Here is a 72,089-nt window from a genome sequence, read left to right as displayed (position 1 = left end):
TAATCTTCGCTTGCAATAACGCATCAAATATTCTATCACACTTAGCAATGTTGAAAGTAAATTTCATCTCTTCATCACGATTCTTATGAATCGGCTTTAAATCATTGCAAGTAAATGGTTTGGCCTTAGATGGCCAAACAAATTCAACAGCATAAATATCACCCTCATCGTCCGAGTGGTCACTGTCATACTCAACTATATTCATCTTAGGACGATCAGTTTTATATCTATGCACCTCTTTAAGATCTTTGCTTCGGCTTTCTTGAGCCAAAGCCCTTTGCAAGACCTGGTTGATATTCAAAAACTCATGTCCTTCTAGCCTTTCTCTAATGTGAGTTCTCAAACCACTAAGCACAAGATCAGCCAAATCTCTCTCGGTTATCACCAAACTATAACACCGGTTTTTTGTATCTCTAAATCTCTTAACGTAATCGGAGACCGATTCATCATGCTTTTGTCTAACCGATGTAAGATGTGACAAGTTAAGCTCATTATCACCACTATAAAAATGATCATGAAACTTTTGTTCCAAGTGAAACCATGTAGTAATAGAACCGGGTGGTAACGCAGAAAACCACAAGAAAGCAGTACCGGTTAAAGATAAAGGAAAATAACGTATTCTCCACTCATCTCGTGAACTTGCCTCACCTAATTGTGCCAAGTACTGACTAACATGCTCCCATGTGGTTTTTGTGCCCTCTCCATTAAACTTAACAAAATCTGGAATTTTATATCCCGGAGGGCATTGAATTGCATCAAAGTATTCTGGATATGGCTTTTGGTAAATACGGTTCCTTGGTAACTCAACTACAAAATTCTCTCGGAGCGTCTTAGCCATCTCCCCTCTAAGATTAGCTAGACCATCATCCATGGTGGACAATGAAGCTTAGGAGGAGTAGGGTTAGTAGTTGTAGGTGTTATTTGTGGCATGTATGCCGAATTGTAATTCAACAGTGATCTAATAGTGTTTGCTCTTGTAGGTAGGGTTTGGTTCGGCGTCACCAACGAACTTGCCATACTCATGATAGGATTAATAGGTGCAGCAACAATTTGATTTGTGGAGCTAGGATAAAAATTCATCGGCATAGGGGGCGCCGATGAATTAGGTAAGGTTGGACTAGGGATTTCTGCGGTAACAGGCACACCAACATTACCACTAGATGATTGAGGCATAATATTTTTAGCATTACTATTTTCCAAGAAAATTTGATATAAAAGATTGTTGCTATCAGTAATGTGACTATCAATTTCAGCCCATACCTCAGGAGAGAAGGTATTACTTACGGGGGGTTTAACCTGTTCATCATGAAGAGGAAGAAACTTGATTTCTCCAACCGGAATGATATTATCTTGACGATCCTTTTTGAACTTAGCAAGGAACTCCTGCATCTCCTTCTCTTCACGCGCCTTCTTGTACTCCTCATAAGCTTGGCGATGTTCCTCCGATAACTCCTCAAAATTGGGCTTGATTATGTTATCGGCGTCGATTTCCGAGGTCATGGGAATCTTGTCGTTGCCAGACATGATGGATGATGATGATGATTGATCTTTTCCCCAGCGGAGTCGCCAAAAAGTGTGTTCGCACACGAACACGTCACGTGTACCCTGGACGCCGGGGGTGATGCACCGCAGCTCACGTCGAAGGAGTCTCACCGGAAGCGCAGTTCGCAAGTCGACCGGCGAGAGCTTTTGAGAACCCGAAACCCTACACTCCCAGGAGGGACCCCGTCGGGGAGTGCAGCGGGTACGGGCTGCCATAGGTCGGTCAAGCCGCCGCTAGAGCCTCGCGATTCGCAGCTCTCCAACACGAAGAACGACGAAGAACGAGGGAGCAAGAACGAGGGAGGAACAAAACGTAGATGAAAAAGTTGTAGATGCGTTTGCGATTGTGTGTTGTGTTTCAATCGGCCGTCACCCCTTATGTATATAAGAGGCGCATGGACTTCCCGGTGCAATAAAAGACTAGAATTCACGTTCAAAACCCTAGTTTAGGTCCAACTCGGAGTCCAAACTTTCCAGAACAGTTCGGTTTATAATCTGGCTGCACCTTGCGGGTCAATTCTGAGGCAGTAAACGACCTCGGATCGAAATAGCGTAAAAAGCAAGGTTGTTTGTCTCAAAAAAACGAAAAACTTTCCTTTCATGCGTTTTTTCATCTGACTCAATCTTAATCCCTAAATCGTCCTCGTACCGATGAAACTTATGAAAACTTGCAATTCCGATTTGGACGGGACGGTTCACCGGACTGTCCGTTGCGAACAGAAGGTTTGGACAATTTTCGTGACCCAGGCCAGACAGTCTGGTTCAACTTCCGGACAGTCTGGTCCCAACAGAAGCTTTGGGCGATTTTCACGATCTGGACCGGACAGTCCGGTCCAATTTCCGGAAAGTCCGGTAATATCAAATTCTTCTGCAGTGTTTTGGTTCTAACTTGTGCATACTACCTAGGATCAAGACAATTTGTATATCAAAACAACCGTTTTGACGAGACGCACAACTTTGATGTTGAAACTTTTTTCATTAGATGTCATCTTGATTGCGTTTTGTGCTATGCAATAATCTGGTGTCAACATTGTGTTTCTTGTTTATCCGAGCAAACACCTCAGTAGAAAAAGCCGAAAACTGACTATCATGATGAGGCGAGAGCTGGTCAGCTGTTCGGAGGTTACAAATCCTTTGCGATTTTTTACGCATTATGCGAAGGGTCGGCCTCCATCCGATCAGGTGTTTACAGCACCCTAGTCCGGATAAAATGCTAACTAGGGGCTGCGCCTACATTTTTATTGTCAAACTCCTATGGCTAAGTGAGGGTGATAAAACCACATAGTCCGATTGCCTGTTTCGTTGCACTAAATGCCTCCTTCAAGGACCAAATTCTTGGATCAAGAGTGTTTAGATTCCATCCCGAACACCCCCGTACTACCTACGTGGGGGATGAAGCCGACGACTGGCCAACTCTTAGATTTAATAAAAACGGCCGCACAGGAGGCAAAATTTTAAATAATAAACAAGCATTATATTATATAACGGCTCTGTTTCATAATACAGGAAGGGACAATATGAATGAATTCATTCAAAGATAATGTCTTTTGAACACTGGCCCTCTACAATGCGGGATCCCTTGAGGACATCATCAAAATACCGCTCAAGCGTGCGGTACTCCTTGCCAGCGGGCGGTCCCTCGGTCGCGAGCTTGACGGCGTCCATCTTCGCCCACTGCATCTTGACACGGGCGAAGGCCATCCACGCACCTTCGATGCAGACCGACCGCTTGATGGCATCAAGCCGAGGGCAGGCACTGACCAGCCGCTTCACGAGCCCAAAGTAGCTGCTGGGTATGGCTTCGCCAGGCCACAAACGGATTATCAAATCCTTCATGGCCTGTTCGGCCACCCTATGCAGTTCGGTTAGCTGTTTCAGCTAATCGCTAAAGGGCACCGGATGCTCTGGCGCAAGATATTGCGACTAGAACAGCTTCTCTGTTGAACTCCCTTCTTCAGCTCGGAAGAACTCGGCAGCGTCAGCAACACTACGCGGCAGATCCGCAAACGCTCTTGGAGAACTCCAAATCCGGGTCAGTAAGAGGTACCTTTTCTTCACATATTTTCTCTGCAATATAAAGGCCTTACCCGCCGCGATTTTCCTGGCCTCCTGGATTACCTGGAGGGCGCCCTGGGCTTCAACCCAGACATCTTGTGCGCTTTGGCGGGCCTTGGTAAGTTCGGACTCTTGATCCGCAATATTGCGCTCCAAGGACTCGCATTTCTTCACGGCGTCCTAGAGCTCCTGCTGGACCTCACCAACCCTGGCATCGTGCTTTTTGCAGGCGGCTTGTTCCTCCGTCGCTTTTTTCTGGGCTCTGGCCAGCGCTTCCTTGAGGGTTTCCACCTCGGACACCGCTCCTACAAATTATCACATGATCAACACAGACAATTCATATCTTTCTATATCTAAATAGGTCATTACATACCTTGCTTGTCCTCCAGCTGCTTTTTCACTCGGCCGAGCTCTTCCTCGGCCCGCTCCAGACTCTGCTTCAGTCCGGAGACTTCGGCAGCATGAGAGGTCGCAGCTAGCAATGACGCCTGCTTATGCACATAGACATGTATGTTTAGTCTCATGTGGAAATTATTTGATCCGCTGTCCGACATTTCTTTCCGAACACCGGACAGAGTCTCAGGGGCTACTGTCTATACTATGACATTCTTTTTACATAATTGCGTCACATACCTCAAAGCCTGTCAGAAGGCTGGTGCAGGCTTCGGTCAGTCAGCTTTTAACGGACTGAACCCTCTCAACCACCGTACCCATAAGGATACGGTGTTCCTCAACCATGGAAGTGCCTTGCAGCGCTTCCACCAGATTATCCGGTGCCTCTGGTTGGACAGAGCACACCGGCGGAATAGGCGCACCTCCTTTTTAAAAGGAAGCCGCTTGCCTGATTCCGGAGCCATATTGGACTCCAGAATGATATTCGGCTGGGGGCCGAACTGGATATGGCCCCCATCGCCAGTCTCCAGGGGGATTTGCTCCCCCATGTGTCCGGCAGCCGAGGGGTCACCCTCTGGCGCCACCCTGACGGCCTCCTGAACCTCTCCCTGGCCTGGGAAGATCCTTCGGGACAGCACCTCGGCGTCGCCCTTGGCCTTGGGAGAGGAAGCTGCCGGCGGTGACTCGCTGTCCATCACCTTTGAATCCAGCGAACCCCCCGATGAGGATCGCTGGGAGCTGTCGTGGGCCGGACTGCAGTGCATGATTCAACATGTCAAAACTATAAATTAAAGAAGTTGGATATATGAGTGCGTCAGTGCCTTGGAGTACTTACGATTTTGCCAGGGGCTTATCCCTCGGGCGCCACTCCGAGCTGCTGTCAATATCCAGCGCGGTGTCGTCCGCGAGGGAGGCTCTCCCCTTCTTGGACGCTTCAGCCTCAGATGTGTGGAGGCTGCCCTCTTCTTCCTTCGTCAAAAGTGAAACTGCTGGGTCTTCAGGCAGCGGAGCCGGACACTTGATCTGCTCTGCTTTCTTTGTCCATCCCTGAAAAAGTAAAATGGGGAAGCTCAGACATTCTCCTTGAGTGTACAGATAAGGGATACACCTTGAAAACACGAAAAAACTTACCGGACTGGCGGGATGGGTCAGGTTGTACCCACGGTGTTTGGTCTCCTTCGGCCACGTCTCATTGGCCTTGAAAAGAACCTTCCAGATGTCTTCGCGTGTAGTGCCAAAGAACTGTTGCAGGGTCTGGTGCTCGGTCGGATCGAATTCCCACAAATGGAAAGTCCGGCTCTAGCATGGAATGATCCAGCGGAAAAGCATCACCTGGATCACATTGACAAGCTTGATGTTCTTGTCTACCATTCTCTTGATGCGCGTCTGGAGCGCTGTCAGCTCGTCCGACGAAGGCCAATCTAGGCCCTTCTCTAACCAGGAGGTGAGCCGCATCAGGGCACCGGACTGGAATTCGGGAGCCGCGGCCCAGGTGGCGTCACGAGGCTCTGTGATGTAGAACCACTGCTGTTGCAACCCTTTGACGGTCTCCACGAAGGTACCTTTTGGCCATGTGACGTTGGGCATCTTGCTCACCATGGCGCCTCCACACTCTGCATGTTGACCACCCACCACCTTCGGCTTCACATTGAAGATCTTCAGCCACAATCTGAAGTGGGGTGAGATGCGGAAGAAGGCCTCGCACATGACAATAAATGCCGAGATGTTGAGGAATGAGTTGGGGGGCAGATCGTGGAAATCCAGCCCGTAGTAGAACATGAGTCCACGGACGAACGGATGGAGACGAAATCCCAACCCGCGGATGAAGTGGGGGATGAACACTACCCTTTCATGGGGCTTCAGGGTGGGGACGATTTGCCCCTTGGCCGGAAGCCGATGGTCGATTTCCTTGACCAAGTACCCGGCCTCCCGGAGCTTCGTGATGTCCTTCTCTTTGATGGAGGAAACCATCCACTTGCCTTGTGCTCCAGATCCGGACATGGCTGGAGTGCTTTTCTGAGGTGGAAAGAACGGAAGCTTGGGTGCTGGAGCTCGAGAATGGATGGGCAGAGAGAGAGAAGGCGTGGGTGAAAGGATGAATCCTTATCTCCTTATAAAGGCAGCGAATATCAAGCGCCCCCCTACTCGCCTTAGAACTCACCTATTCCCCAAGGGCCGTGCGAAATGGCGCGGTTGGATTACCCATGCCAGTATTGATGAGAATCCCGCAATAAGGGGACATGATCTCTGCTGAAGGACAAGTGCCTGGAGTTGCGCGAATGGCACGGCAAGCAGTTCAAGGCGCTCAAGAGACAGCAAGAGATCCTTCAGACGATGAGGGAAGATGTCGTGGCCTGGGAGGGACGCTTGGTGGACCATAAGGCATCCTTGGATGCCAAGCAGCGAGAGATCTCCCTCCGGGAAGGGAATCTTGAAGCTACCCTCCGTGCCGAGGATGAGAGTTTGGAGACCTTGGTGCAGCAACACACCAAAAAACTAAAGGACGAGCATGGGGCTGCTCTTTACACTCTTGCTACCGATCATGCTGCCCAACTGAAGAAGCTTGTTGAAGACCTGGATGACGCATCCTCCGCCAAGGCTGAGCTCGAACGATAGGTGGCCAAACTGAACGAAGACCTTGCCGGGAGTACCAAGGAGGTGGAGGCACTCAAAGAAGAGGCACGACAAGTAGAGCTTCACCTGGCTGATGTGTAGCCGCAGCTGTCCTCCAAGACCCATAGCCTTGAAGCTGCCAACAACAACATTTCTGATATGAAGGCAAGGATTGGCTCGCTGGAGCAGTCGGCAGATTCTGTTGAATCTTGGCAGCAGCTGCTATCTAAGGAGTTGGAAAACACCAAGCGTCTCCGGCAAGATGCGGAGGACAAGCTGAAGGATCGGGTCAACATGAGCGACCTCTGGATCAAGACCCAGATTGATGTTGCAGAACGTCTTGGGGCCCAAGTCGTGGTGATGGTCATGGACGGCCCAGTCTACTCAGCTAGCGAGTATGAGGCCCTGAGTGTCAAGCTGGGGATCTTTTTCGACGAGTTGGTCGACAGGTTGAAGGTGCATGAAGAGGGGAGGGCTGAGCGTTTCGCGACCGAGTCGCGGAGGCTCGCTCACGGCGCCCTCTTCATGGTCTTGAGCAACATCGCCTGTCACCACCCAGAGCTCGACCTTGGTGATGGCTTCAAGAGGCCGCCAACGGGCGCTGACATTGCCGCCGCTGAGAAGAAGGCTGCTCCCCTCGCCGACAGGGTTCTCCATGTTTGAGTTATTCCTTCTGTTCCTATAAAAGAACATGACGCATATTTTGTGTTTAGTCGCTTTATCTCTAGTGTTTGTGTGAGGGTGATACTTCTAGCTGGATCTTTAAATGTGTGTTTATCCCGTTGAACTCTATATGTTTGTGTTCGTATGATCAATTCCTATGTATGCTCTGGATGCCTGCCGATATCATATTGCCGCGATTGTCGTAAGGGTCCGGCCCTTAACAGCCACCTTGGCGTGGATACGTCTCGGCAGGTTTTTCCAACGTATCTCTCGATGCAGCCTCTCGACCCGCGAGCGTGGCTCTGGACGTGACGATGGTGCGATCAAAGAAACTAGCGGAGGTTCCATTGCATGAGGGATTTCTCGATACGAACACTCACTAGAGTTAAGGGATAAACAACTGCAAGAATCTAAAAATGCGTCAACAAGGAGTGTCGCCGTGGACTTAGCTTTCGTTTTGAGATTCTTTTTCGACTGCCGGGCCGCGTGTGTCCGACACGTCCGCGGCGCCCTGAGAAGTAGAAGGCAATCGAGTGATTTCCATGCTCCCGGCAAGGGTCGGCATGTATTTCTTGTAGCTGGCAGGCATAGGGGCATTTCGTTGGGATTCTCTGGTCTCCTTCCTTTTTTCTTCCCCTCTCCTCGAGTTAGTGCAGCGGCTGCCGTCGCATGGGCTTTGCCAGTGCGGGCAGCCTCGCTGAAGTGTGCTTGCCGGGGCATCGTCCGATGGACTCATACCAGCTTTCTGCTTAGGATTACCACGGCAGGGAAAATGCTGGACCGAGCGTCACATGGTAATTATCGACATCGATGATGCTGAGGCTAGAGCAACTCGACTGCAGACGAGGAGGAGGGATGGGAAGGAGGGAGCTCGCGCCCGCATGCCTTGCGCCCCTTCGTCCGGGCAGCGTTCGAATGGCGATGACGCCACACGAACCGCCGAGGTAATCCAGCGTCATCAACCATGGTCTTGGTCGTGACCATTGCTACGGTGAATCTTCGGAGCGACAACACGGCGCGGCAGTGGATCCTCCCCCACTCCGTTTTCGCGCCTCCGCTGACGCCATGGTGGATGGTGCTGTCAAAGATGAGGATGGCGATGAACATGATGCGCTTCGCACGCTTTCTGGTTCGCGCAAGCGAGCCCCCTACCTGGCGCGCCAAAGATGTCGTGGGATATCAGCGGCCACCTATGGGACCGGGTGGCCCCTTGCTGGTTCTACGGGGAGGGGGGAGGGGGGACGTCGTGTTGCACAAAGAGCAGATCAGCGCACGGTAGCACGACAGAGAGCCCACAAGCAATTTACCCAGGTTCGGGCCGCCGCGAGGCGTAAGACCCTATTCCTGCTTTGGTGGATTGATGGTGGTGCGTAGTACACTTGCCCGGCAAGGTATGCCTCGGGCCGCAGCGACTACGCGCGTATGGTGGTTTGGGTTTGTCAACTTTCCAACCTTCTCCCCCTTCCTACGAGTGCCACGGGACTCCTTTTATAGATTAAGGGGTCACCACAGTGGCAAAGTGGTCATTATCCACTGATATGATTGCAAACAGTGTATCATACCTAACTCTATGGGCTGGCAGGGTGCATTTAATGCACCGATTAGTGTCACAACATTGGTCGCCCGGCAAGGCCTGCCAGGCTATCTCGCCAGCTCCGCACCAGTTCTCTTGACACGTCGCGGGATGGGTGTCATATGTGGGTTTCTTGTGTAGGAAATGGCTGCCATGTGGCGAATGGCTGCCACTTAATCACCTTGCGGCTTGACACTGCATTGATTGACGACGTGAGTTGTGGTTGAGTGGCTGGTGGGGTGGTTCTGCCCCCGCGAGCCCCGGCAGGCTCTCCCGGGGCGTCTTGGTTGCTTGTTTCTGGTGGTCGCCTCGCCCCTTGCCGGGGTCGCCTGCACGGCAAGGGAGCCCCTTTTCTCGCCGATATCTTGCTCCTTTGGCTCGATCTTGGTCCCTCTGAGCTGCATGTTGGGTCTTCAAATCTCTTGGTTCGTCAATCTCTGGCTTGCCCTTGGCTTGTCCGTGCACGAGTGAGGGGAAAATGCCTGCCCCTGTATATTTTCCCCGACACTTTGGTACTGTCAAAGACAAGATTCATAATTGCTCTCACATAATGCCTACTGTATCATATCATTTCCACAATTTATGTTGAGCAATATAAGCCATAGAAACTAGAAAGCAAGCAAACTATGCATTGAAAACAGAATCTGTCAAAAACAGAACAGTCTGTAGTAATCTGTACTAAAACCATACTTCTGCTACTCAAACAATTATGAACAAATTAGGACCACGTGAGAAATTTGTATATTAAACTTCTGAAAAAAGAATCAACTCAAAAGCACTCTTCTATTAAAAATACGAATTATTTTCGTGAGCGCAAAAGTTTCTCTTTTTCAGCAAGATCAAATCAACTATCACCCAATATGATCCCAAAGGCTTTATTTGGCACTTTATTGAAACAAAAGCAATAAAACATGATCAATACAGTAGCATAATCATGTGAACGCACAAAAATAGTAGGTAAAAGTGTTGGGTTGCCTCCCAACAAGTGCTTTTCTTTAATGCCTTTTAGCTAGGCATGATGATTTCAATGATGCTCACATAAAAGATAAGAATTGAAACACAAAGAGAGCATCATGAAGCATATGACTATCAAATTTAAGTCTAACCCACTTCCTATGCATAGGGATTTTGTGCGCAAAAAACTTATGGGAATAAGAATCAACTAGCATAGGAAGGCAAAACAAGCATAACTTCAAAACTTTCAACACATAGAGAGGAAACTTGATATTATTGCAATTCCTACAAGCATAAGTTCCTCCCTCATAATAATTATCAGTAGCATCATGAATAAATTCAACAATATATCCATGACACAAAGCATTATTTTTATGACACAAAAGCATAGAAAACTTATTACTTTCCACATAAGCAAATTTCTTCTCATCAATAGTAGTGGGAGCAAACTCAACAAAATAACTATCATGACAGTGAAAATTAAAATCATGACAAGTTTTATTATTATCATTATTCAATATAGCATACATGTCATCACCATAATTATCATAGATTGGAATTTTGTTGTCATAATCAATTGGAACCTCTTCCAAAATAGTGGATTCATCACTAAATAAAGTCATGGCCTCTCCAAATCCACTTTCATCAATATAATCATCATATAGGAGGCATGCTATCTTTATAACAAATTTGCACATCATATCTTGGGGGACTAAAAATATCATCTTCATCACACTTAGCATCCCCAAGCTTATGGCTTTGCATATCATTAGCATCATGGATATTCAAAGAATTCATACTAATAACACTGCAATCATGCTCATCATTTATGCCAAACATTTTATTGAATTCTTCTTCTATCAATTGAGCACAATTTTCATTTCCATCATTTTCCGGAAAGATATTATAAAGATGATCAATAATACGATGCAACCTCAATTCCATTTTTATGTAGTTTTCTTTTATAGACAAAACTAGTGATCAACAAGAAACTAAATGATTCAATTGCAAGATCTAAAGATATACCTTCATGCACTCACCTCCCACAACGGCGCCAAAAAAGAGCCTTATGTCTACTACGCAACTTTATTCTTGTGGACACGTGTTGGGCCTCCAAGCGTAGAGTTTTGTGGGACAGTAGCAATATTCCCTCAAGTGGATGACCTAAGGTGTATCAATCCGTGAAAGGTGTAGGATGAAGATGGTCTCTCTCAAACGACCCTGCAACCAAATACAAGAAATCTCTTCTGTCCCCAACACACCCAATACAATAGCAAATTGTATAGGTGCACTAGTTCGGCGAAGAGATGGTGATAAAAGTGTAATATGGATGGATAGCAAATAGTAAACAGGCACTGATGCGCCCATTTTGCATCTTGCTTTTATATCGATATTTATTGCATTATGGGCTGTTATTACACATTTTGTCACAATAATTATGCCCATTCTCTCTTATTTTACAAGGTTTACACGAAGAGGGAGAATGCCGGCAGCTGGAATTCTGAGCTGGAAAAGGAGCAAATATAAGAGACCTATTCTGCACAACTCCAAAAGTCCTGAAACTTCACGGAGGCATGTTTTGGAATATATAAAAAATATTGGGCGAAGAAAGAACCAGAGGGGGGCCACCCACCATCCACGAGGGTGGGGAGCGCGCCCTACCCCTGTGGGCGTGCCCCTACCTCATGGGCCCCCTGGCAGTCCTCTGGTGCCCATCTTCTGCTATATGAAGTCTTTTACCCTGGAAAAATCAGAAGCAAGCTTTCGGGACGAAACACCGCCGCCACGAGGTGGAACCTTGGCGGAACCAATGTAGGGTCCGGCGGAGCTGTTCTACCGAGGAAACATCCCTCCGGGAGGGGGAAATCATCGCCATCGTCATCACCAACGATCCTCTCATTGGGAGGGGGTCAATCTCCATCAACATCTTCACTAGCACCATCTCCTCTCAAGCCCTAGTTCATCTCTTGTATCCAATCTTTGTATCAAAACCTCAGATTGGTACCTGTGAGTTGCTAGTAGTGTTGATTACTCCTTGTAGTTCATGCTAGTTGGTTTATTTGGTGGAAGATCATATGTTCAGATCCTTTCTGCATATTACTACCCCTCTTATTATGAACATGAATATGATTTGTGAGTAGTTATGTTTGTTCCTGAGGACATGGGAGAAGTCTTGCTATAAGTAGTCATGTGAATTTGGTATTCGTTCGATATTTTGATGAGATGTATGTTGTCTCTCCTCTAGTGGTGTTATGTGAACGTCAACTACATGACACTTCACCATTGTTTGGGCCTAGAGGAAGGCATTGGGAAGTAAGAAGTAGATGATGGGTTGCTAGAGTGACAGAAGCTTAAACCCTAGTTTATGCGTTGCTTCGTAAGGGGCTGATTTGGATCCATATGTTTCATGCTATTGTTAGATTCACCTTAATACTTCTTTTGTAGTTGCGCATCCTTGCAATAGGGGTTAATCATAATTGGGATGCTTGTCCATGAAAGGGTAGTACCCAAGCACCGGTCCACCCACCTATTAAATTATCAAAGTAACGAACGCGAATCATATGAGCGTGATGAAAACTAGCTTGACGATAATTACCATGTGTCCTCGGGAGCGTTTTCGTTTATATAAGAGTTTGTCCAGGCTTGTCCTTTGCTACAAAAAGGATTGGGCCATCTTGCTGCACTTTATTTACTCTTGTTACTTGTTACCCGTTACAAATTACCTTATTACAAAACTATCTGTTACCGATAATTTTAGTGCTTGCAGAGAATATACTGAAAACCGCTTGTCATTTCCTTCTGCTCCTCGTCGGGTTCGACACTCTTACTTATCGAAAGGACTATGATAGATCCCCCACACTTGTGGGTCATCAAGACTCTTTTCTGGCGCCGTTGCCGGGGAGTGAAGCGCCTTTGGTAAGTGAAAATCGGTAAGGAAAAATTTATATAGTGTGTTGAAATTTACTATCACTTGTTACTATGGAAAGTAATCCTCCGAGGGGCTTGTTCGGGGTATCTTCACCCCGACCATTAGTGCAAAGAGTTGCTCCTCAACCTACTAAACCTACTGAAAATGTTTACTTTGAAATTCCTTCGGGTATGATAGAGAAACTGCTAGCTAATCCTTTTACAGGAGATGGAACATTGCATCCTGATTTACACCTAATATATGTCGATGAAGTTTGTGGATTATTTAAGCTTGCAGGTATGCCCAAGGATGTTATCAAGAAGAAGGTCTTCCCTTTATCTTAGAAGGGAAAGGCATTGACATGGTTTAGGCTATGTGATGATATGGGATCACGAAACTACAACCGATTGAAATTGGAATTTCATCAGAAGTTTTATCCTATGCATCTTGTTCATCGTGATCGCAATTATATATATAATTTTTGGCCTCGCAAAGGAGAAAGCATCGCTCAATCTTGGGGGAGGCTTAAGTTAATGTTGTATTCATGCCCCAATAATGAGCTCTCAAGAGAAATTATTATTCCAAATTTTTATTCCCGGCTTTCTCTTAATAATCGCTCCATGCTCGATACTTCTTGTACTGGTTCTTTTATGATGAAGACTATTGAATTCAAATGGGACTTATTGGAAATAATTAGATGCAACTCTGAAGATTGGGATCTCGACGAAGGTAAGGAGTCAGGTATAACACCTAAGTTTGATTGTGTTAAATCTTTTATGGATACCGATGTTTTCCGTGAATTTAGCACTAAATATGGACTTGACTCTGAGATAGTAGCTTCTTTCTGTGAATCATTTGCTACTCATGTTGATCTCCCTAAGGAGAAGTGGTTTAAATATAATCGTCCCATTGAATTAAAAGTAGTTGCACCTATTAAAGTTGAAGAAAAGACTATCACTTATAATGATAGTCTTGTTCCTACTGCTTATATTGAGAAACCACATTTCCCTGTTAGAATAAAGGATCATGCTAAAGCTTCAACTGTGATCAACAAAAGTAATATTAGGACACCCAAACCCCCTGAGCAAATTAACGTTGAACCTAGTATTTCTATGGTTAAAGATCTCTTGGCTGATAATATTGATGGGCATGTTATTTACTTCTATGATGAAGCTGCTAGAATTGCTAGACCTGACACTAAAAATAAAAATAGACCTGTGGTAGGCATGCCTGTTATTTCTGTTAAAATAGGAGATCATTGCTATCATGGCTTATGTGATATGGGTGCTAGTGCAAGTGCAATACCTCATTCCTTATACAAAGAAATTATGCATGATATTGCACCTGCTGAGATAGAAGAAATTGATGTTACAATTAAGCTTGCCAATAGACATACTATTTCACCAGTTGGGATTGTTAGAGCTGTTGAAGTCTTGTGTGGGAAAGTTAAATATCATGCTGATTTTCTTGTTCTTGGTTCCCCACAAGATAACTTTTGTCCCATTATATTTGGTAGACCCTTCTTGAATACTGTTAATGCTAGGATAGACTGCAAAAAGGATGTTTTTACTATTGGCTTGGGGGATATGTCTCATGAGTTTAATTTTGTTAAGTTTCGTAGACAACCCCATTAGGAAGAATTGCCTAGTAAAGATGAAATTATTGGTCTTGCTTCTATTGCCGTGCCACCTAATGATCCTTTAGAACAATATTTGCTAGACCAAGAAAATGATATGTTTATGAATGAAAGAAGGGAAATAGATGAAGTATTCTTTAAACAGGGACCCATTTTGAAACACAACTTGCCTGTTGAAATCCTAGGGGATCCTCCTCCACCCAAGGGTGATCCCGTGTTTGAGCTTAAACCATTACCAGATACTCTTAAATATGCTTATCTTGATGAAAAGAAGATATATCCTGTTATTATTAGTGCTAACCTTTCAGAGCAGGAAGAAAAGAAATTGCTGAAAACTATGAAGAAGCACCGTGCTGCTATTGGATATACTCTTGACGATCTTAAGGGCATTAGTCCCACTTTATGCCAGCACAAAATAAAATTGGAGAAAGACGCTAGACCAGTTGTTGATCACCAACGACGGCTAAATCCTAAGATGAAAGAAGTGGTAAGAAAAGAAATACTAAAGCTTTTGATGGCAGGTATAATCTATCCCGTTGCTGATAGTCATTGGGTAAGTCCTGTCCATTGTGTCCCTAAGAAGGGAGGAATTGCCGTTGTTCCTAATGATAAAGGTGAATTGATCCCACAAAGAATTGTTACAGGTTATAGAATGGTTATTGATTTCCGCAAATTAAATAAAGCTACTAAAAAGGATCATTACCCTTTACCTTTTATTGGTCAAATGCTAGAAAGATTATCCAAACATACACATTTTTGCTTTCTAGATGGTTATTTTGGTTTCTCTCAAATACCTGTGTCAAAAGAGGATCAAATAAAGACCACTTTTACTTGCCCTTTCGGTACCTTTGCTTATAGACGTATGCCTTTTGGTTTATGCAATGCACCTGCTACCTTTCAAAGATGCATGATGACTATATTCTCTGATTTTTGTGAAAAGATTGTCAAGGTTTTCATGGATGATTTCTCCGTATATGGAACTTCTTTTGATGATTGCTTGCGCAACCTTGATCGAGTTATGCAGAGATGTGAAGAAACTAACCTTGTCTTGAATTGGGAGAAGTGCCACTTTATGGTTAATGAAGGTATTGTCTTGGGGCATAAAATTTCTGAAAGAGGTATTGAAGTTGATAAAGCTAAAGTTGATGCTATTGAAAAGATGTCGTGTCCCAAGGACATTAAAGGCATAAGAAGTTTCCTTGGTCATGCCGGTTTTTATAGGAGGTTTATTAAGGACTTCTCAAAGAATTCTAGGCCTCTGACTAATCTCTTACAAAAAGATGTTCCGTTTGTCTTTGATGATGATTGTGTACAAGCATTTGAAATACTTAAGAAAGCATTGATTTCTGCACCTCCTCCTCGTATCCCTCCTCACACCTGTAGAATGTCTGCAATCAAATGAGACTATATGGATTAGTACAATTAATAACTAGCTAGTTGAAGATTTTTAATTGTGTAAAGGAGAATTTCCCAGAACTTCATGATCACCACGTCTGCCGTCGTGTCGCATAAGACACCGTCAATAATCTCACCCGGCAGGGCCGGGGCAGCAAAGTAGTGCTCCTAGCTCAATCCAAGCTCTGGAAGCCGACCCTCGCCAGGCAACGTGGCAAACCCCGGGAAGTTTTGCCGGCAAAGCACTCCAAGGACGGAGTTGGGCCGGCGGACCTTCTCATGGTGGTCCCAACCCCTGCAGCATGACAAGGCCAACGCATTAGATATTTGAAGAAACATGAATGCAGAAGGTACAAAAAGATTAAATGCACTTACCTCTCCCCATCAGGGAAGATCAACCACCTCTGCTCGTGGGTCGCCGGCACGGACGGGAGCCGTGTACAACCACGCTGGTAGACGGTGCCCCCTCCTCCTCAATATCAGTCGGCTCCCCGCCATTATCAGCATGGCCACTCAGCCCCTCAGGATGATTCGGCCAGGTACCCCATCCAGACGTGTGCTCGTCCGGGGTCTCGTGGGTCGAACTCTCGTGGGACGAAGGCCCGTGGACCCGAGGCTCGTGGACCGGAGTCCGTGTAGCCTCCTCCTCGGATGAGTCCACCCTAGCACTCACGTGCTCGGGTGAAACAGCTGGGGGTGGCGGTGAGGAAGGCACCCTAGCAGTCACCCTACCTCATCTCCCGCGACCACGTGCTCCAACTCCTCTCTTCTTCCCTCCCTTACCTCGTCCCTTGCTGGGCACGGCGGTCTACGAAGAAGGGCCCAGCGGTGTCGCCATACTGTCCAGCAATGCGTCGACGAAGAAGGGGCCTCAGAGCGCTCCGGACCAGCGCCCACCATCTTTCAACACCTGCCATGACAAAGAGTAAACGAAATTACTACAACATAAAAAAATAACGACATGAATAATAATATATGATGTTTTTCATAACAAAATCAAAAAATATATATGATGTTTAAATCTACCTGATCAACACAATTATATATGATGTTTTTCATAAAAAAAATTGTTGCTATCTGTTCCAATGTAATCTTGGCAAAGATTTGCTTTCGCATACATAACCAATCATGCATGTAAGCACACCCATCTTTATAGCGCTACAGAATTAATTAGTTTCTGTTGTTGGGCAAAGTTCCCTACAAAATCATGCTACCATATACCATATGTTTTTCTTTTACTGTCAATGGTAGGTAGGTCCATGGACTGAGTGTCTATCTGCTTTTGGAGTACACTACTACAGGAGATCATGAGATTAGAGCAGCAGCTACTACTAACCACTACTACTATTATATCTGAATTAAAGCTTCATGTAACCACCGGCGCTCTGCTCTTTTCAGCATGATCCCCCCTGTGACATGATTAAAGTAGTTGTTCTTCATTTTTCAGCAGTTGCACAAAGTATTTTCTTTTCCTTGAGAAAAAAAGATCACTTTTGTCTTTCAAATGTCTGCTTGAATGGGCTCTTTCTAGGAAGATAAGATGAGTGTTTCGCAGCTCATTAACAATGAGATGGCATCAAAAAGGGAAGTGCTCATGTTGATCCCTTAAGGCAGAGGGTGCTTTCAGAGATACAACACTCCATGTGACATGATTCTCTGATCAACGTCCAGGAGCCTTCATCCCACACACCCAACCCCCTGTGCAAGGTGGATGCAGACATGTGCAAAACGAATGAAATTTAGAGCGATTCAGCAGTTCGAAAGATGTGATTAGGACTTGACAGAGCATATAAGTCAGCTTTAGATCTCTCTTTCTTTTGCATAACAGAAATACATGATTTGGAACAATTTGAGAAATTCATGAAGAACCTATAATAATAATAATTCATGAAGAACTTATAGTAATGTAGCATGATTTGGAACAGATTTCATATCCTTCTTTTCTTCTTCTTCTTTTTTCATCTTTTTCTACTTCTTTTAATAATATGACTAATCTATAACACTAACAATTAAACAGCAAAAAAAGAAGAAAAAACAGAAAAAAAAATAACTCACCGGAGCCGATGGGGGCCGGGGTTTCGCAGTGGTAGAGTGGCGGTGGCGACGGGGGCCACAGGGCTCCGGGACGGTGGAGCTCAGGGGGGCGGTGAGCGGCGGCGCCAAGCCGGCAGGGAGGCGGGGGCGATTGGGCCGCGGTGGCGCCGGGGGCGACGGTGGCGCCGGGATGGTGGGAGGGTGGTGGGGGCGGTGGGGTGGTCGGGCGGTGACGTGGTGGGGCGCCGGGGCGGCGGGGTGGTGGGGCGACGGGGCGTTAACGGGTGGGGGCCGCAGGGTGGTGGGGCGACGGGGCAAGTGGCGACGGGTGGCGGCGGGTGGCGGCGGGTGGCGGGGGCGGCGGTGGGTGGCTCTAGTCGTCGGGGAGGAGAGAGGGAGAGAAACAGAGAGATGGATGGGTGGGGTGGGGCTCGGCCGTTAGTTAGGTTAGTTCTTTGCCGTCCGCTTTTTTTCTCTTTGTCGTCTGCTAGCAGACGGCAAAGAGGGGGCCGTTAAGTTTTTCTAATCAGCTCGTTGGTGGGGGCCACCTCTCTCTTTACCGTCTACCAGGTGATGGCAAAGATTCTTTGCCGTCCGCTAGCAGACGACAAAGAATTGGCTGATGGCAAATACCTTGTTTGCCATCAACCAATGCTTTGCGGTTCGTTTTCTGTAAGCGGACGGCAAAGACCTTCTTTGCCGTCAGCCAGCAGACGGCAAATAAGCTAATTCTAGTAGTGAATGACCGAGATTATAGTTTGTTAGTTCTCAGTGACGTTTCTGATTCATACTTTACATTGTGAATAGATTATTACTTGAGCATAAGAAATCATATGACAATATTTATATATGTTGCTGTTATAAGAATGATCATGATGCCCTCATGTCCGTATTTTATTTTATCGACACCTCTATCTCTAAACATGTGGACATATTTTTCGTTATTGGCTTCCGCTTGAGGACAAGCAAGGTCTAAGCTTGGGGGAGTTGATACGCCCATTTTGCATCATGCTTTTATATAGATATTTATTGCATTATGGGCTGTTATTACAAATTATGTCACAATACTTATGCAGTTTTCTTTTATAGACAAAAACTAGTGATAAACAAGAAACTAAATGATTCAATTGCAAGATCTAAAGATATACCTTCATGCACTCACCTGCGGCAACGGTGCCAGAAAAGAGCTTGATGTCTACTACGCAACTTTATTCTTGTGGACACGTGTTGGGCCTCCAAGCGTAGAGTTTTGTGGGACAGTAGCAATTTTCCCTCAAGTGTATGACCTAAGGTGTATCAATCCGTGAAAGGTGTAGGATGAAGATGGTCTCTCTCAAATGACCCTGCAACCAAATACAAGAAATCTCTTGTGTCCCCAACACACCCAATACAATGGCAAATTGTATAGGTGCACTAGTTCGGCGAAGAGATGGTGATAAAAGTGTAATATGGATGGATAGCAAATAGTAAACAGGCATTGATACGTCCATTTTGCATCATGCTTTTATATCGATATTTATTGCATTATGGTATGTTATTACACATTATGTCACAATACTTATGCCTATTCTCTCTTATTTTACAAGGTTTACACGAAGAGGGAGAATGCCGGCAGCTGGAATTCTAGGCTGGAAAAGGAGCAAATATAAGAGACCTATTCTGCACAACTCCAAAAGTCCTGAAACTTCACGGAGGCATGTTTTCGAATATATAAAAAATATTGGGCGACGAAAGAACCAGAGGGGGGCCACCCACCATCCACGAGGGTGGGGAGCGCGCCCTACCCCCGTGGGCGAGCCCCCTACCTTGTGGGCCCCCTGGCAGGCCTCCTGTGCCCATCTTCTGCTCTATGAATTCTTTTATCCTGGAAAAAATCAGAAGCAAGCTTTCGGGACAAAACACCGCCGCCACGAGGCGGAACCTTGGTGGAACCAATGTAGGGTCCGGCGGAGCTGTTCTGCCGGGGAAGCATCCCTCCGGGAGGGGGAAATCATCGCCATCGTCATCACCAATGATCCTCTCATCAGGAGGGGGTCAATCTCCATTGACATCTTCACCAGCACCATCTCCTCTCAAACCCTAGTTCATCTCTTGTATCCAATCTTTCTATCAAAACCTCAGATTGGTACCTGTGGGTTGCTAGTAGTGTTGATTACTCCTTGTAGTTGATGCTAGTTGGTTTATTTGGTGGAAGATCATACGTTCAGATCCTTTATGCATATTAGTACCCCTCTTATTATGAACATGAATATGATTTGTGAGTAGTTACGTTTGTTCCTAAGGACATGGGAGAAGTCTTGCTATAAGTAGTCATGTGAATTTGGTATTCGTTCGATATTTTGATGAGATGTATGTTGTCTCTCCTCTAGTGGTGTTATGTGAATGTCGACTACATGGCACTTCACCATTGTTTGGGCCTAGAGGAAGGCATTGGGAAGTAACAAGTAGATGATGGATTGCTATACTGACAGGAGCTTAAACCCTAGTTTATGCGTTGCTTCGTAAGGGGCTGATTTGGATCCATATGTTTCATGCTATGGTTAGGTTCACATTAATACTTCTTTTGTAGTTGCGGATGCTTGCAATAGGGGTTAATCATAAGTGGGATGCTTGTCCAAGAAAGGGCAGTACCCAAGCACCGGTCCACCCACATATCAAATTATCAAAGTAACGAACGCGAATCATATGAGTGTGATGAAAACTAGCTTGACGATAATTCCCATGTGTCCTCGGGAGCGTTTTCCTTTATATAAGAGTTTGTCCAGGCTTTTCATTTGCTACAAAAAGGATTGGGACATCTTGGTGCACTTTATTTACTCATGTAACTTGTTGCCCGTTACAAATTACCTTATCAGAAAACTATCTGTTACCGATATTTGCAGTGCTTGCAGAGAATACCTTACTGAAAACCGCTTGTCATTTCCTTCTGCTCCTCGTTGGGTTCGACACTCTTACTTATCAAAAGGACTACGATAGATCCCCTACACTTGTGGGTCATCAGGCACAAAAACGGTATTGAAACGCTTGAAAATGAGTCCTAGGGTCTGTACTTTCACTAGTGCAATCTCTCAACAATGCTAATATAATTGGATCATATAACCATCCCTCAAAGTGCGATGAAGAATCACTCCAAAGTTCCTATCTAGCGGAGAACAAAAGAATAAATTGTTTGGAGGGTACGAAACCACCTCAAAGCTATTCTTTCCGTTTGATCTATTAAAGAGTTCATACTAAAATAACACCAAAGCAAATTCATATTCATAATACTCAATCCAACGCAAAGAACTTCAAAGAGTGCCCCCAGATTTCTCCCGGAGAAACAAAGACAAGAACATGCATCAACCCCTATGCATATATATTACCCTAATGTCACCTCGGGAATCTGCGAGTTGAGTGCCAAAACATATTTCAAGTGAATCAATATGATACCCCATTGTCACCACGAGTATTCTATTGCAAGACATATATCAAATGTTCTTAAATCCATAAAAGTATTCAATCCGATAACAACGACATCTCAAAGGGAAAAAATCAATTCATCACAACAAGATAGAGAGGGGAAAAAACCATATGATCCGACTATATTAACAAAGCCCCCGATACATCAAGATCGTGACATCTCAAGAACACGGGAGAGAGAGAGAGAGATTAAACACATAGCTATTGGTACAAACCCTCAGCCCCGAGGGTGGACTACTCCCTCCTCATCGTGGTGGCTGCCGGGATGATGAAGATGGCCACTAGAGATGATTCCCCCCTCCGGCAGGGTGCCGGAATGGGGTCTAGATTGGTTTTCGGTGGCTACAGAGGCCTGCAGCGGCGGAACTTCTGATCTAGGTTAACCCCGAAGGGTTTTGGAATATTTGTGAATTTATAGGGTAAAGAGGGGGTGCGGGAGGCCACCGAGGTGGGTACAACCCACCTGGGCATGCCTGGGCACCCAGGCACGCCCTAGTGGGTTGTGCCCCCCTCGGGGCACCCCCAGGTGCTGCTTTGGCCCATCTTCGGTGTTCTAGTCCATAAAAAGCTCCAGCAAGTTTCGTGCCATTTGGACTGCGTTTGATATTGATTTCCTGTGATGTAAAAAACAAGCAAAAAACAGCAACTGGCACTGGGCACTGGGTCAATAGGTTAGTCCCAAAAAATGATATAAAGTTGCTATAAAATGATTGTAAAACATCCAAGAATTATAAAATAACAGCATGAATACTTCATAAATTATAGATACTGTGGAGACGTATCAGTAGTAGAGGCCCTTGCCGCTGGATGAACATGGCCCCGATCGAGCCGGTTGGGGGTGGATTAACAGGACCCTGTGGAGGGCTGGATGAACAGGGCCCCGTGGAGGGCTGGTTGAACAGTAGTCGGTGGAGGGCTGAATGAACAGTAGCCCATGGAGGTGTGGTTGAACAGGACCCCGTGGAGATGGCTGGTTGAGCAGTAGCCGGTGGAGGAGCAGTGGAGGCTAGATGAACAAGAGCCCGTGGATGAACAGTCACAGGTGGAGGCTGGAGGAGGTCGACGGTGGATGAACAATAACCTGTGGAGGCTGGAGGAGGTCGATAGTGGAGATGAACAGTATCCCGTGGAGTCTATCGGTGTCAAAACCAGCGGATCTCGGGTAGGGGTCCGAACTGTGCGTCTAAGGCAGATGGTAACAGGAGGCGGGGGACACGATGTTTACCCAGGTTCGGGCCCTCTCCATGGAGGTAATACCCTACTTCCTGCTTGATTGATCTTGATGATATGAGTATTACAAGAGTTGATCTACCACGAGATCGTAGAGGCTAAACCCTAGAAGCTAGCCTATGGTATGATTGTTGCTGTCCTATGGACTAAGCCCTCCGGTTTATATAGACACAAGAGCGGGCTAGGGTTACACAAAGTCGGTTACAAGGGAGGAGATCTACATATCCGTATTGCCAAGCTTGCCTTCCACGCCAAGGTGAGTCCCATTCGGACACGGGACGAAGTCTTCACTTCATAGTCCAACAGTTCGGCTAAAGTATATAGTCCACTACTAGGAAAAGGCCTACTAGTGGCGCACTAGTTTTGCCTACTAATGGCGCACTACTGGTGCGCCACTAGTACCATGCCACTAGTATTAAATACTAATGGCGCACCACTGGTGCGCCATTAGTATCTGGTATACTAATGGCGCATCACACTGTGCGCCATTACTATCTGACTTAGTAATGGCACACCACATAGAAGTGCGCCATTAGTAACAATTTTTTTTTCAAATATTTTTTCAGGATTTTTTTTTAATTTTTTTTCAATTTTTTTTCTTTTTTTCTTAATCTCGGGTCACTATGGCTTAATCTTGGGTCAATATGTTAGGTTTTTGGGGATTTTGAAGATGTTGAAGGGGGTTCCCCCCGTTCAATTCGGATGTAACTTTTCGAGTAGATGATTTTTCATATTAAAAAACTTTTTAATCCGAGTTCGTATGCCAAAGTTATGCCCATTTTACAAATTCCAGAGAGATTTTGCAAATAAAGTCGAAATTCATATTTGTAAATTTTCCCAACAACTAGACCACATATCACATGGGAAACTTATTTTCTTTTATTTTTTTGACATTTCCATTATTTTCTATTATTTTTTTTAAAACTGAAAAGGCGGTCCACAGGGGGGGTGCATTCGGTGGAATTTTTGGGTCAAGTTAGTAATGGCGCACAGTGGGAGTGGTGCATCATTACTAGTTCAACTAGTAATGGCGCACCGTGGGAGTGGTGCGCCATTACTAGTTGAACTAGTAATGGCGCACCACTCCCACGGTGCGCCATTACTAGTTTAAAAAAAATAAAAAATTGAAAAAAAAATTGAAATTTTTTTACTAGTGGTGCACCGTGGATGTGGTGCGCCATTCCTAGTTTAACTAGTAATGGCACACTATCCCCTGGTGCGCCATTACTAGTTTTGGAAAAAAATTAAAAAAAATTGAAAAAAAATTACTAGCGGCGCACCGTGGATGTGGTATCCCCTGGTGCGCCATTACTAGTTTTGAAAAAAAAATTGTTACTAGTGGCGCACCGTGGATGTGGTGCACCATTAGTATTTGGACACTAATGGCGCACCAACACATGTGTTGGTGCGCCATTAGTATATAGTAGTGGCGCACCACATGTCTAGCGCGCCATTAGTGTCCATATCATCTATAGCCCTTTTCCTAGTAGTGGTCCGACTATCCGAGGACCCCCTAGTCCAGGACTCCCTCAGTAGCCCCTAAACCAGGCTTCAATGACGATGAGTCCAGCGCGCAGATTGTCTTCGGCATTGCAAGGCGGGTTCCTCCTCCGAATATTCCATAGAAGATTTTGAACACAAGGATAGTGTCCGGCTCTGCAAAACAAATTCCACATACCACCGTAGAGAGAATAATATTTCCACAAATCTAATCTGCTGACAGCTTTTCATAACGTGACATCACACCATGACTTGGTCATTATTCGAACCGTTTCTCCTAGCCGGCCACTGCATGTTTCGCGAGGCGGTTTTTATTGGCACGTCTTGTCGAAGCAGAGATTGTGTTCCCCTTATCACGGGATTCTCATCAATACGGGTGTGGGTAACCCAATCATGCCTGTTGGTATGACTCCTCGATTTTAGGCAAGTTCCAAATGGCCACGCGGAGGACGCTTGATATTCACCCTCTTTATAAAGGGGCTAAGGCCTATCCTTTTCTTCTCGCGCTCAATCAAATCCTTCCCCCACCCCGAGTTCCAACACCCAAGGCTCAGGCTAGGAATTTCGGACCTTCAATCATGTCCGGATCCAACCTTCAAGGTCAGTGGATGCCAGAGGAGGACATCAAGAAGGTAAGAGAAGCCAGGTATCTGACCGCGAAATCTCACACAGGCTGCCTGCTTGAGGGTAGGTCATTCCCACTCCCGAACCCGGCGAGAGTGTCATATTCGTCTCCCACTTCCTCCGAGGGCTAGGCCTTAGTCTAGATCCCTTTGTTAGAGGGCTCATGTTCTATTACGGGCTCGATTTCCATGATCTGGCCCCGGATTCCATCCTTCACATCTCATCGTTCATCGTCGTGTGTGAGGTCTTCCTCCACATCACCCCACACTTCGGCTTATGGCTCAAGACCTTTAATGTGAAGCCGAAGATGATTAATGGGCGACACGCAGAATGTGGAGTTGTCGTAATAAGCAAAGGCGCCGATGTTCCATGGCCAAAGGGTTCCTTCCCGGAGGTGTCCGGCTTATGGCAACGGGAGTGGTTTTACATCACAGCTCCCCGAGGTACTAAGTGGGTAGCCGCCCCTGCCTTCCGCTCGCCCCCCTCCCCCCCCCCCCCCCCCCCCGCTACAACTGACGTCATGGATCAACAAGGGGCTGGACTGGGGGCTAGTAAATGATGTGCCGATATTGCAGAGTCGCATCCGAGATCTCGAGAGAGATGTCAGCCTGGTCACGGTAATGCAAGTCATGCTAGTTCGTCGAGTCCTGCCTTGCAAACATCGACCTCTCGTATGTGGGAGTTCAACCCGGAAGGACCACGCGCTATTCAGCACTTCTTCGGCGTGACGCTCGAAGAGATGTACAGATTGTTCTTCGGATCACAAATAAAGTGTCCGGACACCACCGAGGATGCGGGTCTGAGCTGCAATCGTCCAGATACCCAAGTAAGTAGTTCTTCGGCCGAACATGCTGTCTATTTATCACAATGTCATTCTAAAAAGTCGCTCTTTGACCAGGACTGGGCAAAAAAGGCGAAGATGATCAGGTGTTCGGCCCCCCCTTCCCGAAGGCTCAACAGATCCAGTACTGGCCAGAATGCTTGAGCTCGCGCCTTATCAAGCGCCCTCAGGGGAAGATAAAGGGGGAATAAAGAAGCCGAAAGCGGGCCTCACTCATTATTCATCATGACCGGGGGAATTAGTGCCTCCGTGAAGGAGGATAACCGGGGAGAAGAATCTAAAATTCCCTCTCCCCTGGGAAGGAAGAGGACCGCCTCTGAAGACATGGAAACAATGGTTTCCAAACGAGGGAAGAAATCTTCGCCAGAGGGTCCTACCCCGGAGGGTATCCTTACCGCACAGTGCCCGCAAGGGGATCAGCCCCCCGCCAAGCTGTAAGTAGACAAGAGTACTTTATGGTAAACATACCCTACTTTATTTCCAAGGACAATAACCAAGACGTATGTCCTGTAGTTCGGATCGTAGCCCTTCTCGCCAGAGTTCGTCTTTCGGGGATCTTCTTCCGGAGATGATGGAGAGCGAAACTCCTCCCCATGCCTCCCCACCCCATGAGGCGGGCGACCTTGAGGTGTCGTCACGAAGGGTTTCTCCTGATCTGCCAAGGCCGGAAGGTAACCCTTCGGCCACCCGAAGTCCGGAGTATTCGGCTCCTAAGGGGAGCAACAAAAAGAGTCCGGAACTGTCCGGTGCGCGACCAAACTTACTACGGAATCTTTGGAGCAAGCAGCTATCTCAGAAGCACACCGTACGTTAATGGGTACGGTGGTTGAGAAGATTTCATCTGCCGAAAGCGGGTTGCATGAAGCTTTTATGAGCCTGCTGAGAGGCTTTGAGGTACGCAAAGTAATATTTATATATTTGACGGTACCGCACATGCCAGGTGTGCCCTATGTAGATAGTAGCCCCTAAGACTCTGGTTGCTATCAAAAAGGCGGCGAACAGAGGATCATAGTCCTAGGTAATAATAATGCCGCCTTCATGTGCAGGTGGCTGAAGGTCCGGTGACTAGCCGGACTAGTGAGTTTGCCGAACTGAAGCGGCGACTTGATGTGGCAGATGCCAACATCGTGCTTGTAAACAGGCGGCTTGACGAGGCACAGGGTATGTATTCTCCGGTGGTCAACATATATTAAGAGGAGCATAATGCTAGTATCTATAATATGCTGTGTCTGCAGATGGAGCTGCCGCCGTGGAGACCCTTCGGGCGGAACTTGCCCGAGCCAAGGAACAAGCCAGGAGGAGTGATGCGGCCACCCTAAAGGCGGTCGAAGAGTTAAGAGCCGAACAGGCTGTGCATTGCGAGAGCAAAGAGAAAATAGCCAAGATGGCTGTTGAGTTAAAAGATGCCGCCAACCGTTATGAGCTTCTCGAAAGGGAAAGTCAAACGAAGACGGCGGACCGGGATTTGGCAGCAAGTGCTGCTGATGCGACCAAGTTTTTCGAAGATCAAAAAGATCACGAAGTGGAAAAGTTGTTCTGGTCGCAGTTCAATGCTCCAGCGCGTCCGCTGCTGTTAAATGAGCAAATGGCCGAGTGGGCCGAGCTCCATAGGTTGTCCGGGCATGCCATGAGGTCTGTCGTGGATCGTCTCTGGCCGGAGGGACCAAGGCCGAATATTTATTTTGGTCTTGTGCAACGGTTCCTTGGTGCTGTGCCGCATATCGACGCTGCGAAGAGGTCGGCGTGCATAGAGGGTGCGCGGATGGCTCTTGCCCGTGTCAAGACATACTGGGCGGAGATGCATGCCACCACGATTGCAACCCAGAATCCGGCCATAGGCCAGGTTTCGGCCGAGCACTATTTTGAAGAAGTCCTGCAAGGTGCTCGTTTAATAGAGGCTCAGTGCTCGAAGAGTGGCATGTTTGAGTGACATGTATTTAGATTGTAATAACAATGCTATTTGAATTATAAAGGCTGTGTTTATACTTTTGCCTGAAAGTATTATGGTGCCTCCTTTGCGGCCGTTTATTTATATATGTATATAACCTGAAAGTTTGCAGTCGTCGGCTTCAGCCCCCACGCATATAATGCGGGGGTGTTCGCAAAAGCGCGTGTTCACACTTGATCCAAAGTCTTGGTCCATTAAGGAGGTGGCAGCGCGGCGAACGAGGCAATCGGACTATATTGCTTTAAAACTTTCACTTAACCATAGGAGTTTGACAGTGGGGCTACTATATAGCCCATGGTACTTCCGCGCTCATCCGAATACGGGGCGCATACGTACATGACTGGGAAAACCGGCCCTTCGTTAATGTGGAGGAATCCCGAAGATTCCGCTAAGTCATCGAGTGGTTGACCAGTGTCGCGCTTTATCATGACAGTAAGTTTTTGGCTTTCTCTACTGAGGTGCTCATCCGGATGAACCAGGGCACAATCGCAGTAGTTCTCCCGGTGCCACCTTAGCCGATAGAGCGGAACGTAAGGTAGCAAAACGCAGGAGCCGGGCAAACCAAACATCTGACCAAAGACATGATTCGGAGCTAATGCATATAAGGCCAAACTCGCGACGCCGAACACTCCCTAAGGTATTCGGTCTTTACAACATATACCGGCTGGGTAACGCCCTTGATAATGAACCCCTAGTGTCCAGGTACGTGCATTATTCTGACGTGGCGAAATGCCAATAACGTCAGCATCCCTCTCGGTTATACTGAGTATCCGGAGGATGTGAAGCAACAAGAGACAGTAAAAAAAGGTTTACACAGGGTCTTAATCTAAAAAGAAACCTTTGAGCGGGGCCCTGCTGCACGTCTGTGCCTGTGTCTCCGTTGTGCCGTATCCTGGAAGGGTGTAGCACGATTATCATCTGTAAAAGAGAAGAAATTAGGTGAAAGTTGTCGTGCAGAAAATTGGTTATTCTCAATAAACCATTAAAATATTAGATGAGTAAGGTCGAGCCGAACTGTAGTCCTTTTTAAATGCGGGAAGCCCCTTGTACCGCCTATAGGGGTATATCCGTCAAACCAATCTCAGGTTTATCTAAGCTGTTACAGCTAGCGATGCACCGGACTCATCTAGCCGTGTCCGCGGTCTTGACGACCGATCATTTATTCTGGTTGGAGAGGCCGTTTAGTGTTCGGCTGCTAAAGCCGCCACACCTTCTTCCGCTAACTGTGATGATGCCACGTGGACCGGGATCTTAAGCTTAAGAGAGGCGTAATGCGGGAATGCATTAAAACGAGTGAAAGCTGTTCTTCCGAGTAGTGCTTGATAGCCGCTTCGGAATGGAGCGATGTCGAAGGTTAACTTTTCACTTCGGAAGTTGTCGGGAGAACTGAATACAACCTCTAGTACTAGAGAGCCCGTACAGCAGGTCTCTGGGCCTGTTATTACTCCTTTAAAGGTAGTATTGCTTTGGCTGATTCTTGTCGGGTCTATCCCCATTTTGCGGACTGTGTCCTGATATATCAGATTAAGACTACTGCCGCCGTTCATGAGGACTTGGGTGAGATGGTATCCGTCGATAATTGGGTCTAGCACCAAGACAGCCAGTCCTCCGTGCCGGATACTCGTCAGGTGATCCCTGCGATCAAAAGTGATCGGGCAGGCCGACCAAGGGTTGAACTTAGGGGTGACGGGCTCTACGGCGCATATGTCTTGGAGTGCATGTTTGCTCCTTCTTTTTGTTACGTGAATCATGTTCACTATTTTGACCTCTGGTGGGAATCTTTTCTGTCCCCCAGTGCTTTGCTGGCGAGGCTCATCCTCATCTTCACTTGGTGTCTCCCTCCCCTTGTGTTCGGCGTTTAACTTGTCGGCCTGCTTTAAGACCCCGCATTCTCTGTGGGTGTGATTTGCAGGTTTGTCGGAGGTGCCATGAATCTGACATAGTTTGTCTAGAATCTTGTTTAGGCTGGACGGTCCATCTCAGTTGCCTTTGAAAGGCTTTTTCCGCTTACCGGGTCGAGAGCCCCTAAATCCGGCATTTACCGCCTTGTTCTCTGGGTTGTCTTCATTATTTCGACGCTTGCTTTTAATGCGTCATGGTTTTCCATTGCCATCCCTGACTTCACATGTGCCTGGGTCGCTGGTGCTACTACGGGCCAGCCAGCTATCTTCGCCCGCGCAAAAGCGGGTCATGAGGCTTATTAGGGCTGCCATTGTCCTTGGCTTTTCTTGGCCGAGGTGTCTCGCGAGCCATTCGTCTCAGACGCTGTGTTTGAAAGCTGCTAAGGCTTCGGCGTCCGGGCAATCGACGATTTGATTCTTCTTAGTGAGAAATCTGTTCCAAAGCTTTCGGGCCGACTCTCCGGGCTGTTGAATTATATGACTTAAATCGTCTGCGTCCGGAGGTCGGACATAGGTCCCTTGAAAGTTGGCCCTAAAAGCATCCTCAAGCTCCTCCCAACTTCCAATTGAATTTTCGGGGAGGCTCTTCAGCCAGTGCCGAGCTGGTCCTTTCAACTTGAGGGGCAAATATTTGATGGCGTGGAGGTCGTCTCCGCGAGCCATATGGATGTGAAGGATAAAGTCCTCAATCCAGACCCCAGGGTCTGTTGTTCCGTCGTACGCCTCTATGTTCACGGGTTTGAATCCCTCTGGGAATTCATGATCTAGTACCTCATCGGTGAAGCATAGGGGCTGTGCGACACCCCTGTATTTGGATATATCGTGGCGTTCTGACGGTTGTAGTGTTCGGTTTTGATTCTGCGCTGGAGAGTGCTTCCTAGATCCGTAGATGGATCTGGTCATGCCGCTTTTTGATGCAAGTCCTCATGTGAATCGTGTGCTGACTTATGTGCGGCCTCGTTAGCCGCTCTATCGCGACCACGAGGTGGTCGATCCGGCCGGTCGGCCGTTTATATTCTTCGGCTGTGTAGGCTCTAAGGCCTCGTCATCGAATTCAGGCAGTAGCTTGCGCTTTGGGTAACTCTTTGTGTGGCGACTGCCACCGTACTTTTCAGCAGTGTCCAGCACTTTGTTCCATCTACTGATGAGTGTATTTTGCGCAGCCTTAAGCCTTTGTTTCTGCTTCTTGAGACTCCTCGCGGTGGCAATAAGCCTTCTGTGGAGGTTCTCTTGTTCCAAGTTCCTTTCCGGGATGTTATGTATATCATCATCCGGACTATTCTCCTCTCCGAAGAAATGTTGATGATTTATACCCTCGGCGTCGCCATGATCGGACAGTGGCTCCGTACTATGTTCGGCGTCCACTAGCTCGTCCTGCTCTATTGCATTGGAGTCGACCAGGGTCTCATTCTTTCTTGCGTTGTTATCGCTGTTTTTGCCGAGGCGAGATTTGGAGCGGTGTCTGCGTCGTCGCTTTGGTTGCTTCTCGAGGGGGTTATCCTTCGCTGAATCCTCCCGTTCCTCATCATTGTCTTCTTTGGGTGTATCCACCATGTATATATCATGTGATGAAGTGGCTATCCAGCGCCCTATGGGCGATGGTTCCTGTTCGTCTCCTACATCGTCGTCCATACCGTCGATGTCTTCGGAGCCGAAATCGAGCATGTTGGTTAAATCGTCGACAGTGGCTACTAAGTGGGTGGTGGGTGGGGAGCGAATTTCTTCGTCGTCCGCATCCTATTCCAGCCGGACATAGTTCGGCCAAGGGTCTCCTGACAGAGAGAGAGAGACCTCAATGAGTTTAGCACGTCGCCAAAGGGCGAGTGCTGGAAGATATCCGCGGAGGTAAACTCCATGATCGGTGCCCAATCGGGTTCGATAGGCATGGACGCAGGAGACTCGGAGCCCATGGCCGAAGACGAATCCAACGGTTCGGCAAAATGGGTCTCGTAGGAGGTGAAGTCAGTATTCGGCTCTATCGCCACTGAGTGTGCGGCCTCTGTGGCGGGGTCCATCCACCCGTCCTCAGATGGCGCGATTTGTTCCAGATTGAGGGCCGGAGTGGTTGCAGGTGTGATCTGCCGAACACTATCCGACGGCAGAGTTAAGTCATGCTCGTCATGATTGTGCGGCGCACCTGACATGGGCTCGAATCCGTCGAAGATCAAGTCTCCGCGGATGTCGGCGGTATAGTTGAAGTTTCCAAACCCAACCTGATGGCCAGGGGCGCAGCTCTCGATCTACTCCAGATGGCCAAGCGAGTTGGCTGCAGTACGAAGCCGCCGAATACGAAGATCTGTCCGGGGAGGAAAACCTCACCCTGGATCGCATCATCGCCGATGATCGAAGGAGCCATCAAGCCTTACGGTGACGGCACAGTGGAACTCTCAATAAAAGCACCAATGTCGGTGTCAAAACCGGCGGATCTCGGGTAGGGGGTCCCGAACTGTGCGTCTAAGGCAGATGGTAACAGGAGGCGGGGGACACGATGTTTACCCAGGTTCGGGCCCTCTTGATGGAGGTAATACCCTACTTCCTGCTTGATTGATCTTGATGATATGAGTATTAGAAGAGTTGATCTACCACGAGATCGTAGAGGCTAAACCCTAGAAGCTAGCCTATGGTATGATTCTTGTTGTCCTACAGACTAAGCCCTCCGGTTTATATAGACACCGGAGGGGGCTAGGGTTACACAGAGTCGGTTACAAGGGAGGAGATCTACATATCCGTATTGCCAAGCTTGCCTTCCACGCCAAGGTGAGTCCCATACGGACACGGGACGAAGTCTTCAATCTTATATCTTCATAGTCCAATAGTCCGGCTGTCTGAGGACCCCCTAATCCAGGACTCCCTCAGAGTCCCGTTTTGCAGTATGCCACACAACTCCCGATGAACAGGACCCCCGTTTCGACCGTGGCGCTCCAACACAAGTCCGTTTCCTCCGTTTTGCGGTATGCCACACCCCTCCCGATCAACAGGACCCCGTTTCGACTGTAGGAGGTCCAAGAGAAGTCCGTTTCCTCTATTTTGCGGTACGCCAGACCCCTCCCGATAAACAGGATCCCGTTTCGACCGTGGCCAATAGAACACAAGACGGTTTCCTCCGTTCTGCGGTACGCCAGGCCTCGTTTTGATCGGCTGTTCCGTCCAAGCCAGTTGGCTCCCGATGAACATGACAAAGACGCAGTTTCTCCATTCCGACCCAGCCACGTACACGAGCCCTGGTTGTACGTATGCGCGAGTAGGCGTTCGAGACCCCACTCGTATGTACGTATGTGGCCATATTTACTTTCTTGCACCCTGGGCGTTGTACGTACGTGTACACGATATTAACGGGACTGCGTGACATGCTACGTGCACGCCTCTACTACGACACGTGCCCTTCCTTACACGACCACGGTTCATCGCCGCAGCCTGCAGACAGACCGATCGACCAGTATGTACGTACACGTTCGCGACAAGAATGAAAACGCTACGCATGCTTTGACTAGGTGGGTCCCGACTATCAGGAACTTCCTTGCGTGCGAAGATGTAGCTGGTGGGTCCCAGCAGTCAAGGGGCGAATCATTTTTCTTTGCCCGTAATATGGACGCACGTCCTTGCATGCGAAGATGTAGCTAGTGTGTCCCAATAGTCAGGGGGATACGTTTTTTCGTGAAATACGGTGGCCCGTCTGGTGGGTCCCTGCTGTCAGGTGGAGGAATCATTATTTTGTGCGTAATAAGGAGGCACTTCCTTGCTGCGGCCGTGGACCCAGCTGTCAGCCTCTCCACGTACATTACTCTTTCGATGGAAGTTGTTCATTGACCACATTGACCACGCCGCGCTAAGAGCACCAAGGCGGTGGACGATGGCGAGGCCTAGGAAGGGAACGACGCGAAGCCGGGGAAGACGCAGCAGTGGATGCCCATGTGGAGAGCAATACGAGGGTTCACTGGTTCGACTGTGGTGTGAGGCTGCCGTCGGCGCAGAATAACATGGGGTGTGGGTGAGTAGAGGGATGGCCTGGCCAGTGGTGGGAGTAGTAGGGGGCGGTGAGGCCTCTGCGGCAGCACAGCCGGCCACGGGAGGCAGGAGCAGGCGGCATGACCGGCGCTACTTTGGGCGGTTGGAGCAAGAAGACCAGAGGTTGAAGAATCACTATGGTCGTTGGATGGACATCGTACGGTCACTGGAGCTAGAGTCGTTCATATTGACTAAGTTGACAAAGCCCTCCGTCCGCGTCAACTTAGTGGGCCCCAAGTCAGCCTCCCATATGGTGGGTCCCAGCTAGCAGGGGGAGTATTCATTTTTTGTGCGTAATAAGGAAGCACTTCCTTGCATGCGAAGATATAGCTGGTGGGTCCGAGCTGTCAGCGGTGTGAACATTTTTTTCGTGAAATACAAAGGCCCTTCCGGTGGGTCCCAGATGTCAGGTGGAGGAATCATTATTTTGCGCGTAATAAGGAGGCATTTCCTTGTGTGCGGCCGTGGACCTAGCTGTCAGCCTCTCCACGTACAGTCCACTTTCGATGGATGTCGTTCGTTGAGCACGTTGACCACGCCGCGCCGAGAGCACCAGGGCGGTGGATGACGGCGAGGCCTACAAAGGGAATGACACGGAGCCGGGGAAGACACGAAAGTGGCTGCCCACACGGTGGGGAGTACGAGGGTTGACTGGTTCGGCTGTCGTCGCCATAAAATAACAGGAGGTGTGGGTGAGTAGAGGGATAGCCAGGCCAGGGATGCGAGTATGTTGGGGCTGTGAGGCCTCCCCGACACCACAGCCGGCCACGAGAGGCTGGAGCAGGCCATTCCGCCGACGCTAGTTTGGGCGGCTGGAGCAGGAAGATCGAAGACTGAAGAAGCACGATTGCCGTTAGATTCACATCTAACGCTCTGACGCCGGTAGAGTCGATTGTTGACTAAGTTTCTTTTTTTGAGAAACCTTGTGTACGCATGAACTTAGTAGGTCCACAAGTCAGCCTCCAAATCTGTGGCAGACAACATAGATCCCATTTGCTATTTTTTAATAATTTGCAGCCCATTCGGTAATTCTTAAGTAATTTATTACAGCCCATTTTCTGCCCAGGACCACGGTCAAAAAGTTGAACCTTATTTTGCATATTTTGGTGGAGTCTGAACTATTGTAATCCTGAAATAATAATATTTTTAAGAACTTATTGATTTGCGAAAAAAATCGTTTTGTTTTTGTAAGCAAACACGACGTGGGACAATTGAGTTGGTTTAAGGGAAAACCAGTGGTAAAATAATCAGCGCTGGGAGGGAAAACAAACAAAAAAATAAGGATGTAAATATGAAAAGGGAACTTTATGTATTTTCAATATAATGATACTTGTATATGAACTAGTAAAAATATAGGTAGAGATTAGAAAACGGAAGTAGGACATGGCGTTTCAACAGGAAAATAGAACTGGGCTGTGTGTTTGATTCGGTAAAAAAACTGCCTGCGGATTTTTTAAGACAAAATATAACTAACGCTGGCGGGCCAGAGGCTAGTAAATACCTGCTGGATCTTTGTGCCCCGTTGTCGTCATGGGTTGGGCCTGTTAAAAACAAAACCAAGCCTGGGCAGTCTACAGCCCAGTTGAAACTTACTCGACCTGAAATAACAATATACCTTCTCAATAAACGAGAGAATTCTACAAGTACAGACTGATAACTAGGATGCAGCAGGTATATTGTTTTTTCATCATGATAATAAGAGCATGCACTTGTTTCGAAAAATTTGGAGAACTGGGAATTCAAACGGCAGGTGCTTATGCTACCCATCAAATGAAAATTAGGTGCCTGAAAATTCGTTTCGAAACAAATGATTCAGCTTTATATCAACGTCGACCCTTGGCATGATGGTTGGAAGAAAATGCCAAGTTCATACCAAAAGATCGTTAACAACAATACCAACTTGCGGACGACAAGGTAGTACAAGTAACAATACCAAACTAACTTATAATCTTTTTAGTCCTAGCCCTAGTGTTCGTCTGGTAGAAAATCTTGTAGAGGACCAACTCCCGCTCCTTCTCTTGCTCCAGGTCCCCGAGGTGGTACTAGTGCATCACCCAGTTGGTCCTCTATTGGTCGAAATTCTTGTTGGTGTGCAGCACCAGAACCTTTTTGCTGCCCGTCTGCCGGCCGTTCACCATCACTGGCAAGGTATTGCCGGTCTTGTGCCACATAGCGTGCATGCCGCACTCCGACTGTATCTTGCGATGCATCCACTATATCTTGCAATGCGTCCACGTGCCCTTTTGAATGCCCTGGAATTGCGCTGGAAGAAATGCTTGCTTAGGCCACTCAGTTTGATACCTGCAGTATTGTCGAATACAAGTTTTAGTGTATGTAGTTGGTATTTTCATAACATCTTTGGCATGTTGCAGTCACTTGTTTCACTTTTTTATTAACTGTCAAATTGTAATTGCTTCACTAGGTCAGCATCTAAAAAGAAAAATAGAGCTATAAACAAAGGAATATGTTTGTGCAAGTAGACGGCCGATCGGTGTCTTACCTAGAAGTTTCTCAGGATGGGTGTAGCATATGCCGTGCTCGCTGTTGATAGTTAGTATGAACAAATCGATGAGAGGGTGAGATCTCGCGCTGTCAGCACTCACTTTGGCCTCAAGGTGCTCGATCAGCTCCTGATCCATGGGATCGAACTTGACGCCAGCCGGCAGCACGGGCCAATCCGTCTTGCAGTTGCATCGGTTAATTCCAGTTATATGGTACTCAATGTATGATCAATCGATTTTTTTAAGTGAATGATGAAAGATTTCGACAGATAAGTGGTAGTACTCCAAATCTGAAGTCCACAATACCCGAACACGCCGCCGGGATTCTTGTGTCACCTCACGCGCAGCGTGTTGTCACGTCAATTCAATGTGAGGACATGATGAATAATTTGACCGACGTATACTAGTACTGCTATTGTACTACTTACTAGTCGTATTTAGTGTCACATTTTAACCATAGGTTTAACCAACAAAATGTCAATTCATGTCACCAAAAATTATTCCATTGGAAACTATGTTCAAATACGAATAAAACGATATAATTTTTTGTGACATGCATTAACATTTAGTTAGTGAAATTTATGGTCAAAATTTGACACAAATTACGAAGGGGACCAATAAACCAGGAGGGAGGTAGTAGTACGAGTAGCACAATATATGTTATAGAGGACTAGTACAAATTTAGAAATGGAGTAAGAAGTTACAAGGCTGTGCGACAGACTTTGTAGGCTACATGAGTAATACAAAATATAATTTCCATTGGACAACTCTTTCACCAATAAGTATGCACCTGAAGCCTAATTGATATATATAAAGGTATCTATCCTTCAAACCAGAGGAGTGCTTCAAACTACCAACAATACATAATATCCAACAAAAGAGGGTCATGCTACAGCAGCAGGATACATTGCTCAGTCTAGATATCAGTACAAATCAAGTTGTCCATATTTGGCTGTTGGCATGAACCACATCGCCGCATGTCGGGTTTCCAAAAGCCATCCATCGCATGGAAGCTTGACGCCTTTCACACACTGGAGATTATCTGGCAACAAGCTGTGTCGATCAATCTCTGGTATGGTGATTCATGAAACCCATGGTATGATGTGTAAACACAGTTCCCCCTAGCGAATGGAAGTTGCATAGCACGGTAATCATCACCGATGATATGATCGATGATTGGTTGGATGATCGGATAATTGAGCCCGAGGAACATGGAGTGGTTTCTGAGGCTATAAACCCGCCTCCAGTTGAATACGTCTGGCCCAACGGAGGTGGGATCTTTCTCGAACATGAAGCAGCCATAGCCATCAGTGTCACGAACGCCCGAGGCATTGTACTGCATGTGGTTCGATGTAATGGTTTGGTAAGTTTGGTACGTGAAAATGAGCATCAAATGACTGCCGTCAGCTGAACAAGCGATAAACCACCACCCATTGGCTGGTATGATTCTAGGTCCTGGAATCATGAAGGCCAACGCATTTGCGTCTGCTGCAAAAATTCAAATTGTAGACCAAAATGACAAAAATAAACAATCATGTTCAGAGTATGTGTGGAATTAAGATTATTATAACAGTGACACATATCATAGACAGAGAATTGCACTGTCGTGGTCATAATCATACCCCATGTTAAAAAAATAAGCCAATGGCTTTCATATTCTAGCAATGTACCATGGTTCAAACATCATGTAACAATGAGAGGAAAACAACTATGATAGGGCCTACTCATATTCTGCCATAGCACTTACTACTGTTCTCATATCAGCTCTAAGCAATAACATGCGTTGTTATAAAAATCTTGGAAATGAGAGTAACATATAGCAATCATGAGGTTATACTCATAATATCTATTCTAACAATCATTACATGGAAATTGTTCTCATATCAACTCTAACAATAACATGTGTGGTCATAAAAATCTAGGAAATGAGAGGAACATATAGCAATGATGTGGTTATAGACATACTATCTATTCTAAATTTGTAACAATGAACAGGCAGTCGTATTCATAAGTTAAAGGTGAGATGAGATAGAACAATTACACGACGATAGCTTCCGCCAGTATAGGCAGCCAATCTGTGCGTCGACCGTGTAAACGATGCCATCATGCACTATAGCATCACACATAAATGTTGGCTGAAGAGGATTGACGATGGGCCATAACCATGTATGGCGACCAGATTCTAGATAGACCAATCCCATGTTGAACAAGGCAATGAGCTTGTAATCCATGTAGTCTTCTGATGGTGTGGGCACTTCGCATATTACAACCTTCAGCAAAGAGAGGTCGAGCCAATAGCTTGACGCGTCTCGTGCATAGTAGGCGGGAGTGTCCGGTGGGCCGTGAGGCTCGATGGCGGCGGTATCCATTGATGGAAGGGTGATATCTCGCTGGGTGTAGATATCCATGAGATGCCATGGACTACCGGATTGGTGGATGAGGATGATCTAGCTGGCCTTCATGCCCGCCCAGTAGTGGCCGCACATGAAGGACAGGTGAACGGGTAGTGGTAGCATGTCGAGGGGCACCACGACAACCACCGTAGGATCGTCATGTCGGTGTTTGGGCCACCTGCGAGGATCGGGCATCAGCAAGCATGGTGTCTTGAAAAGAGCCGGCCGGTTGCAGACGAGTAGAAGGTACAAAGACACCGAGCATGCGGCCAGCCGGACGGTGCTGAGCAGGTCCATACGATTACAGATCTGCTCGAAGAGAACATCAGGGAGGGAATTCCAATCGCGGCTCTGTGTGCCAGACGGTTCTGCCATTGGTTTTTTAGGGTGCTGAGTGATTGGGGTTTTCGGTGCCTGCGAGCCAGCGGGGAAGTGGATTCGGGCGGGCGAGCGAAGAAGATGGCGTGTGTGGCCGAGCAGTGAGCGGGGGGATATGGTACGCGCGAGCTACCAAGGAAGATGGCATGGGCGGGCGAGCAGTGAGCGTGGGGAAATGGTGTGCGGACGACGATGGGGAAGAGAGGAGGAAGAAGAAGACAGGAGGAAGAAGAAGAGAGGAGGAAGAAGAGTGAAAGACGGGGAAGAAAGTGCATTAAATCTCCATTCTACTAGTACTACTACCAGGATATACCGTCCTTCGGAGTGTAAATAGTTACGCCGATGACATGTGGGTCTACTTCAAGAGGGCCCATATGTCAGTTAATGGAGGAGAGAGGTGCGTAGGCGTATTTGCGGAAGCGCCCTCCACTGGCAAACATGATGGTAGTACTGGGTAAGGCTGATTTAGTAACACCAACACGCTGGTTCAGCTTATTAATTAAGTGACCCATCTGCTGCAGCGTGTACTGTCACTTCACTGTGAAGACTAGTTGAATAGTTCTCTCTGACGAGATGGGGAATAATGGATCGCGAAGACTTCCTATCTACAATATCCCTATGCCTGTACGCTCATCCTGTCCAACAAGATGAAACATTGGCCAAGGCACCCGACGCCAATAATGTAGGAGTACACTCGTTATTTTTGCAAACATAACGAGTTTCCCTCCCTGATGTTTTAGCCTTTAATTTTTGCAAACATTGGACGGTGCTTGGTGCATTAGTCAATCAATATCGATTTAGATTAAAGGCTAAATGCATTGGAAGTGTAGATGTACACTCTTTGGTTTTTAGTCGATGTACACTCTTTGTTGGAAGACCGAGGGAGTACAAGTGCATGCACTCACATACACAGCCAGGGTGGTTCGCGCGCAAGGGACTCCTGTCGCGCCTGTGTAAAGTTTTGTTTAACTGATTTCTTTGCTCTGCCAACTGACAGGTGGGACCCAGAAACCAGGTGACAATTTAACCAGTCAACAAAGTGCCACGTCGACTATGTGACCGGTCAGTAGGGTGCAATACGGTGCTCTACGATGAGCTAATGATCGTATAATCACCGCAAAACTATATATAGTGACTGTAAAGAGCGTATTGTTACGTACGTTGACCGCCAGTGTATTTTTCTCGTGACCGTAAAGAGCGTATTGTTACATACATTGACCGCCAGTGTATTTTCTCGTTTCAAATTAAGCCATATTAACCAGAAAGGACGCAGTATGGACTAGTACTAGTACTGCTTTGATGTGTCCCGTCAACTCACCGAACGAGGAGAAGCTTGTTTACTATGCCTCTCCCTCGCCCATGTGCGTGGTGGCTTGCAGGACGAGGAGAGGGTTTTGACTACAACGCCCTACCCCTCTCCCTCTCGCTCGCCCGCGCCCTCGCGGTGGACGTGCAACAGTTCAATCGGTGTCAGATTGCCAAAAGCATATTGTACTGTAGTATCATCATTGTTGGACCTTCCGAGGAGGTGAAGAGCCAAGTGCAAGGTTCACATGAGTATGAACTGTTGAACCTCCCGAAGACTCAAAGAGCCAAGTGCAAGGTTTTATAGGAGTTGTCGTCCTAGTAGGAGTATACTACAACTATAGCGAACGATGCTATTGTATGATGCAGCCACATCACCTATATCCAAAGCTGTGCCACCTTTTTTTCTCGAAGAGCGTGTTGGAGCCCGTGCAACAACCACACAAGTTGCACGTACAAATAACACATTTACTAGTAATAAATTCTAAAGTACAAATGCTAGTATGCCACACAAGTTCATCTCCAATTCATGTGATAAATTTGTGCAACAACCACACATATTCACAGCGCTACCGTTCAAAATTTACCATACTCCACTTACACGTTATAGATGGGCTACATGTCCTCCTCTAGGTTCAAGTCCCAGGTGTTCTTCATGGATGGCACGATCCATAGCGGTGGGTAACGGGAATCATTGTCACAACATTCTTTTCCGGTTCCACACGATGGAGACTCATCCAAGCTGAAGCGGCATAAATCAGGGATAGCGTGTCCCAGCATGTCGTTCATCCGGCGGTGCGCACTGAAGACACAACCATGCTTCATGAACGACAGGATTTCGGTGTCATGCACGGAAGGTGGCATCTGCTTCACAATGGGGTAGCTGTCCCCAATGAAAAGCGAGTCCTCTCCAAGAGTGTTCCCCGGCACCCACGTAGCATCACGGGGGTCGAACTCTGCACCGTTGATCTGGTACATGCGGCATATCAGATCTGGACACATGGTGACGTACGTAGTCAAGGTCCATGCATTATAATGTTGTGCTCAAACATGGCGGTCAGTAATACTGTGCAACAAATAGTACTACTTCAGTATAGAGGAAGTAAAATAACCGGCTTATTATAAATAGCCACACTTGGCTAGATATATGAGATAGTAAGACATGGAAAAACAAAAATGGTGGCAGCTAGTGGGTTCAAGTCTTCAAGGGCCTAGCTAGCTATACGCGTCCTCTGAGGTAAAAAGTACTCCTACTAGTACTAGTAAGTAGTACAACAATGAAAGAGAACGCGAGAGGGTTAAAAAATATAATACTAAATGGAATACCTGGGTAGATGGTGACGATCCGATCGTGGTAGATTGTGTGACCATGTTGCACATCAGTGGTAACATAGGTAACGTCTGCTAAGATAGTTGATCCCAATATGCCAAAGTCATCTACAAGGTTCCAGGTTAGACCAAATCGTTGATGCAAATGCACATCCAGGATCGGTGATCTTATTTTGATCGGGGATGACTGGTCCCTGCAAAATAATGGAGTACCGTTAGGGATGAAAATGATGGTTTGTGCATTCAGTTTGAAATCTCCCGTACCATAGGATGTCAACCAGATGAAACAAGCCCCCTGGCCTGTCACCGCGAAGATGCGGCCTAGATGGAACACGACGTCTTCGAACGTGTAGGGGTACAAATATCCCGCGGCCAACATGCTCCAGCCTCTGCCCTGTCTGCCGTTACTGCCTCTTCTATTAATGGCAATCCTTATGTCAAACACCGCGATGAGATAGTAACCGTCGTAGCCACGTCGCTTTGTCGGCGGGTCCGCAATTGCTATCTTCTTCAATCATGTAGGCATCATCATACATATTCAAGCCCAGCTAGTCCGGAAGGCCGATCCGAATGGTGGAGAAGGGGTCTACGGGAATGGCCACACTGTTGTGGATGTTGTGCAAAATGATGGTGGTATCTGGCCGGAGGTATGCAAGCCAATCTTTGTTTGCACCAACCCAGACCTATATATAAGACGTTGGGCAGCGGAGAATGTCGGTGGAAAACGACACCTATGGGATCACAAGAATCCCTACTACGGTTGCTGGGCGCGGGGTTGTGAGAAGAGCAGGATTAACAGCCAACACAGGGATCGTTTACCCAGTTTCGGGCTGCGAGGATGCGTAATACCCTAGTCCTGCTTTGGTGTGTATTTGAGAGAGTTCTTGAGCTCTCGAACTAGCTACGGTGGCTGCGTAGTCCAAAAGAGCCTAATCCCTCTCCAGTACGCCATGGGCCTCCTTTTATAGTCGAAAGGGGCCGCCACAGTGGCACACAGGAGGTGGAAAGGTATATAGTGCTGCGAGCTTATCGCCCGTGTTACAGCAGAAGACGCCTTTAATGCATAGCTTAGGTGTCTCTTAGCTTTATCGGGGGCGGGAACAAGGCCCGTCCCGTCCGTCGCCGCCTCGCCTTGCTTTGACACGCGCCCAGGTCAGCGATGCATGCAGCTGAGGTGGTGTGGTGGTAGGGTCTTCACGAAGAACTGCATGCCACCACGCACGTGCTTGCTCAGTTGGCTCGGAAGCCGCCCATCGCCACGTAGGTGCCTGCCCAGCTGGTTGGGCTGGCAGCTGCATGCGAACGGCGGTGGAGTCTTGGCTGGTGCGGGCCTGGCAGTGGCCCCGCTGACTCCCTCGGCAAGGGCCTTGCCGGGGGCCCGACAAGGGTCTTGCCGTGGCGTTGCAGTCGTCCCCGGCAAGGCGCTCGCCGGGGGGCTTGTGGATCTCCTCGGCAAGGATCCCGCCGAGGGTCACTGTCTTCTGGTTCTCATCTGATCTCGCATATCTATGGTCTTGACAAAGATCTGCATGCCACCACGGAGGTGCCTCCCGAGCCCTACTTCCAATGTAGTTGGTTGGGTTGGAAACCGTGGGCTCAAGGGTGGCTCACTCTATTGGCGTCGGGCAAGTCGCCCTAGGAAGGCTCTTGCTGGGGCCGCCCCGGCAAGGGCCTTGCCGGGGGAGTCCACCTCGCCCTCTTGCTCTTTGGTGTTTCTTGTCTTGGCATTGCCTTGGGCTTCTTGTGCTTTGGCTTCTCTCCGGTTCCCCTCCTCTACCCTGCTTAGTGTGGCCGCGACACGCGGCTCTGACTGCCCGTGCACAAATAAAGGGGTACAAAAGAGTGCCCCTACTTTTCTACACCGACAGGAGCCCCCGAGCCTGGGCCACACATAAGCGCGACACGTTGTTGGGCCAGGCCCAAAACGGTGTGCGGGCAGGCGGGGCGGATTTTTACTGCGGTAACTCTTCGTCCGCTGCGCTTCCCCACGACCCGCGTTGAACACGCGACTTGGGGGGGTCGTGTGTGACGTGGGTGGCATGCGTGGGGCGTTTCTTGCATGCATGCGTCGTATCGCAGTTAATGGGAAAGGAGGCGGCCCGCGCCTTCCCCGTAAAAGGAGTAACCGCGGGCGCGCTGCTCACTTTACCTCCTTTCCTGCGTCTTCTCCAATCTCAGAGCTGCCGCCCCCTTTCTTCCTCCTTCTCGAGCTCTTGTCTTTTCTCGCCGCCACTGCATCTCCGCCGTCTTCTGTCTCTTGCTCCCCCCAGCCGCCATGACGCCCAAATCCACCAAGGGCAAGGGAGTGGCCAAGGACGCCGGAGCGACAGAGCCGCCGAAGAGTGCGTTGGCGGTGCAGCAGACGCAGCTCCCCTACTTCCCCTTGACGGTCGACGTGTTCGAGCTCCGGGAGGCCTGCAAACCCCTGTGGGGGGTGAAGACGGGGAGAGACGATGGGGCATCCAGCCACGCGCGTCCTCCCCGCCAATTGCACCGAGGCCGCCTCAAATCGGTACCCTTTCTTTGTCGACTACTTCTCCTGCGGGCTCTGTCCCCCCTTCTTTGATTTCTTCAATGAAGTCATGCACACCTATGGCTTCCACCTTTTGGATTTTACTCCGAATGCCGTGGCGTGCATGGCTCTTTTCGCGCACCTCTGCGAGGGCTTCGCCGGGGTGCATCCCAACACGGTGCTCTTCCGCCACTACTTCTTCCCTCGGATCCAACCAGGGGCGCCATTTCCGGTTGCGTCGCCTGGATCCCACGGGCCAAGGGGGCATACCCGGAGGGCTCCATGAAGGAGAGGTGGGAAGAATGGCGGGGCCGGTGGTGCTGGATCGAAGAGAAGGACCCGCCGAACTTTTGCCGGGTCCGCGATGCGCCGCCGGTTCACCGGGGCGACTGGAGCGATGTCGACGCCGACGATGCAAAGCTCACAGTCGCGACCACCAGGATCCTTCGCCTTAACGAGGTCGGGCTCACCCTTGAGATGATCGGGGCGGATTTCATCCGCCGCCGAATTGCTCCGCTGCATAACAAGGGGAGGCCGGCCTGGCTCTTCACGAACGCCGCCGACATCATCAGGCTTCGCCCCGGCCTCGACCACAACTTCACGGTGATGGGGCATGCCCACTTCTGCCAGCGGCTCTTCCAGCTCGATGTGAACTGCGATGGTGAGGTCGACCGGACCGGCAAGGCCGCGAGCGCCACCGCGAAGGCCGGCAAGGTCGCCAAGGGGCCCTTGTTCAAGCTGCCGGCAGGAGTGGTCCCACTTAGAAATAACTCGCACCGGACCGACATCATCGCCATGATGCCAGACTTCAACGCGCATGGCCTTGACCCGAGCTGGGTCGAGCCGGAGGAAATTCAAGTGCAGGAGTTCTTAGACACCTTGCATGAGGGGTACGTCACCAACGAGCCGCGGCTCGTCCAGGACACCACCCAGGCGGAGCTGGACTACATCGCCGCCAGGGTGATGGAGGCGAAGCTTGCCGAGGAGGCCGGCAACGCCGGTGGCATGGAGGACAAGGCCGCGGCGAAAGCGGAGGAGAAGGAGCTCGCCCAATGGGCGGAGGCCGCTGGGGAGGCCAGCCGCGCCGGCACCGGGGCTCCTCTCGTCGAGGACGTGGTCGACGATTCGTCGAAGGAGGAGGCTGAGGCTGTCGATCCTCTGGTCACGGGGAGAGGGCGAGTCCTGCGGTGGGCCACCTCTGGCGAGCCGGTCCGGCCCGGCAGGGCCGTTCAACCGCGGTAAGACCAGTAGGGATCCGGGCGCCAGACAAGGGCCGCGGCGGCGAAGAAGTCGGTGAAGGCCGCGGTGGCGAAGAAGAGGGCGACCCCCTCTTCTTCGTCCAAACGCCCTCGGACTCCATCAGCTTCCCCTCATCCGGCAGACGACGACGCAGGGGTCACCTTCGACTTCGGGTCCCTCAGCCCAAGGAGGAAGAGGAAAGCAGCAGAGGAGGAGGAGGAGGAGGACGAGTAAGTATTGTTCCTTTCTGTCATCTCAACCCCCCCTCAGACCGTGCCACTTATCTCGATTTGTGTTCATCTTTGCAGGGACACGGAGACGCTGGCCCAGAGGGTGAAGAGGGCCAAGGCTTCGGCGGGCGGCTAGCCCCCGACGGGCGCTGCTGGCGCACCGCTGGTGGTGTTGAGCAGCCCGGACAGTAGCCCCTGGCACAGCCCCCAGCGTAAGTTCATCACTCACCCCTCATCAACATGTGTTGGGAGCACGATCTCTTGGTGCTGACCTTGCCGTGGTCGCAGGAGGAGGACAGCAGTAGGAGGAGCCACAGAGGGCTACCCCCAACACGCCGCCCCCATTGACCACGCCGCCCCGAGGGGCGTCCCCGGCAAGGGAGCCAAGCACCGAGCCCACGCACATGGAGGAGGAGGAGGAGAACTCGGGCGCAGGTGGCTTCGCCTCGGGGCCAAATGTTGGTGGGGAGGGGACCTCTACTTCCCAGCCTGGCGCTGGTAAGCCGTTCACCTCTCGCTCATGTTCTTTTTCTTTCCTTGCTGGCTCTTGGTCTTGGCTTTGTCTCATCCCCTTCTTGGTATCCAGATCGTCCGTCGGCGGACCAGGAGGACATAGACACCGTCATCGAGGATGTCGCCAAGGACACCGCGGCAGAGGCCGAGAAGATCGCTGCTGAGGAGACCCGCCGAAGACGACGCCAAGGGGCCTGCCGGGGAGCCCGGCAAGGCCGCCGCCGAGGAGGAGGTGGTCGATGACCAGCCTTCCTCCTCCGCTGCCTCTGGCTTCGGCAGGTATCTGAGGGTTACCAACAACCTCTTCATCCACCTCCTAGGGTCGTCAAGCTCCAGGGCGCCCATCGAGGGAGAGGTGTTTGATGAGGAGGTGCTTGCTGCCACCGGGCTCGAGGTTGTGGACGAACCGAGCACCGGTGGCGACGGCTCTCAGGAGGAGCGGCTTCTCCAGGCCATGGGCGCCAACTTCTGGAAGCTCCAGGCGCTCCACCGCGCCCGCCTGGACAAGGCCAAGTCTAGGATAGCAACGGTGGACAAGGCGGAGTTGGACCTCAAGGTGCGCGTCGCCGAGGTGCAGACTTGGTTCCGCCAAGCTAGCGAAGAGCTGGAGGCCGCCCACGGCGAGCGGGCCAAGCGCGACGTGGAGCTCACCATGAAGCTGGACGACATCGAGAAGGCCCGGGAGACGGCGGAGAGCTTGGCCGCCGCAGCCGAGGCCACTCGGACCCAGCACCAGGCCGCGCTGAACTCCCAGGAGGAAGACCTTGCCGCACGTGAGGAGAAGCTTGCCGCAACGCTCCGCGGCAAGGATGAAGAGGTGGAGAAGCTCGTCGTGCAGCGGACCCAGGAGCTGGAGCAGAGGCACAGAGAGGCGCTCGATGCCCAGGCTCTGGTACACGCCGGCAAGGTGAAGGAGCTGGAGGTGGCGCGGGACGAGCTGAAGAAGCAGGCCCTGGAGCTGACGGGGGAGAGGGACGCGGCCAAGGGCGCCTTGGCTGACACGCAGGCCGCAGTCCTCGGCAAGGCCGAGCTGCTCTCCACGGCCAACAACTCCATCTGGGACATGAAGCTGAAGCTGGAAGGCCTTGAGGGGATGCTCTCGGAGGCCAAGGCCCGTGAGGGGACCCTGGCCAAGGAGCTGGAGACCGAGAAGCAGCTGCGGAAAACGAGGTCGCCAACCACAAGGAGTCCGTGGAGGGTGTGAACCGCTGGATCGGCCGTCTCGTGGACGTCGCTGCTAGGATCACCTAGCAGCTGGCTACCATGGGGATGCCAAATGTGAGGTACGCCCCAGAGCACACCGGGACTACCAACGCCAAGCTGACCCTGTTCTTCGAGGGCATCCTCGGGGCCCTGGAGCAGTTCCACTCCAACAGGGCGGCTTTACTGGCCGATGAGAACCGAAGGCTCTGCCGGGGTGCCATGACCAGGGTCCTCACCAAGGTGGCATACTGGAACCCCACCCTTGACTTCGACGCCGCGCTGGAGAGCTTGCCGGAGGGTACCGACCTCGCACCGCTCAAGGAGCATATCGAGCCCATCATCAGCCTCATCGACGGAATTCAAAGGGTGGAGGGCCAGCGCCGGGATTAGGCACCCCGTTTCTTATCGCCGCTGCAGGTTCATGACCAGACAATTTCTATCTTTAGTTAGAACCGCAGCAACAATTTGATGTAATATAACTCTGCAATACTTTTGATATGATGCATGTTATTTTCCTGTTCGATTTTCCTTTGTATGTCCACCCTACGTTAACCGGGTAGGCTTGCCGGCACGTAAACCCAGGGCGGCGTCTTGAGGACGGATCCCCATTGGCCTGCTGGGCGTGCATGCTGCCGGGGAAACCACCTTACCGCCCTTAACGCGGCCGCTCGAACTGTCGAGCTTGACTCGAGTTAGAATCGAGAGCGTTGCCAATTGCGGAATGCTACCCTGCCACTCTCGACGCGGCCGCTTGAGCTGTTGAGCAGACCCGAAACAGAACAAAGGCGTTGCCAATCGTGGGAGGGCCCCTTTGCGTGCAGGTTTTCCATACAAAGAACAAGATCTCCGAGGGGAATAACCTTATATAAAAAGGAATATCTAAAGTTTTGCATGACTTAGCTTTCTTGTCCCCGAACTGGCGCCCTTCGTGTATGCAGGCGACGCCATCCTCTTGGCCGTCTTCTTCCTTAGAAACCATGGCCACGAGGAACTGCTAACCTGGTTGCTAAACCAGATTCTCAGAACTGCGCCCCCTACCTGGCGCGCCAAAGATGTCGGTGGAAAACGACACCTATGGGATCACAAAATCCCTACTACGGTTGCCGGGGCGCGGGGTTGTGAGAAGAGCAGGATTAACAGTCAACACAGGGATCGTTTACCCAGTTTCGGGCCGCGAGGATGCGTAATACCCTAGTCCTGCTTTGGTGTGTATTTGAGAGAGTTCTTGAGCTCTCGAACTAGCTACGGTGGCTGCATAGTCCAAAAGAGCCGAATCCCTCTCCAGTACGCCATGGGCCTCCTTTTATAGTCGAAAGGGGCCGCCACAGTGGCACAAAGGAGGTGGAAAGGTATACAGTGCTGCGAGCTTATCGCCCGTGTTACAGGACTAGACATCTTTAATTCGTAGCTTAGGTGTCCCTTAGATTTATCGGGGCGGGAACGAGGCCCGACCTGTTCATCGCCGCCTCGCCTTGCTTCGACACGCGCCCAGGCCAGCGATGCATGCGGCACCATATAGGCAAGCATGCAGCTGAGGTGGTGCGGTGGTAGGGTCTTCACGAAGATCTGCATGCCACGACGCAGGTGCTTGCTAAGTTGGCTCGAAAGCCGCCCGTCGCCACGTAGGTGTCTGCCCAGCTGGTTGGGCTGGCAGCTGCAGGCGAACGACGGTGGAGTCTTGGCTGGTGCGGGCATGGCAGTGGCCCAGCTGACGCCCTTGGCAAGGGCCTTGCCGGGGGCCTGGCAAGGGTCTTGCCGTGGCGTTGCAGTCGTCCCCGGCAAGGCGCTCGCCGGGGGGCTTATTGATCTCCTTGGCAAGATCCCGCCGAGGGTCGCCATCTTCTGTTCTCATCTGATCTCGCATATCTATGGTCTTGACAAAGATCTGCATGCCACCACGGAGGTGCGTCCCGAGCCCTAGTTCCAATGTAGTTGGTTGGGTTGGAAACCGTGGGCTCAAGGGTGGCTCACTGTGTTGGCGTCGGGCAAGTCGCCCTGGCAAGGCTCTTGCCGGGGCCGCGGGGTTCGCCCTGGCAAGGGCCTTGCCGGGGGAGTCCACCTCGCCCTCTTGCTCTTTGGTGTTTCTGGTCTTGGCGTTGCCTTGGGCTTCTTGTGCTTTGGCTTCTCTCCGGATCCCCTCCTCTGCCCTGCTTAGTGTGGCCGCGGCGCGCGGCTCTGACTGCCCGTGCACAAGTAAAGGGGTACAAAAGGGTGCCCTACTTTTGTACACCGACAGAGAAATTACGGGATGGAAATGGAATAACTAAGTACTACATGATCAAACTCCATGACTGACCTGCTCATCGGACAAAATCCGACTACCTCTCAACGTCAGCAACTCTAGGGGAGTCAACGTGCAACCATGGCCAGGGAGAAGTGGACTGTTCGAAGGATTGTCCCATAGCAGAACCTTCTCCTCGAGGACGCATGGAAGACCAACAAACATGTTCTTTTCCCAAGCCTGTTTAAGCACCGTCTTGAAAAAGTTGGTGTAGGAAGCATCGAGTCTTGCGGCGGTGAGGACGTTGGAGTGGCGTGCGATTTCTCCCAGAGGATCGTCGTCCAAGGTCTCCCAGCCCCGACGAAGAGGAGAACTGCCTGGCGCATCCATGGGAGCAGTGACGAACTGCCTTCTCTTCATGGGGAGGGGAACTGGTGAGGAGGAGATAAGAGCGTAGTAACCGCAGGGCTTCGTCCCTTCCAACTGTAGCTCCTCGATCGTTCCTTAGCGAAGGGGTGGGGCTATTATTTACTACGTACTCGTACTGTAGCAGTACTAGTACTACTTTCTCAACTAGTAGTGCGATGTACTGTACATCTAGTATAGTGCACTAGTTTTGAACTCTTGAATCTCAGGGCCAAGGAGCTATAGTTGGAAGTGGAGGGTAGTACTGTTCTCTAGAACCATGTTGTATTATCAATGCAGGGAAAGTGCACCTGCGTAGTGGGTACTCTCGATGCTCTATTCAAGAGCGTAGCTAGCCTACTCAGCCGCTCCTCTCACGCACACACTAGCAGCCTATTTATCAGCGACGGTTACTGCGGGGGTAGAACATTTGAGTATTTGATATAGCGAGACTAGGCTTTTCACTTCCATTTGTGGAGGTGTAATGGATCTTGTCGAACTTTGTTAGTAGTTCCTTCTTTATGAATGAGATGAGGCAAAGCTTTTGCCTCCATTTCAAAACAAAAAAATCACATCAAGATGAATTTCTTTTATAGAGCCGATAATGGAGTGAAGTCCATGCGTGCAACACCACAAGCTAAAGAGTAGTAGAGTACTAGCTCTTTAGGTACAGAGCCATATTGCATAGTTACCAATGCCGCGCCTGGCTTTTCTGGCTCCTCGGGCTTAATTGGGAGGCGCTAGTTTAAATATGCTACTAGCTGATGAGGAAGCCGCAAGCGAGGTGCGGCTAGGGCGAGCACGCGAGCCATGAGATGATGGAAGCAAAACCCGTTCACGTGGCTGGGTTATCCAGTGCACCCAGATTGTGGTGCGACACGTCCGTTCGACTTCAAAACTCAGACTACCCGTGTACAATATTGGCTCGCAGCGAAGTTACTATTTAAAAAAAGGCCGTTGTGCGTTCGGCCGGGATCGAACACACAAAACAAGTTATAGACTTCTGCAACCACTAGTAGTACTCATTGGAGTACAACGCAACCTAGAATCGCCTTTTGTCGCTAGTAGGCATTGTTCCTTACAAGAAACCGCTAATAATGCCAAGAAACAACTAATAATGCCAAGAAACTACTACCACTTGCATACGTGGCGGACTTAAGATAAGACTACCTTATCAACCATTGTACACGCCCTTACCAACCAGCCCTACCAAGAAACGACTACTCTACAAAGTGCCGTTATAGGCACGTTTCAACCCATGTCACCCCCTAAGTCAACGCCTTCTATTCGACCGGCAAGTTAGGCGTTATGACTTGTGGGACCTACAGTCAGTCTGCACAAAAATCCCCGAGCGACCTCCTACCTCCGGCCCGTCCACCTAGTCATCCTCGGCCATGGGAGGCAGCTACCACCGCCGGCGGTGCGGAGCCCATCTTGTGGCAGCCCGGATGCCAGCTCCATCCGGCGCTCACGGCCGCTAGCTAGCCAAGATAGCTCCGTCCAGCTGCTTGTGTGCAAGGTTTGCTAGCTAGATTGGCACGGCGGTGCGGCGGCCTGCTCGCGCACGCCGCTCTAAGGCCAGCCATCTGGCTCGAGTGAAAGCCTGCGCGGCAGCTTGCTCGCGTGTGAGTCACGCTCGGGCTAGCCTTCCAACCCGTGCGGAGTCACGCTCATCACCGGCGCCACCGACGAACACGCATCAGTACTGTTTGAAGTAATGTTCAGGAAAAATAATGATTTGAGGGGGAATAACATGATAGAAGGTCAGATGTGGGTCCCTCGTGTCAACGGTCAAACAAAATGTGTTGGTTTAAGCTGCCTCGTCAGCACAGACGTGTGGGCCAACCTTGTCATAAACGGGTTTAAACGAGCCTAATCGGCACTAGGTAGTAGTTTTTGGCACGGATTAAGAATTTTGGGTATGTTTTATCTATTTTTTTGTATAATAGTTTGTTCCTAGGGCTGGTTGAAAGTGGTAGTTTTTTGTTAAATACTCTACATATTGTAAGTAGGAGTGAAAGTTAAGCTTTGGAAGCCAATAAGCAAGGCTAGTTACATAGTGCATATGTGTACATGATTTAAAGTAAATATCAACCATGAGTGACTAATATCTTGATGGAAAACTCGAAACTATGGAAATGCTAGCATTTTTTGCATGGTTGGAAATACAAGCAATGTTCACGTGCGTTGCAACAGATCATAATTAGAATATTACTTGTTCACAAACTTGATACAAAACACTCTAATTTTGATATACATATATCACTAGAGATATATTATATTTCAATCAGAAAATATTCCTTGGGCTGTTTTGGTGAGGTGAGGGAGGGGTGTGGTTGGTTTTAAGATACTAATTATGGGTTTTTCCGCAAATTGGTAGAGAAGTGGGATGTTGGTGAGAAAAGGCAACAACTTACCTCACAATCATTAGATGTAGATCTAATGGTCAGAAATGACGGATGGCAGACACACCATCATCACCAACTTAGTCTTCTGTAGGAGTACTAGCAAGATGTCCGTGCATTGCACGGAACATCAAGATGCATTTTTTTATATAAACACTTGTTGTGATTGACCCATGCGGGAGTAATCACATGTGTAAAAACTAATGATATCTCGAGAAAGAGGAGATAAGGTGAAGAGGAGTGGGGCGTGGTGGTGATTGGTGGTCGGACTGAGCGGAGGCATGGGGATGGACGATGCCGACAGAGGCCACCAGGCCAACTTGTTCCAGAGGCTTCTTTTTTTAATTGCTCAACAATGAGGTTGTTGGAGATAAGGATGAACGAGGGAAGGCCTTGTCTGCAAATGTGGAGAGAGGTGCGGGTATCTTTTAGTTTAATTTCCATCCGTCAGATATAGATCGGACGGTCTATATTGCAAGATGGCACGCGTACCATGATCACCAACTCGGTTTTTTATAAGAAAAGAAATATAAGTACGGAGATACAAACGTATTATCGATACTAGTTTCCGTAAACTAGGATCTACATTCTATTCAACGGCTCAGCATGTGGGGCCTTAGCACAATGACTTCTCGACTATGTAAAACAAAGGTTTTCCCATCGCTGATGAGGAGGGGGTGACGGCGGCGCGCTTTCGGCCTTGTCTAGTCCTAGTAGTCATACTAGGTGGTTGATGTCCACTACATAACCTTCTTCTTGTAGACGTTGTTGGGCCTCCAAGTGCAGAGGTTTGTAGGACAGTAGCAAATTTCCCTCAAGTGGATGACCTAAGGTTTATCAATCCGTGGGAGGCGTAGGATGAAGATGGTCTCTCTCAAACAACCCTGCAACCAAATAACAAAGAGTCTCTTGTGTCCCCAACACACCCAATACAGTGGTAAATTGTATAGGTGCACTAGTTCGGCGAAGAGATGGTCATACAAGTGCAATATGGATGGTAGATATAGGTTTTTGTAATCTCAAAATATAAAAACAGCAAGGTAACTAATGATAAAAGTGAGCACAAACAGTATTGCAATGCCAGGAAACAAGGCCTAGGGTTCATACTTTCACTAGTGCAAGTTCTCTCAACAATAATAACATAATTGGATCATATAACTATCCCTCAACATGCAACAAAGAGTCAGTCCAAAGTCACTAATAGCGGAGAACAAATGAAGAGATTATGGTAGGGTACGAAACCACCTCAAAGTTATCCTTTTTGATCGATCTATTCAAGAGTCCATAGTAAAATAACACGAAGCTATTCTTTCCGTTCGATCTAGCATAGAGTTCGTACTAGAATAACACCTTAAGACACAAATCAACCAAAACCCTAATGTCACCTAGATACTCCAATGTCACCTCAAGTATCCGTGGGTATGATTATACGATATGCATCACACAATCTCAGATTCATCTATTCAAACCAACAAAAAGTACTTCAAAGAGTGCCCCAAATTTCTACCGGAGAGTCAAGACGAAAACGTGTGCCAACCCCTATGCATAAGTTCACAAGGTCACTGAACCCGCAAGTTGATCACCAAGACATACATCAAGTAGATCACGTGAATATCCCATTGTCACCACAGATAAACACATGCAAGACATACATCAAGTGTTCTCAAATCCTTAAAGACTCAATCTGATAAGATAACTTCAAAGGGAAAACTCAATCCATTACAAGAGAGTAGAAGGGGAGAAACATCATAAGATCCAACTATAATAGCAAAACTCATGATACATCAAGATCGTGCCATATCAAGAACAGGAGAGAGAGAGATCAAACACATAGCTACTGGTACATAACCTCAGCCCCGAGGGTGAACTACTCCCTCCTCGTCATGGAGAGCGTCGGGATGATGAAGATGGCCACCGGTGATGGATCCCCCCTCCGGCATGGTGCCGGAACAGGGTCCCGATTGGTTTTTGGTGGCTACAGAGGCTTGCGGCGGCGGAACTCCCGATCTAGGTTTCTTTCGGGGGTTTCTGTATTTATAGGAATTTTGGCATCAGTCTCATGTCAGGGGGGTCTCCGAGTCGTCCATGAGGTAGGGAGGCGTGCCCAGGGGTAGGGCTCGCCCTCCACCCTCGTGGACGGCTCGGGACTCTTCTGGCCCAACTATTTTACTCCGGGGGCTTCTTTTGGTCCATAAAAAATATCAAAAATTGGCACGTCAATTGGACTCCGTTTGGTATTCCTTTCCTGCAAAACTCAAATATAAGGAAAAAATAGAAACTAGCACTGGGCTCTAGGTTAATAGGTTAGTCCCAAAAATCATATAAAATAGCATATAAATGCATATAGAACATCCTAGATGGATAATATAATAGCATGGAATAATCAAAAATTATAGATACGTTTGAGATGTATCAGTGGTCTACACACGTGTAGATTTATTCTTTTTCACATCTCGTGTTCGCCGTACTGCCACGACTGTTGATGAATAGACGGTAAGTTATTCACGGGGAAACCCTTGTTGAGCGTGTTTGCGAGAGAGAGAGAGAGAGAGAGAGAGAGAGAGAGAGAGAGAGTGCATGTGTGATATGTCTAGAGACTGCGGCTATGATACGAGATTCTTTGTGTCTATGTGTGTGGAGGATAGAGAGAGGCATGTACATGGGGCTTTGTGGTGTGTAACGTGGAGACACATACACATAATCAGAGAGTGAGTGTGTGAGATACACATGCGGACATGGGGAGAGATGTGCGAGTTAGAGAGATGGAGAATTTTGGTGTGCATCCGAGCTAGAGAGAGGGGGGATATATACATACCTAGAGTTTGAGAGAATATGCAAGGGTGTGTGTCTTAAAAGAAGGATCCAGATAGATGGGTGTTTGTGTGTGTCTGTGTGTGTTTGTGCGCGCGTTTGTGTGTGAGAGGGAGTGTGTGTTTGTGGAGTATAGAGACCACTAATGATGTAAACCTAGTATAAGGGAAGGGGGAATGGTGTGACATGTGTGTCAAAGAGAGAACAAAGGCATGTGTAGTAGCGGGATAGCATGGGTGCGGGCGGGGAGCAGACTATTTGGAAGAGACATCGAGTGTGTGTGGGAGAGGAGTGTGAGAGCGAGAGAGAGAGAGACAGAGAGAGAGAGAGCTAGCGATGGAGAGAGAGAGAGGAAGAGAGGGGTCGTTTGTGTCCATAAGTGATGTATAGATAGGGAGACAATGTTGATGTTGTTCGAAATTGGCCTATGTACGGAGACGCAAGGGAAGCGAGTCATCGTGTGTGTGATAGGGACTTCATGAGAGATCTAGAATAGATGGTGTAGAGAACAATGTGCAAGATTGAGAATGATGATACACTAGGGAGCTATGGAAAGATTCACATCATATATGTATACAGGGAAGGAGCTGGGACGGGTCCACATGTGGGAGAGATAGAAAGAGGAGAGTGGTGCACAAGGAGACAAAGTGTGGTTGTTTGCAGTGGGGGTGGTGTGTGAGGTGAGTGTGCGAGAACCACATAACTAGGGATATAGACGTTTGGGGGCGACGTTTTGTGTGTATGGGAAAGATACACTCTACATAGTGCGTGTGCTTCGGAAAGACAGATGCCGGGAGACCTAGAGAGTGGGGGAAGAGATGTGTGCATGCCCGAGAGACAAAGTGATAAGATAGCTATATCGGGGTCCGGACTTTAGAAGGGAGGGGGTGTTAATGTGCTCGTGTGTTCATGTCTGGGGGAGAGAATGACTTGTGTGTGGGGGGCGACGGGGGAGGGGTTGGGGGCGAGGGGGTTGGCTTCAGATAAAGAGTGAGGTGTCTATATTTGGTCAATAGTGTGTGCACTCATGGTTGATCAATTAGTTTCAGAGTTTGGACTATGAGATAACGATACTTTTGAACATGCATGATATACCTTGAAGTACCAGAATTACAAACCTAAGATTGGTATTTTGGAATTCGACTCCATCATTAGCTTTTGTAATTCATTCAAACGGAGGTAGATTTTTTAAGCCGGGATTTCGTGATTTCAAATTCATATATAAAACCTAGAGATATACACATACGGGCATATTCAAACTTTATAATCATCCACTTTATTAATACACATACACATTTTTGCTTTTGTCATCATATTTAGGATAAACACATTTGGAATTTCATTTGAATTGGACCGTATGGTGGTATTTGCTTGTACTAGCTCAATGATCCATATTTGAATTGAATGGACAATCTAAGTTTCGAGTTGGAGACATTGATTTTCAAAACTTGCACTTTTTTTGCGTGCAAAACAAATAAATTCTCGGCCATGATATCATAGTCGGCCGTACAAGAGCATAACACTTATAATTTCAGGCGCCAAAAGCTTTCAAACTTCCCGCTCACATCGAAATATCTCGCGCCCGAAAGTTTAGCCCTGCGATATTCCTGTTTTACCCCTGCCACATGAACAGAAAAGGGTTGCTTTGGTAAATCCATTGTTTTCCCCTCTTTGCCCCCAACATTCTTGCCCAGAGCCCCTCCGCTTCCCCTGCCCGACCCCCCAACCATGGCAAGCCGCCGAATCTAGTCCTCCACCGCAGCGGTGGACCTCACACCCCGCCGGATCTACCTTCCGCACCTTGGAACCCCCTACTGCCAACTCACCACTTCACCGGAGCCACTTCAGCGACTGGCTTGTCCACCGTTCCAGATCTCCTTGACCGCCATCATGGTCCACCGCACCGGATCTGCTTAACCGGCGCCCTCGTCCACCACAGTGTAGGCCCTTCACTGACTCCCTTGTCCGCCCCATCGCTGGCCCTTCATACAAGCCCTCCTCTGCCGCAATAGATCCGCCCCACTGAAAGCACTGTACACCACACCCGCCGAAGCCTTCGTCCACTGCACCGGACCCGCTCCACGGACGCCATATTCAACTCCACCGGCCCTGTTTTAGTGACGCTGGAGCCTCATCAGGTTATTTCCATTTATACTCCTTCAGTTTTTCTCTTCTTTATCATGCAATTGTTCACTTACCATAGATGAGCTTTCTTGTATGTCGACAGGCGCCGCAACCCAAGCACCGGAGCCGCTTCAGCGACGGCGACAGCCGGCCCCAACTCAACCGCAACACGAGCAGCATCGATGATCCTTAGCTATCAAGTATGACAATGATGCCCATACGCCGCCGAGAATTAGGTACTATTATCCAACGGCCGGCGCCTACGTTCACTTTCTTAGCATAAGCACCGCACCTTTGAATTTCTTCAAGGCATCATTCATTTTTTCATGAGACGCGTTATTCTGCTTGCACGTGTAGGGCCATACTTTTGGCAGTGAACATGTTACATGTGCTAAATTACATACCTGTGCACATATAGTTAATATGCTTTAGTTTTGTCCTAAGTACTACTGTACTTCCTAGATATCACTGCCTACAATTTTACTTCTTGCATGCTATATTTATGAAAATGGTGTTGTTCTGATGCCACTTGGTTCCATCAAACTGCTTCATGTTCTCTATGCTTAATTACACATCAACAAACTAGCATGTGGTTCCGCTGCTTTTTGTTCGTTTTACCCTACATTTTCTGATGCTAGCTATTACATCACTGCTCCGAGCCTCTGTTCATTACTTTTTTGTCTGTTCTTGATCTTCCCATGTTGCATGACTAATTTGATGCTTCTACTAATTATGGAGCTGCCAACCCCATCAAGCAAAATATTTGTTCTTTTGGGGCTGGCACCTTGAACAAGCATAAAAATAGAGTGAAGCAGATATATTGTCGTGTAAGCACACACCCTTCTTTCATTAGTTTAGATGAACCATTGATGATCAATTCGAACCAGTGCATGTGATTAAAATTAATTTTACCTAAATAGAGGGTGAGAATAAACTACAACAACTAGATTTGCAACCATGGGATGCTGACGATATCTTCAAAGAACATTGCAACATCAGCGAGGCTTCACAGCAACATATGGTAAGCCAGTGTGTTTTAGTACATGTGAAATGTAATGCGTGTGGGCTACTTTCTTGGCTTGTGCCCTCAACCTGTAATCCTACAGAATTACAAATAGTTCAGTTGTCTTCTTTGATGTATTGCTTGATTCGAATGCTTGTTTGTTACTTGTTAGGCTATATCAGATTATTTCAACTGCTTAGATGCCTTGGCAACTTAAATATAGTGGTGGTACACTCCCTTTCAACTAGGTATGTCAACTGGGTCCCGTTTAATCCCGATTAAAGTCCACTAGTGGTATGATAGTTCAAAAGAGTTTTTGTTTTTTGAGGAAAATGAACTAGGGAGCTAGCAAAAACTAACTAGATGGGACTAGCGGATGTCGTTTATTTGCCACTTACATCCCTAGTTTCATCTTACCATTTTAATTTCTTTTCGGCTGATGCTGCTGCTACCTCTTGAGCACTGCGTTGGTTTTCCCTTGAAGAGGAAAGGGTGATGCAGCAAAGTAGCGTAAGTATTTCCCTCAGTTTTTGAGAACCAAGGTATCAATCCAGTAGGAGACTACACGCAAGTCACCTTGTACCCACACAAACAAATAAGAACCTTGCAACCAATGCGATAAAGGGGTTGTCAATCCCTTCACGACCACTTGCAAAAGTGATATCTGACAGAGATAATAAGATAAATATTTTTGGTATTTTTTATGATAGAGATTGAAAGTAAAGATTGCAAAGTAAAATAGATTGGAAACTTATATGATGGAAAATAGACCTAGGGTCCATAGGTTTCACTAGTGGCTTCTCTCAAGATAGCATAAGTATTACGGTGGGTGAACAAATTACTGTCGAGCAATTTACAGAAAAGTGCATAGTTATGAGAATATCTAGGCATGATCATGTATATAGGCATCACGTCCGCGACAAGTAGACTGAAACGATTCTGCATCCACTACTATTACTCCACACATCGACCGCTATCCAACATGCATCTAGAGTACTAAGTTCATAAGAACAGAGTAACGCATTAGGCAAGATGACATGATGTAGAGGGATAAACTCAAGCAATATGGTATAAACCCCATCTTTTTATCCTTGATGGAAACAATACAATACGTGCCTTGCTGCCCCTGCTGTCGCTGGGAAAGGACACTGCAAGATTGAACCCAAAGCTAAGCACTTCTCCCATTGCAAGAAAGATCAATCTAGTAGGCCAAACCAAACTGATAATTCGAAGAGACTTGCAAAGATAACAAATCATACATAAAAGAATTCAGAGGAGATTCAAATATTGTTCATAGATAATCTTGATCATAAACCCACAATTCATCGGATCTCGACAAACACACCGCAAAAAGAATTACATCGAATAGATCTCCAAGAAGATCAAGGAGAACTTTGTATTGAGATCCAAAGAGAGAGAAGAAGTCATCTAGCTAATAACTATGGACCCGAAGGTCTGTGGTAAACTACTCACACATCATCGGAGAGGCTATGGTGTTGATGTAGAAGCCCTCCGTGATCGATTCCCCTCCGACGGAGCGCCAGAAAAGGCCCTAATATGGGATCTCACAGGTACAGAGGGTTGCGGCAGTGGAAATAGGTTTCGTGGTGCTACTGGATGTTTTGGGGGTATATGGGTATATATAGGAGGAAGAAGTAGGTCAGTGGAGCTGCGAGGGGCCCACGAGGGTGGGGGGCGCACCTCCCTGCCTCGTCGCCTCCTCGCTTCTTTCTTGACGTCCACTCCAAGTCCTCTGGATCACGTTTGTTCCAAAAATAACTCTCCCGAAGGTTTCATTCCGTTTGGACTCCGTTTGATATTCCTTTTCTGCGAAACACTGAAATAGGCAAAAAACAACAATTTGCACTAGGCCTTCGGTTAATAGGTTAGTCCCAAAAATAATATAAAAGTGCTTAGTAAAGCCCATTAAACATCCAAAACAGATAATATAATAGCATGGAACAATAAAAAATTATAGATACGCTGGAGACGTATCAAGCATCCCCAAGCTTAATTCCTGCTCGTCCTCGAGTAGGTAAATGATGAAAACAGAATTTTTGATGTGGAATGCTACCTAGCATATTTTTCAATGTAATTTCCTTTATCGTGGCATGAATGTTCAGATACGAAAGATTCAAGACAAAAGTTTAATATTGACATGAAAATAATAATACTTCAAGCATACTAACAAAGCAATCATGTCTTCTCAAAATAACATGGCCAAATAAAGTTATCCCTACAAAATCATATAGTCTGGCTATGCTCTATCTTCATCTCACAAAGTATTTAATCATGCACAACCCCGATGACAAGCCAAGCAATTGTTTCATACTTGATGTTCTCAAACTTTTTCAATCTTCACACAATACATGAGCGTGAGCCATGGACATAGCAGTATATGTGGAATAGAATGGTGGTTGTGGAGAAGACTAAAATGAGAAGATAGTCTCACATCAACTAGGCGTATCAATGGGCTATGGAGATGCCCATTAATAGATATCAATGTGAGTGAGTAGGGATTGCCATGCAACGGATGCACTAGAGCTACAAGTGTATGAAAGCTCAACAAAAGAAACTAAGTGGGTGTGCATCCAATTCGCTTTCTCATGAAGACTTGGGGCATTTTGAGGAAGCCCATCATTGGAATATACAAGCCAAGATCTATAATGTAAAATTCCCACTAGTATATGAAAGTGACAACATAGGAGACTCTCTATCATGAAGATCATGGTGCTACTTTCAAGCACAAGTGTGGCAAAAGGATAGTAACATTGTCCCTTCTCTCTTTTTCTCTTTTTTTGTTTGGGCCTTTTTCTCTGTCTTTTTTATGGCCTCTTTTTTTTTCTTTCCGTCCGGAGTCTCATCCCGACTTGTGGGGGAATCATAGTCTCCATCATCCTTTCCTCACTTGGGACAATGCTCTAATAATGATGATCATCACACTTTTATTTACTTACAACTCGATACTTGGAACAAATATGACTCTATGTGAATGCCTCCGGAGGTGTACCGGGATATGCAATGAATCAAGAGTGACATGTATGAAAGTTATGAACGGTGGCTTTGCCACAAATACGATGTCAGCTACATGATCATGCAAAGCAATATGACAATGATGCAACATGTCATAATAAACGGAACAGTGGTAAGTTGCATGGCAATATATGGTGGTGGCTGTTTTGAGGAACGTATATGGTGGCTGATTTGAGGATGGTATATGGTGGGTGTATGATACCGGCGAAAGGTGCGCGGTATTAGAGAAGCTAGCAATGGTTTAAGGGTGAGTGTGCATATAATCCATGGACTCAACATTAGTCATAAAGAACTCACATACTTATTAAAAAAATCTATTAGTTATCGAAATGAAGTACTACGCGCATGCTCCTAGGGGGATAGATTGGTAGGAAAAGACCATCGCTCGTCCCTGACCGACACTCATAAAAAAGACAATCAATAAATAAATCATGCTCCGACTTCATCACATAACGGTTCACCATATGTGCATGCTACGGAAATCACAAACTTTAGAACAAGTATTTCTCAAATTCACAACTACTCAACTAGCATGACTCTAATATCACCATCTTCATATCTAAAAAAAATCATCAAGTATCAAACTTTTCATAGTATTCAATGCACTTTATATGATAGTTTTTATTATACCCATCTTGGATGTTCGTCATATTAGGACTAATTTCATAGCCAAAGCAAACTACCATGCTGTTCTAAAAGACTCTCAAAATAATATAAGTGAAGCATGAGATATCAATAATTTCTATAAAATAAAACCACCACCATGCTCTAAAAGATATAAGTGAAGCACTAGAGAAAAATTATCTAGCTCAAAAGATATAAGTGAAGCACATAGAGTATTATAATAAATTCCGATTCATGTGTGTCTCTCCAAAAGGTGTGTACAGCAAGAATGATTGTGGTAAACTAAAAAGCAAAGACTCAAATCATACAAGACGCTCCAAGCAAAACACATATCATGTGGTGAATAAAATATAGCCGCAAATAAAGTTACCGACTGACGAAGACGAAAGAGGGGATGCCTTCCGGGGCATCCCCAAGCTTAGGCTTTTGGTTGTCCTTGAATTTTACCTTGGGGTGCCTTGGGCATCCCCAAGATTAGGCTCTTGCCACTCCTTGTTCCATAATCCAACAAATCTTTACCCAAAACTTGAAAACTTCACAACACAAAACTCAACAGAAAATCTATGAGCTCCGTTAGCGAAAGAAAACAAACCACCACTTCAAGGTACTGTAATGAACTCATTCTTTATTTATATTGGTGTTAAACCTACTGTATTCCAACTTATCTATGGTTCATACCCCCCCCCCCCCCGATACTAGCCATAGATTCATCAAAATAAGCAAACAACACACGAAAAACAGAATCTGTCAAAAACAGAACAGTCTATAGTAATCTGTAACAAACGGAAACTTCTGTAATTCAGAAACATCTACCAAAATAGGAAGACCTAGATAATTTTTTCATTGATCTACTGCAATTGGAATCAGTATTTTATCACGTTCTGGTGATTTTTAACAATTGTTTTCGTGAGCAGAAAGTTTCTGTCTTTTTCAGCAAGATCAAACAACTATCACCCAAGAAGATCCTATTGGTTCTACTTGGCACAAACACTAATTAAAACATAAAAACACATCCAAACATAGGCAAGATGAATTATTTATTACTAAACAGAAGCAAAGAGCAAGAAACAAAAATAAAATTGGGTTGCCTCCCAACAAGCGCTATCGTTTAACGCCCCTACCTAGGCATAAAGGCAAGGATAGATCTAGGTATTATCATCTTTGGTATGCAATCCGTAAGTGGCTCTCATAATAGATTCATAAGGTGATTTAATTTTCTTTCTAGGAAATTGTTCCATGCCTTTCCTTAACAGAAATTAGAATCTAATATTTCCTTCTTTCATATCAATAATTGCACCAATCGTTCTAAGGAAAGGTATACCAAGAATAATAGGACATGTAGGATTGCAATCTATGTCAAGAACAATGAAATCTACGGGCACAAAATTCCTATTTGCAACAATAAGAATATCATTAATCCTTCCCATAGGTTTCTTAATGGTGGAATCCGCAACGTGCAAGTTTAAAGAACAATCATCAAATTCACGGAAACCTAACACATCACACAAAGTTTTTGGAATCGTCGAAACACTAGCACCCAAATCACATAAAGTATAGCATTCATGGTCTTTAATCTTAATATTAATAGTAGGTTCCCACTCATCATAAAGTTTTCTAGGGATAGAAACTTCCAATTCAAGTTTTTCTTCATAGGATTGCATTAAAGTATCAACGATATGTTTGGTAAAAGCTTTATTTTGACTATAAACATGAGGAGAATTTAACACGGATTGCAACAAGGAAATACAATCTATTAAATAACAATTATCATAATTAAATTCCTTAAAATCCAAAATAGTTGGTTCATTGCTATGTAAAAGTTTTGACCTCTTCAATCCCACTTTTACCAATTTTTGCATCTAGATCAAAAAACTCTGAATCATTGGGACGCCTTTTAACTAAAGTTGAATCATCTCGAGTCCCATCATTATCAAGATTGATATTGCAAAACAAAGATTTAATAGGAGACACATCAATCACTTTTAGATCTTCATCCCTATTGTCATGAAAACTTGAAGAACACGCTTTTACAAAGCAATCTTTCTTAGCACGCATCCTAGCGGTTCTTTCCTTGCACTCATCAATGGAAATTCTCATAGCTTTGAGAGACTCATTGATATCATGCTTTGGTGGAATAGATCTAAGTTTCAAAGAATCAACATCAAGAGAAATTTTATCCACGTTCCTAGCCAACTCATCAATCTTAGGCAATTTTTCTTCAAACAAAGAATTAAAATTCTTTTGAGAAATCATAAATTCTTTAACACTAGTCTCAAAATCAGAGGGAATCTTATTAAAATTTCCATAATATTTGTTGTAGGAATTACCATAATTACTAGAGGAATTACTAGGATACGGCCTAGGATTAAAGTTTCCTCTATAAGCGTTGTTACCAAAATTGTTCCTACCAACAAAATTCACATCCATAGATTCATTATTATTCTCAATCAAAGTAGACAAAGGGTTATCATTAGTATCAGAAGAAACACTCTTATTAGCAAACAACTTCATAGGTTCATCCATCTTTCCACTCAAAACATTAATCTCTTCTATCGCATGAACCTTTTTACTAGTAGATCTTGCCATTGAGAATAATTAACCATAATATTATCTAGGAGTTTACTAGCTTCTCCTAAAGTGATTTCCATAAAAGTGCCTCCCGCGGCCGAATCTAAAAGATTTCTAGAAGCAAAATTCAATCCGGCATAATATTTTTGTATAATCATCCATAAATTCAAACCATGTGTAGGGCAATTACGTATCATTAATTTCATCCTCTCCCAAGCTTGTGCAACATGCTCATGATCAAGTTGCTTAAAATTCATAATATCGTTTCTAAGAGAGATGATCTTAGCGGGAGGAAAATACTTAGAGATAAAAGCATCTTTGCACTTATTCCATGAGTCAATACTATTTTTAGGCATAGACGAAAACCAAGTTTTAGCACGATCTCTAAGCAAAAACGGAAATAGCTTCAATTTAACAATATCATTATCCACGTCTTTTTTCTTTTGCATATCACACAAATCGGCAAAGTTGTTTAGATGGGTAGCGGCATCTTCACTAGGAAGGCCAGAAAATTGATCTTTCATGACAAGATTCAGCAAAGCAGCATCAATTTCACAAGATTCAGCATCGGTAATAGGAGCAATCGGAGTGCTAGGAAAATCATTGTTGTTGGTATTGGAAAAGTCACACAATTTAGTATTGTCTTGAGCCATCGTGACAAACAATCCAACACATAAACACACAAGAAGCAAGCGAAGAGAGGCGAATGGAAAAAGAGGGCGAATAAAATGGCAAGGGTGAAGTGGGGGAGAGGAAAACGAGAGGCAAATGGCAAATAATGTAATGCGAGGGATAAGATTTGTGATGGGTACTTGGTATGTCTTGACTTGACTTGACTTGGCGTAGATCTCCTCGGCAACGGTGCCAGAAATCCTTCTTGCTACCTCTGGAGCACTGCGTTGGTTTTCCCTTGAAGAGGAAAGGGTGATGCAGCAAAGTAGCGTAAGTATTTCCCTCAGTTTTTGAGAACCAAGGTATCAATCCAGTAGGAGACTACACGCAAGTCGCCTCGTACCTACACAAACAAATAAGAACCTTGCAACCAACGCGATAAAGGGTTGTCAATCCCTTCACGGCCACTTACAGAAGTGAGATCTGACAGAGAAAATAAGATAAATATTTTTGGTATTTTTTTATGATATAGATTGAAAGTAAAGATTGCAAAGTAAAATAGATTGGAAACTTATATGATGGAAAATAGACCCGGGGGCCATAGGTTTCACTAGTGGCTTCTCTGAAGATAGCATAAGTATTACGGTGGGTGAACAAATTACTGTCGAGCAATTGATAGAAAAATGCATAATTATGAGAATATCTAGGCATGATCATGTATATAGGCATCACGTCCGCGACAAGTAGATCGAAACGATTCTGCATCTACTACTATTACTCCACACATCGACCGCTATCCAGCATGCATCGTGGGTATTAAGTTCATAAGAACAGAGTAACGCATTAGGCAAGGTGACATGATGTTGAGGGATAAACTCAAGCAATATGATATAAACCCCATCTTTTTATCCTCGATGGCAACAATACAATACGTGCCTTGCTGCCCCTGCTGTCACTGGGAAAGGACACCGCAAGATTGAACCCAAAGCTAAGCACTTCTCCCATTGCAAGAAAGATAAAGCTAGTAGGCCAAACCACACTGATAATTCGAAGAGACTTGCAAAGATAACAAATCATACATAAAAGAATTCAGGGGAGATTCAAATATTGTTAATAGATAATCTTGATCATAAACCCACAATTCATCGGATCTCGACAAACACACCGCAAAAGGAATTACATCGAATAGATCTCCAAGAAGATCAAGGAGAACTTTGTATTGAGATCCAAAGAGAGAGAAGAAGCCATCTAGCTCATAACTATGGACCCGAAGGTCTGTGGTAAACTACTCACATCATCGGAGAGGCTATGGTGTTGATGTAGAAGTCCTCCGTGATCGATTCCCCCTCCGGCGGAGCGCCGGAAAAGGCCCCAAGATGGGACCTCACGGATACAGAAGGTTGCGATGATGGAAATAGGGTTTCGTGGAGCTCCTGGATGTTTTTGGGTTATATGGGTATATATAGGAGGAAGAAGTAGGTCGGTGGAGCTGCGAGGGGCCCACAAGGGTGGGGGCGCGCCCGGGGGGCAGGCGCCCCTCCCTGCCTCATGACCTCCTCACTTCTTTCTTGACGTCCACTCCAAGTCCTCTGGATCACGTTTGTTCCAAAAATAACTCTCCCGAAGGTTTCATTCCGTTTGGACTCCGTTTGATATTCCTTTTCTGCGAAATACTGAAATAGGCAAAAAAACAACAATTTGCACTGGGCCTTCGGTTAATAGGTTAGTCCCAATAATAATATAAAAGTGCTTAGTAAAGCCCATTAAACATCCAAAACAGATAATATAATAGCATGGAAAAATAAAAAATTATAGATACGTTGGAGACGTATCAGCTGCTTCAAACCATTTAAATATAGCTTGCCATGCTCGTCAATAATTCGTATGTCATTTACCATGTAAGCTTACTGCCTGGATCATGCGATAACTATCTCTTACTTATGTCTAGCGGAAACCTTTCTGGATGCCCTTCACACTAGGACACAATGTACAACCCCGGAATCTATTTGTGGAAGCAGTGCGCCATCCATGTTACCAGATGGTAGCAGTTCAGAGGCAACACTGCCGGAGCAGTCTGAGCACAGATATAATAGTTCTTGTGGCTCTACTAGAGGCAGAAAGAGATGTTTTGGCTGCCATGAATGAGGTAATCTTGATCTTGAGGCTAGAAATTATGCAGTTAGCTGCACGCATTATGCAAGCAACCCCAGAATTGGTGGAAGTAAGAATGTTGCGTTTGAAGACGGAGGAGGTCCTGCTGTTTCTTCTATCTGAAACCAAGGGTAATCCCAGTTCTTCTTTAGATACCAGTTGAAATTTTCATTAGATTATTGTACTTGCATGTTGTGTCATGTCTCTGAATGGATTATGTTGTAAGACCCCCTATGTTGTCCATGTGTTGTAATAATCCGAATTTTTTAGGTGAGGTAATCCTCAGTACTTGTATGATTGACATAAGGTGAACTGTTTTTCGTGTGAGCACATTGTATTGGATGAAATAACTGTTTGACTCAAAGTGTATCCAACCTACTGAATTCGAAGATCACGGCATTTCTAAATCATAATCATATATAAAGGTGGAATAAAATCTTTGTTATGGTTTTAAAGAAATAAATAACAAAACATAGAATTATCTCTGGATATTCGTAACCGGATACAAATTGGATTTGAATTTAGTTGCCACGGCCCAGGGCAAACGTGAATGCTAGTTCTCCCAAGTTTTGAACGAAGTGGCTAAACACCCACTATCATTTGTGGGCTGCCCGAATCAAGTGTTTGCGAGATGGAAATTACTGTCTACCCCTGACACTTGACATCCTTATCAACCGGATTTACACAGCTGTCGATAGGGGTAGACTAGTAACTTCAATCAGACATGACACGACCGCCTCTGAGCCCATTCATACATGATGGACACCAAACATGGGCAGCAAAACACATTTGATTCCAGCTCGTTTGAAAGACATGTGTCTCTCCCTCCATTTCCCCATTCATACACGGTGGGCGGCAAAACAAACTCTCCTTGTCCAAAATCGATGTAGGCAAATATTTTAAATAGGGGCAGATGTGTAACTTCCCTCAGACGTGACACAACCGCCCTACCTCTCAGCCCCATTCATACACCGTGGGCACCAACCGTGGGCGGCAAAACACGCTCTCCTCGCCCGAAATCACTACCGGCAAATATTTGTGAGATGCGAGATTACCGTCCTATCCCCAACCAACGTGATGTCCGAAATTTTAAACGGGGGATAAGTTCATAACTTTCCCACATTTCAGACAAGCGAGTCCCAAAGTTTGAGATCCCCCTCCCCCTCCATTTCCCCATTCATACACCGTTGGCTCCACAACAACCTACCCACTTCGGCCAGCCTCCTTCGTCCGCCACCCCATCATCCACCTTGCCGGAGCCGCTACCCCTACCCCGTCGTCCACTACAAGAGATGGACGTCTCTCATCCACGGCGCCAGACAAGGATCCTTTCATCCCGTCCTCTCGCTTCATCGGTGCCGTCGTCCACCATGTCGTTGCCGCTCCTACGACTGCCTCGTCCACGGCAACAGGATTTATCCCCCGACCCGGCCGTCTGCCGTCCAAAGTCTTCTTCCCTGCTGCCGACAGCCATCGCACCCGCAGCACCCTCAACGTATAAGCAGGGGCCTACATGGTGTCGCAAGAGAGGTGGTACTCTTCCATGCAAGAGAGGTGGTACTCTTACATATTTTTACTGTACTTTTCTTGTACGTACCAAATCGTAGTGGCTAGTTGAAAGGAAACATTGGTTGCGAAGTAGCTTTGTCCGGTTTGCACCTTCAGATCCGCCATGGCACGGTCACTATACTCGTAAAGCTTATTGTGTCCCCCTTTTATATTCACTACCATCATCGTAGGTGCTTCGTGTCGTGCTAGCACTACTCCTCAAGACCTCAACCCATCAAGCGAAACAAAATGCCACTCATAATTCCAAAGCTTAGGTGTTGAAACACGAATCAGATATGATGCTCATATTACTAAAACAGAGAACGTTTAATTGGTCACCTAATGTTCCTATATTCGTTCGAAAACCATGTGCGCCACCCACTGGTCCAGCTGGTTCCACTTTCCTGATTTTACTCTTGATGCTTAGGGTTTTCCCCTTTTATCTACTCTAGTATGATCTGCGTAGGTGCTTTCTGTCGTACTAGCATTACTCCACCCTTCAAGCTAAACAACACAACACTCAAATTTCCAAAGCTTAGTTGTTCAAATATGATTGTGATATGATACTGATATTAGTTAACAGACACATTTAATTGGTTAGCCAAAGGTCCCACTTGAGTTTCCAAATGCATGTCGCGACATATAGAGAGACAACAGAATTGCATTTCTTTATCACTTGTTGACTGTACTTTCTTGTCCATACCAAATCTTAGTTTTTATTTCAAAGCAAACATCGGTTGCTAACTACAATTTGCACGGTTTGCAGCTTCAGATCTACCATCCCACTGCCGCGGTCAACACTATACTCATCATTCTTACGGTTTCCCCATTTTATGATGACCATGATCAGCCTACGTGGTTCGTGTCGTAATAGCACTGCTCCATCCGTCGAGCTAAACAAGCTTAGTTGTACAAATTCAAATATGATATTATGCTGATATTACTAAAACTGAGAGATGTTTAATTGGTCAGCTAAATGTTCCTACTTTAGTTTCGAAATGCATGTGAGGCACATATGGAGAGACCGGAAGGAATAGTATTTCTCTGTGCGCTCTGGTTCATCATGGGTGGGCAACCGACATGTATTGGAAGACTTGTAATATCTTCAATCTTCTTGCTCTTATGCTCTTCTTTTAGATGATCCTCTTCTCTTATTTAATAAATATGTTCCTTGTTGGGAAGAGTAGTAGAGACATTTGCGATGGACTGGTCAGGTCGAGTTGTTCTCCCTTAGTATATTTTGGATCTGTTAGGTCAGGTCGACTTGTTCTTCTTTACTACATGTTGAAGCTGTCATCTACGAAGTATCATCACTTCTGGAGCTCTCATATTTTGAGTAGTAGGCCACATTATATTAATGCACACACCAAATTACAGCATGCATGGCATCTCTCAGAAGAATTGCAGAGATAGCACAAAAGGGTTTATAGGGAGGCAGTATTGGATTAGAATCACTTCTACATTACAAAGATAATCTCACTTGTTTTTATGTTTACATGCATGTTAGGTATTGAACGTTATCAAAATGAATATGAGAATGGGCGCACGAGAGGAATATTGCGGAACAATCCACTGGCTAACAAACTTGGCATGGTGGAGGATGGCCTATCTTATTCACCCATCAAGGTGCTTGCTCTGACTTGGCAAGGTTGTACATATTTTGCATCTGACCTCTTGCATTACTTCTACTTTGTTACACCATCTTCTTAGTTTAAGCATCATCTATGAGTATATGACATACCTATCCATTTTCTGTACCTATTCCATGTGTCATCATACTATGTTTTTCTAGTAAAATGTTGTTCTTTCGTAATAGATGTCCAGAAGGAAGAGGGTGAGTCCAGATCCTCAAGGAGTACAAACTAGGTATTTGGAAAAGGTAGTGATACCTGTTAAATTAGATAGATCAGCAGCCACAGAAAACACAGGCCCAACTGTACCACACTTTACCCCTACTCCACTGGCCAAACCCCTATTAGAACTACTGAGAGCCTAGCATCAAGTACTGTCTATGATATCAATTCAAAATTTGAACTCCTAAATTTCTGCATGTGCCTTACCTTCTCTCTTGTATGAAAACTAATTTCAGATGAAACTCCTTGCTCAAAGGATCATGGGATCTCACAACAATACTGGGCTCTGCATTGCTCTTGTCAGTACCTCTTGCCCTTTGTCAGCATACTTACACTCATTGCTGTTTGATTATGTAGCATCACTGTAAATGTTCGCTTCTTTATCCTCCCTTTGCAGGAAATTATAAGATCTATATTTACTCTTAGATAAATGTAGAATTAACACAATGTTTATGAAGTTTTGGATTGCTCATGTAAGTACCTGTTGTCATGTACCCCCTCTGTATCGAATTAATTGTTGATCAATTGGATGTATTTAGAACTTAATAGTGCTAGATACATCCATTTGAGCGACAAGTAATAATGGATGGTGGTGGTATTACTGTACTTGGATCGCGAGATTGTTGATTGCTTGGCATTACTCTGCATCTTATTGCCATGCCCTCCACTTTCTCCAAATTATCATATCTACATTTACTCTTACCAAAATGTTGAATAAAGCCAATGCCACTGCACACGCTGATGTCTGCATTCCTCTTGTCAGTACCTTTTACCCTGTATCATTGTCGGGGGAAACGACACCTGCGGGATCACGTAGAATCCCTTTTGCTACAGTTGGCGGGCGCGGGGCTGTGGAAAGAGCGGGATTAGAAGATCAACGCAGGGGGATTATCCAGGTTCGGGCCGCAAGTGATGCGTAATACCCTACTCCTGCCGGTCTATGTTTATCTGGTGTTCATGGACTAGCTACAAAGCATGCAGGGTCCAAAAAGTCCGAATCATCTCTCAGTACACTGCGGGCCTCCTTTTATAGTTGAAGGGGCTGCCACAGTGGCACACAGGAGGTGGAAAGCTATAAAATGGTCGAGTCTATCTCATGGCACCGTAGGACAAACACATTTAATGCACTGCCGATGTGCCCATCTTGCTTTATCGGGGATGGCGAGGAAGTTCGTCCCAGCTGTCGTCGCCTCGCCTGGCTTCGACGCGCGTCTGAGTTGATGAGGCGTGTAGTGCCATGCTGGCTGGCTGGCTGCTGAGTTTGTGCGGTGGTAGAGTTTTCATGAAGATCTGCATGCCACCACGCAGGTGCTTGCTGAGTTGGCCTGGAGGCCGCACGTCACGATGCAGGTGCTCGCCTGGTTGGTGGGCTGGCAGCTATGTGGGAACGATGGTGGAGTCTTGGTGGATGGGGGCCTGGCTGTGGCCCCGCGGATGTCTTCGACAAGAGTCTTGCCGGGGCCCCGGCAAGGGTCTTGCCGCGGCGTCGTGGGCGTCCCTGGTAAGGGTCTTGCCGGGGGGTCTCGTGGGTATCCTCGGCAAGGATCTTGCGGAGGATCTTCGTCTTCTGATTCTCATCTAGTCTTGTATGTTCTTGGTCTTCACAAAGATCTTCATGCCACCATGGAGGCGCCTCCCGAGCCTTGGTTCCAATGTGGGTGATGGCGTCGGAAGTCTTAGGCTCAAGGGTGGCAGCTCTGCTGGTGTTGGGCAAGTTGCCCCGGCAAGGTTCTTGCCGGGGCTGTGGAGGCAGCCCCGACAAGGGCCTTGCCGAGGGAGTTCACCTCGCCCTTCTGCTCTTCGTGTCTCTGGCTTGGCGTTGCTCTGGTCGTGTTGCCTCTTTGCTTCCCTCCT

The sequence above is a fragment of the Aegilops tauschii genome, chromosome 4, assembly GCF_002575655.3.
Source record: "Aegilops tauschii subsp. strangulata cultivar AL8/78 chromosome 4, Aet v6.0, whole genome shotgun sequence".
Taxonomy (NCBI): Eukaryota; Viridiplantae; Streptophyta; class Magnoliopsida; order Poales; family Poaceae; genus Aegilops; species Aegilops tauschii.
The sequence above is the reverse complement of the archived record's forward strand: the minus strand, read 5'-3'. Positions refer to the sequence as shown.